Genomic DNA, 54,759 nt, shown 5'->3' with positions numbered 1-54,759 from the left:
GTGGTGGGACAGGAACAGTGGGCTTTGGATGTATATTTGTTGCTGTAGTTATTCAGCTGTCTGAGCAGTGGTCTGTATTTGTTAAAAACAGCAACATGGTACTGTTCCCACCTCGCTCTGGATAGCCCTGGCTTCCTTTTGACTTATAGCCTTCCCCAGAAACCTGAACACCCAGTGTGACTCTTATGAGCCCTACTAAGTTCTACCATTGCATGCCCACTATGTCAGGGCTATCCAGGGCTTGTTGCCCACTATGTCAGGGCTATCCAGGGCTTGTTGCCCACTATGTCAGGGCTATGCAGGGCTTGTTGCCCACCATGTCAGGGCTATCCAGGGCTTGTTGCCCACTATGTCAGGGCTATCCAGGGCTTGTTGCCCACTATATCAGGGCTATCCAGGGCTTGTTGCCCACTATGTCAGGGCTATCCAGGGCTTGTTGCCCACTATGTCAGGGCTATCCAGGGCTTGTTGCCCACTATGTCAGGGCTATCCAGGGCTTGTTGCCCACTATGTCAGGGCTATCCAGGGCTTGTTGCCCACTATGTCAGGGCTATCCAGGGCTTGTTGCCCACTATGTCAGGGATATCCAGGGCTTGTTGCCCACTATGTCAGGGCTATCCAGGGCTTGTTGCCCACTATGTCAGGGCTATCCAGGGCTTGTTGCCCACTATGTCAGGGCTATCCAGGGCTTGTTGCCCACTATGTCAGGGCTATCCAGGGCTTGTTGCCAACCATGTCAGGGTTATCCAGGGCATGTTGCCCACCATGTCAGGGTTATCCAGGGCTTGTTGCCCACCATGTCAGGGCTATCCAGGGCTTGTTGCCCACCATGTCAGGGCTATCCAGGGCTTGTTGCCCACTATGTCAGGGCTATCCAGGACTTGTTGCCCACTATGTCAGGGCTATCCAGGGCTTGTTGCCCACTATGTCAGGGCTATCCAGGGCTTGTTGCCCACTATGTCAGGGCTATCCAGGGCTTGTTGCCCACTATGTCAGGGCTATCCAGGGCTTGTTGCCCACTATGTCAGGGCTATCCAGGGCTTGTTGCCCACTATGTCAGGGCTATCCAGGGCTTGTTGCCCACCATGTCAGGGTTATCCAGGGCATGTTGCCCACCATGTCAGGGTTATCCAGGGCTTGTTGCCCACCATGTCAGGGCTATCCAGGGCTTGTTGCCCACCATGTCAGGGCTATCCAGGGCTTGTTGCCCACCATGTCAGGGTTATCCAGGGCTTGTTGCCCACCATGTCAGGGTTATCCAGGGCTTGTTGCCCACCATGTCAGGGCTATCCAGGGCTTGTTTCCCACCATGTCAGGGTTATCCAGGGCTTGTTGCCCACTATGTCAGGGCTATCCGGGGCTTGTTGACCACCATGTCAGGGCTATCCAGGACTTGTTGCCCACCATGTCAGGGTTATCCTGGACATGTTGCTCACCATGTCAGGGTTATCCAGGACTTGTTACCCACCATGTCAGGGTTATCCAGGGCGTGTTGCCCACCATGTCAGGGTTATCCTGGACATGTTGCTCACCATGTCAGGGTTATCCAGGACTTGTTACCCACCATGTCAGGGTTATCCAGGACATGTTGCTCACCATGTCAGGGTTATCCTGGACATGTTGCTCACCATGTCAGGGTTATCCAGGACTTGTTACCCACCATGTCAGGGTTATCCAGGGCGTGTTGCCCACCATGTCAGGGTTATCCAGGACATGTTGCCCACCATGTCAGGGTTATCCAGGACATGTTGCTCACCATGTCAGGGTTATCCTGGACATGTTGCTCACCATGTCAGGGTTATCCAGGACTTGTTACCCACCATGTCAGGGTTATCCAGGGCGTGTTGCCCACCATGTCAGGGTTATCCAGGACATGTTGCTCACCATGTCAGGGTTATCCTGGACATGTTGCTCACCATGTCAGGGTTATCCAGGACATGTTGCCCACCATGTCAGGGTTATCCTGGACATGTTGCTCACCATGTCAGGGTTATCCTGGACTTGTTACCCACCATGTCAGGGTTATCCAGGGCGTGTTGCCCACCATGTCAGGGTTATCCTGGACATGTTACTCACCATGTCAGGGTTATCCAGGACATGTTGCCCACCATGTCAGGGTTATCCAGGACATGTTGCTCACCATGTCAGGGTTATCCAGGACGTGTTACCCATCATGTCAGGGTTATCCAGGGCGTGTTGCCCACCATGTCAGGGTTATCCAGGACATGTTGCTCACCATGTCAGGGTTATCCTGGACTTGTTACCCACCATGTCAGGGTTATCCTGGACTTGTTGCCCATCATGTCAGGGTTATCCTGGACATGTTGCTCACCATGTCAGGGTTATCCTGGACATGTTGCTCACCATGTCAGGGTTATCCAGGGCGTGTTACTCACCATGTCAGGGTTATCCTGGACATGTTGCTCACCATGTCAGGGTTATCCTGGACATGTTGCTCACCATGTCAGGGTTATCCTGGACATGTTGCTCACCATGTCAGGGTTATCCTGGACATGTTGCTCACCATGTCAGGGTTATCCAGGACATGTTGCTCACCATGTCAGGGTTATCCAGGACATGTTGCTCACCATGTCAGGGTTATCCTGGACATGTTGCTCACCATGTCAGGGTTATCCTGGACATGTTGCTCACCATGTCAGGGTTATCCTGGACATGTTGCTCACCATGTCAGGGTTATCCAGGACATGTTGCTCACCATGTCAGGGTTATCCTGGACATGTTGCTCACCATGTCAGGGTTATCCTGGACATGTTGCTCACCATGTCAGGGTTATCCTGGACATGTTGCTCACCATGTCAGGGTTATCCTGGACATGTTGCTCACCATGTCAGGGTTATCCTGGACATGTTGCTCACCATGTCAGGGTTATCCGGACATGTTGCTCACCATGTCATGGTTATCCAGGTCTTGTTACCCACCATGTCAGGGTTATCCTGGACTTGTTACCCATCATGTCAGGGTTATCCAGGACATGTTACTCACCATGTCAGGGTTATTATCCAGGACATGTTGCTCACCATGTCAGGGTTATCCTGGACTTGTTGCCCATCATGTCAGGGTTATCCTGGACATGTTGCTCACCATGTCAGGGTTATCCAGGACATGTTGCCCATCATGTCAGGGTTATCCTGGACTTGTTGCCCATCATGTCAGGGTTATCCTGGACATGTTGCTCACCATGTCAGGGTTATCCAGGACATGTTGCTCACCATGTCAGGGTTATCCAGGACATGTTGCCCATCATGTCAGGGTTATCCAGGACTAACTTCCCCTTCGTCACGTGTCTCTGTTAAACAGAAGTTGTTCGTACGCTAGATGCTGTGATAAATTCCTGTTTGTAGCAACGTTCATTATTTTTCCGTTAATAACTGTCGGTGGATCCTTCCCCTCCGCGGTTTAACGACTTGCTCTTTAAAGGAGACAGAGTGCTAGGTTCATGAAGAGGGGGAAACGAGTCTCCTACAAAGCTTCCCATGATTCATATCAAACGGCGTTAAGTGGCACGCGGTGAATTAGTGGCCGTGTGTTAGCAGGAATAATAGCTTACTCGGTGGTGCGTAACGACTCTCTCTCTCTCTCTCTCACACACACACACACACACACACACACACACACACACACACACACACACACACACACACACACACACACACACACACACACACACACACACACACACACACACACACACACACACACACACACACACACACACACACACACTGAGAGAGAAACCTAGAAATACAGTCTTAGTTGCTGCGTGACTGGAATGGAGTGACTGCACCCTTTCCTGTCCCTCCATCTCTTTCTCGTCCTTCTCTTTCATTAATCAGTGGGTTTTGATAAACCTAAAATGGAGAGCCTAGTGAGAGCCTGATGAGAGAGCCTGATGAGAGCCTGGTGATAGCCTGATGAGAGCATGATGAAAGCCTGATGAGAGCATGATGAGAGCCTGATGAGAGCATGATGAGAGCCTGGTGAGAGCCTGGTGAGAGCCTGATGAGAGCCTGGTGAGAGCCTGGTGAGAGCATGATGAGAGCCTGGTGAGAGCCTGGTGAGAGCCTGATGAGAGCCTGATGAGAGCCTGTTGGAGAGCCTGATGAGAGCCTGGTGAGAGCATGATGAGAGCCTGGTGAGAGCATGATGAGAGCCTGGTGAGAGCCTGGTGAGAGCCTGAAGAGAGCCTGTTGGAGAGCCTGATGAGAGCCTGTTGGAGAGCCTGATGAGAGCCTGGTGAGAGCATGATGAGAGCATGATGAGAGCCTGGTGAGAGCCTGATGAGAGCCTGATGAGAGCCTGATGAGAGCATGATGAGAGCCTGATGAGAGCACGATGAGAGCACGATGAGACCCTGGTGAGAGCCTGTTGAAGAGCCTGATGGAGGTCCTAATTAGAGCATGAAGGAGAGCGTGATGAGAGCCTGTTGGAGAGCCTGATGAGAGCATGATGAGAGCATGATGAGAGCCTGATGAGAGCCTGGTGAGAGCCTGGTGAGAGCCTGTTGGAGAGCCTGATGAGAGCCTGTTGGAGAGCCTGATGAGAGCCTGTTGGAGGTCCTAATCAGAGCATGAAGGAGAGCGTGAAGGAGAGCATGATGGCAGGTAAAACAAAGGACAATGGACACTTGTCTAGCACAAGTACAGATGCAGGATCTTAATTTGAGCCAGTTTGCTATAAAAAGTAATCCTGCAGCAACAGGAAATGTAATTATTATGTGGATTGTAATTGATGGACATTTTTTGTAGGTGTTTATTCACTTTTGTTAGGGAAAATCATGTCTGACATTTTAAAGTGTAAAATACAAACTTTAGAGGCCTTTTTAAACCTTGAATACACTACAAGTTTGCCTTTCCTGCTATGCAGGAAAATTCTCAGAAACAAAAGTGATCAAATTAAGATCCTACATCTGTACATGAACACACCACAAATTCACCCTTTATTTAAACCTACACTAACAGTACACATGTACAGCCAAGTGTAACAAATCATACCTACTACTTTGCATACAGGCCACAATAACATATAGCGTAGTACTTCCACACCGTTTTGTTCAGTCATGAAGAGCACTTCACCACTGACAAGAAGCACACAACACAGCCTAATTACACTCCTATACAATCATCATTAGGATATTTATGAGGATGAACTGAACAGTTATGATGCATCGACCCCGCTGGTGGGTTATGAGGTCACTACTCAACCACATGAGTACATTACAGTGGGGTGGGTGGGGGGTTTGTATGTACCTGTCCCCTCTCATTATGCATTGTGGTACTCTCTTTTTCTCTCTCTCCCTCGCCCTCTATTTCGCTCTCACTCTTTCGTTCTCTCTGTTAGACTCTCATTCATCTCTCTCCCTGATGTGGATCTCTTTCCTCTTTCCCCTTTGTGTGTAGTTACTCTCTCGTTCTCCCTCACTCTCTCTCCCTATCTCTCTTTCTCCCTATCTCTCTTTCTCCCTCTCCCTATCTCTCGTTATCCATCTCCCTATCTCTCCATCTCCCTATCTCTCGTTATCCATCTCCCTATCTCTCTCTCGATCTCCCTATCTCTCTTTCTGCATCTCCCTATCTCTCGTTCTCCATCTCCCTATCTCTCGTTCTCCATCGCCCTATCTTTCATCTCCCTATCTCTCGTTATCCATCTCCTCATCTCTCCATCTCCCTATCTCTCGTTATCCATCTCCATATCTCTCCATCTCCCTATCTCTCCATCTCCCTATCTCTCGTTATCCATCTCCCTATCTCTCCATCTCCCTATCTCTCGTTATCCATCTCCCTATCTCTCCATCTCCCTATCTCTCGTTATCCATCTCCCTATCTCTCCATCTCCCTATCTCCCGTTATCCATCTCCATATCTCTCCATCTCCATATCTCTCCATCTCCCTATCTCTCGTTATCCATCTCCCTATCTCTCCATCTCCCTATCTCTCGTTATCCATCTCCATATCTCTCCATCTCCCTATCTCTCGTTATCCATCTCCCTCTCTCTCCATCTCCCTATCTCTCGTTATCCATCGCCCTATCTCTCCCTCTCCCTAATTCTCATTATCCATCTCCCTATCTCTCTTTCTCCATCTCCCTATCTCTCATCTCCCTATCTCTCGTTATCCATCTCCCTCTCTCCATCTCCCTATCTCTCGTTATCCATCTCCCTATCTCTCTTTCTCCATCTACCTATCTCTTTCTCCATCTCCCTATCTCTCGTTATCCATATCGCTATCTCTCTTTCTCCCTCCACCTCTCCCTCTCTCTCTTTCTCCCTCCACCTCTCCCTCTCTGTCTCATTTTGCATGTTGTTATTGTACAGTCTTTCTCTTTCCCCTATCTACCGCTCTCTCCTTCTCTCCCTCCCTCTCCCTCTCTGTCACCTGTGAGTAACGATGGGCCGTGAACTCTATTCATCACCCTCTCCTGCACATGCTCAGTAGCTCTTCATTATATTAATTACTCTCAGTGATGATCATCAGTCCTGTCAGAATCCATCACACCCCGGTTCCCACGACGACGAGTAGCCGGCTGTGGTCCGCATTGTAAATAATCACCGGTGGGTGCCTGACGGTAACGGGTAACAGGGCTGACGCCTGGCGGTTCCACCGGACCCCGCAGGTTGGGCTCTAAATACCCAGGAGGCATCACTCCCGCAGAGGCCCATCTGTCTCTGCCACAGCCACACGGTCCTAAGCACTGATACAGGATCAGATTTTTGCAAATACGTTTTCCTTTGTATATTTCTGTCTTTTGTGGAATGTATGTGTAGGAATACTCTTTTTTGAATAAATGTATTTATTTACAAAGCCCTTCTTACATCAACTAATGTCACAAAGTGCTTTACAGAAACCCAGCCTAAAAACCCCAAACAGCAAGCAATGCAGATGTAGAAGCAAGAATAACCAGTGTAGTTGCTACTACTACTGACAGTATTGATGCTATTGACATCTATGCTTGACATGAGTGAGACACTCCCCTGCAAGGGTATATAGATGCCTCCCACAGTTTTCTTACTCAAGGCTCTTAAGAAGGCGATTCATGCCAAAACGTAAGCCTATTGTTTGTTTGTCCCGTCAATAAATCTATCAGATTTACGCAGCAACACAGTTCTCCTATTTCTTTATTCTCCCGGATAGTCACTCGTTGAAGTATCCTGGGATAAGGAATGTTTACAGGATCAGATATGTTTCTCCCCCTCATGGATGAGGGGGAGGATTGGCAGTAGGGTAAACTGATTCTGGATCTGTGATTAGTGGCGACGAAGAACACCCTTCCTTTTTCTTGTGCTTTAAAACTTGTGAGGATGGTGGTTCCTGCTTTGTGTCAAAAAGCCTGGGAGAAGTAGACTCGCATCATGAGTAACTTTGCTTGAGACCCGAAGACTTGTGTTCGCTAGCAGCTTAATGCCTAGGCTTCAGCTCAGTGGGCCAATCCGATCTTGAGGGTTCTAGATTTCTACAACCCCACTCTGCTAATATAGAACCGATCCAGCTACATCAAACTACAGCTAGTAAGAGCCAATCAAGGCCAGTAATATAATAATGATCCATTATCTAAGTCCCTGTTTAAGGCTTTTTTCATGGTCAATTGACATAATGACTCATCCCTATCTATGTTAATGGAACAGTTAGAAAGTGTGTGGAGATGGGAGGGAGGGTAGGAAAAAGAGAAACTACGGGAGAGAGAGATAGAAAGAGAGAGAGCGAGCGATCATTTAGCATGCAAGGGCTCACTGATTAGGTGGTGAGTGGTGCAATGTTTCTCTCCTGAAGCTCAGACACATTCCAGCTACATAATCACCCATAATTAGTTAGTTTAGAGATGAGAGGAGTAGAGCCCAGGCCCGGCAATGTGTGTTGTGTGTGTGTATGAGGGAGTTTAAGAGAGGGAGTGTTGGTGAGAGAGGGAGTGTTGGTGAGAGAGGGAGTGTTGGTGAGAGAGGGAGTGTTGGTGAGAGGGGGAGTGTTGGTGAGAGAGAGTGTTGGTGAGAGAGCGAGTGTTGGTGAGAGAGGGAGTGTTGGTGAGAGAGGGAGTGGGAGTGTTGGTGAGAGAGGGAGTGTTGGTGAGAGAGGGAGTGTTGGTGAGAGGGGGAGTGTTGGTGAGAGAGGGTGTGTTGGTGAGAAAGGGAGTGTTGGTGAAAGAGAGTGTTGGTGAGAGAGGGAGTGTTGGTGAGAGAGGGAGTGTTGGTGAGAGAGGGAGTGTTGGTGAGAGAGCGAGTGTTGGTGAGAGAGGGAGTGGGAGTGTTGGTGAGAGAGGGAGTGTTGGTGAGAGAGGGAGTGTTGGTGAGAGAGGGTGTGTTGGTGAGAGAGCGAGTGTTGGTGAGAGAGGGAGTGGGAGTGTTGGTGAGAAAGGGAGTGTTGGTGAAAGAGAGTGTTGGTGAGAGAGGGAGTGTTGGTGAGAGAGGGAGTGTTGGTGAGAGAGGGAGTGTTGGTGAGAGAGCGAGTGTTGGTGAGAGAGGGCGTGTTGGTGAGAGAGGGAGTGTTGGTGAGAGAGAGTGTTGGTGAGAGAGCGAGTGTTGGTGAGAGAGGGAGTGTTGGTGAGAGAGGGAGTGTTGGTGAGAGAGGGTGTGTTGGTGAGAAAGGGAGTGTTGGTGAGAGAGCGAGTGTTGGTGAGAGAGGGAGTGTTGGTGAGAGAGGGGGTGTTGGTGAGAGAGGGTGTGTTGGTGAGAAAGGGAGTGTTGGTGAGAGAGCGAGTGTTGGTGAGAGAGGGTGTGTTGGTGAGAGAGGGTGTGTTGGTGAGAAAGGGAGTGTTGGTGAGAAAGGGTGTGTTGGTGAGAGAGGGTGTGTTGGTGAGAAAGGGTGTGTTGGTGAGAGAGGGTGTGTTGGTGAGAAAGGGAGTGTTGGTGAGAGAGGGTGTGTTGGTGAGAAAGGGTGTGTTGGTGAGAGAGGGTGTATTGGTGAGAGAGGGTGTGTTGGTGAGAGAGGGGGTGTTGGTGAGAAAGGGTGTGTTGGTGAGAGAGGGTGTGTTGGTGAGAGAGGGTGTGTTGGTGAGAGAGGGGGTGTTGGTGAGAGAGGGTGTGTTGGTGAGAGAGGGTGTGTTGGTGAGAGAGGGGGTGTTGGTGAGAGAGGGGGTGTTGGTGAGAGAGGGTGTGTTGGTGAGAGAGGGTGTGTTGGTGAGAAAGGGAGTGTTGGTGAGAGAGGGAGTGTTGGTGAGAGAGGGGGTGTTGGTGAGAGAGGGAGTGTTGGTGAGAGAGGGCTATTTTCTGGTGTAACTCCAGTAGAACACTGCTAGGAATCAGCCACGTCAGGAACAGGACGTCTCCATGGTGTAGAATATACAAAGCAGAGGGGAGAGAACAATAGGAGCTAATGGTATATTTAAGCAATGAGGCACCTCAGGGGTTTGTGGTAAATGGCCAATATACCACACGGCTAATGGCTGTTCTTTGGTTACAGCCCTTAGCCGTGGTATATTGGCCGTTTACCACAAACCCCCGAGGTGCCTCATTGCTATTATAAACTGGTTACCAACGTAATTAGAACAGTGAAAATACATGTTTTGTCATACCCATGGTATACAGTCATATTTTATTTTATTTAACCTTTATTTAACTAGGCAAGTCAGTTAAGAACTAATTCTTGTTAACAATGACGGCCTACACCGGCCAAACCCAGACGACGCTGGGCCACAGCTTTCAACCAATCAGCATTTAGGGCTCGAACCGCTCAGTTTATAATGTGATATTTTTGATGTGTGTCTGTTTCAATCTGAGGCAATGGAGAAGACCAAGAACTACACACAGGCCAGAGAGAGAGGGGAGAGAGAGAGAAAGAGAGAGAGAGAGAGAGAGAGAGAGAGAGGAGAGAGAGAGGGAGAGAGAGAGGGGTGGGAGAGAGAGAGGGGAGGGAGAGAGAGAGGGGTGGGGGAGAGAGAGGGGAGGGGGAGAGAGCGAGAGGGATGGATAGGGGGGTTTGAAGGGGATAGAGAGAGAGCTAGAGAAAGAGAGAGAGAGATAGGGATAGATAGATAGATAGATAGATAGATAGATAGATAGATAGATAGAGATACCATTAAGGGTGTTCCCTCTGTGCCACATCCATCTTCCCATAATGCTCCCTGACGGGGCAGAACTGGCCTTCCCTCAGGGTACCATGTCACCGGCGGAACGGCCGCTCGCTGGACATGGAATGATGGGATACTGCGTTCTCTGCTGTCATCACTAATCCTGCGCTCTCATCCACACAGCTGAATCTTCATCTCATCCTAAAATGGACACACACACACTGCACAAGGATACACACACAGACAGATATACACAGACGGATAAGCACACACACACAGATACGCATACTGCTCACTGACACATAGTGGTCTCTATCAGACAAGTATATATTCCAATATGGCCAGGACACACACACACACACACACACACACACACGATCCATTTGGTCACGCTGTACATCTACAATGCTGAACACACACACTGATGATGGAGCTGAAGCTACATCTCTCTACATAGCTAGCTCCTTTAGTCCCCATTATTGTCTCTCTCTGTCACACACACGCACACACACACACATCCAGAAGGTCGCAGTGGCCCAGGGGCGCTGGGCTGTGGTAAGCAGGTAAATATAGAGAGGCCCGTCTTTATTAAAATAGGAAAGACTGGTGCGGTCTGTCAGAGGTAAACATGAGGGATTGTAGCTGTTCTGCCTCTCCCAAAGCTCTTGGCTATTCCCAACAGCCCCCTGCACGGGGCCATGGAATTCCGAAGGACCGGACCACCGACAATGGCTTCTCCCAAGGGTTTGCAGGATGAGATTATGGAATAGTTTTGTACTAATACCCTGAGGTACACCTGTTATGGGCCACTTGATTTTCAAGAGGCAAGGCTATTACTATGATTATTGAGTTGGTCCACATAATAATTTATTTGTAATGTAATTTCGCTGCTGACGGTGTCTGTAATGTGTGTGTGTGTGTGTGTGTGTGTGTGTGTGTGTGTGTGTGTGTGTGTGTGTCTCTAGTTTCCCTTAACTGCCTTGTAAAGAGGCAATAAGGTGTTTATATGTCATGTTCTCCTAATGTAACTGCCCTGTAGATGACCGCATATTGCCTTCAGATCAATACTCTGGAGTGTGTGAAAAATGAGACCAATGTTTCGTGTACAGTCACCTAAGCACACACCTTATATATACACACACAGGCAGGCACACACACACACACATTACACACAATAATCATATGGAGAGAGAGACAGGAGAGAGGGAGACAGAGACAGACAGAGCGAGAGAGAGACGGATGGAAGGAAAGAGAGAGGAGAGGAGAGAGACAGAGAGAGAGACGGACAGAGAGAGAGAGAGAGGAGAGAGAGAGAGAGAGAGAGAGAGAGTGAGGGGGAGAGGAGAGAGAGACAGAGACAGACAGAGCGAGAGAGAGAGAGAGAGAGAGAGAGAGAGAGAGAGAGAGAGAGAGAGACGGACAGAGAGAGAGAGAGAGAGACGGACAGAGAGAGAGAAGGAGAGAGATGGAAGTGTGTGGGCCATGACCGTGTAGCTCCTGAGGTGTAATCTCTTTAGCAGTGTCACCGACCAGGAAGAAGTCAGAGGTTCCATCCATCCTCAATCCACTAAAGCTCATTGATTGTGTCAGAAAGTAAGGGCCGGTCACTCACTCCCTCGCACCTTCTCGCTGGATCAATATTGATTATTATCTTTATACTGCCTGTCTTTGGAGTGCCTGTGAGTGGGTCTTGCCTATAGGAGGGGAGGAGAGAAGGAAGGATGGGAAGAGAGGAAGGAGGCTGTGCCTGGATGGGGAGAGAGGAAGGAGGCTGTGCCTGGGTGGAGAGAGAGGAAGGAGGCTGTTCCTGGATGGAGAGAGAGGAAGGAGGCTGTGCCTGGATGGAGAGAGAGGAAGGAGGCTGTGCCTGCATGGAGAGAGAGGAAGGAGGCTGTGCCTGGATGGAGAGAGAGGAAGGAGGCTGTTCCTGGGTGGAGAGAGAGGAAGGAGGCTGTGCCTGCATGGGGAGAGAGGAAGGAGGCTGTGCCTGGATGGAGAGAGAGGAAGGAGGCTGTGCCTGCATGGGGAGAGAGGAAGGAGGCTGTGCCTGGATGGAGAGAGAGGAAGGAGGCTGTGCCTGCATGGGGAGAGAGGAAGGAGGCTGTGCCTGGATGGAGAGAGAGGAAGGAGGCTGTGCCTGCATGGGGAGAGAGGAAGGAGGCTGTGCCTGGATGGAGAGAGAGGAAGGAGGCTGTGCCTGCATGGGGAGAGAGGAAGGAGGCTGTGCCTGGATGGAGAGAGAGGAAGGAGGCTGTTCCTGGGTGGAGAGAGAGGAAGGAGGCTGTGCCTGCATGGGGAGAGAGGAAGGAGGCTGTGCCTGGATGGAGAGAGAGGAAGGAGGCTGTGCCTGCATGGGGAGAGAGGAAGGAGGCTGTGCCTGGATGGAGAGAGAGGAAGGAGGCTGTGCCTGCATGGGGAGAGAGGAAGGAGGCTGTGCCTGGATGGAGAGAGAGGAAGGAGGCTGTGCCTGCATGGGGAGAGAGGAAGGAGGCTGTGCCTGGATGGAGAGAGAGGAAGGAGGCTGTGCCTGCATGGAGAGAGAGGAAGGAGGCTGTGCCTGGATGGAGAGAGAGGAAGGAGGCTGTTCCTGGGTGGAGAGAGAGGAAGGAGGCTGTGCCTGCATGGAGAGAGAGGAAGGAGGCTGTGCCTGGATGGAGAGAGGAAGGAGGCTGTGCCTGGATGGAGAGAGAGGAAGGAGGCTGTGCCTGCATGGAGAGAGAGGAAGGAGGCTGTGCCTGGATGGAGAGAGGAAGGAGGCTGTGCCTGGATGGAGAGAGAGGAAGGAGGCTGTGCCTGCATGGAGAGAGAGGAAGGAGGCTGTGCCTGCATGGAAAGAGAGGAAGGAGGCTGTTCCTGGATGGAGAGAGAGGAAGGAGGCTGTGCCTGGATGGAGAGAGAGGAAGGAGGCTGTGCCTGCATGGAGAGAGAGGAAGGAGGCTGTGCCTGGATGGAGAGAGGAAGGAGGCTGTGCCTGGATGGAGAGAGAGGAAGGAGGCTGTGCCTGGATGGAGAGAGAGGAAGGAGGCTGTGCCTGGATGGAAAGAGAGGAAGGAGGCTGTGCCTGGATGGAGAGAGGAAGGAGGCTGTGCCTGGATGGAGAGAGAGGAAGGAGGCTGTGCCTGCATGGAGAGAGAGGAAGGAGGCTGTGCCTGGATGGAGAGAGGAAGGAGGCTGTGCCTGGATGGAGAGAGAGGAAGGAGGCTGTGCCTGCATGGAAAGAGAGGAAGGAGGCTGTGCCTGGATGGAGAGAGAGGAAGGAGGCTGTGCCTGCATGGAAAGAGAGGAAGGAGGCTGTTCCTGGATGGAGAGAGAGGAAGGAGGCTGTGCCTGGATGGAGAGAGAGGAAGGAGGCTGTGCCTGGATGGAGAGAGAGGAAGGAGGCTGTTCCTGGATGGAGAGAGAGGAAGGAGGCTGTTCCTGGATGGAGAGAGAGGAAGGAGGCTGTTCCTGGATGGAGAGAGAGGAAGGAGGCTGTTCCTGGATGGAGAGAGAGGAAGGAGGCTGTTCCTGGATGGATAGAGAGGAAGGAGGCTGTGCCTGGGTGGAGAGAGAGGAAGGAGGCTGTTCCTGGATGGAGAGAGAGGAAGGAGGCTGTTCCTGGGTGGAGAGAGAGGAAGGAGGCTATTCCTGGATGGAGAGAGAGGAAGGAGGCTGTGCCTGCATGGAGAGAGAGGAAGGAGGCTGTGCCTGGGTGGAGAGAGAGGAAGGAGGCTGTGCCTGGATGGAGAGAGAGGAAGGAGGCTGTTCCTGGATGGAGAGAGAGGAAGGAGGCTGTGCCTGGATGGAGAGAGAGGAAGGAGGCTGTGCCTGGATGGAGAGAGAGGAAGGAGGCTGTGCCTGGATGGAGAGAGAGGAAGGAGGCTGTGCCTGGATGGAGAGAGAGGAAGGAGGCTGTGCCTGGATGGAGAGAGAGGAAGGAGGCTGTGCCTGGATGGAGAGAGAGGAAGGAGGCTGTTCCTGGATGGAGAGAGAGGAAGGAGGCTGTGCCTGGATGGAGAGAGAGGAAGGAGGCTGTGCCTGGATGGAGAGAGAGGAAGGAGGCTGTGCCTGGATGGAGAGAGAGGAAGGAGGCTGTGCCTGGATGGAGAGAGAGGAAGGAGGCTGTGCCTGGATGGAGAGAGAGGAAGGAGGCTGTGCCTGGATGGAGAGAGAGGAAGGAGGCTGTTCCTGGATGGAGAGAGAGGAAGGAGGCTGTGCCTGGATGGAGAGAGAGGAAGGAGGCTGTGCCTGGATGGAGAGAGAGGAAGGAGGCTGTGCCTGGATGGAGAGAGAGGAAGGAGGCTGTGCCTGGATGGAGAGAGAGGAAGGAGGCTGTGCCTGGATGGAGAGAGAGGAAGGAGGCTGTGCCTGGATGGGGAGAGAGGAAGGAGGCTGTGCCTGGATGGAGAGAGAGGAAGGAGGCTGTGCCTGGATGGAGAGAGAGGAAGGAGGCTGTGCCTGGATGGAGAGAGAGGAAGGAGGCTGTGCCTGGATGGGGAGAGAGGAAGGAGGAGGAAGAAACAGAATATTGGATTGAAGAATAGGAGGAATACGAGGACGTAGAGATAGAGAATGAAAAAGAGAGGGACGTGTAAACCGCTGATGGTTTTTAGGAAGTGTGTGTGTGTGTGTGTGTGTGTGTGTGTGTGTGTGTGTGTGTGTGTGTGTGTGTGTGTGTGTGTGCGTGCGTGCGTGCGTGCGTGCGTGCGTGCGTGCGTGCGTGCGTGCGTGCGTGCGTGTGTGTGTGTGTGTGTGTATTCATATTCATCTACCTCACAGTGGGACTTCTTCAGTCCTAAAAGTCATGGCATTCATTATCAGCACATTTGAACTGAAGTGATCCCAAATCTGTCAAGCAATCAGCTTTCCACTTTAACTTAGAAATAACCAGCTTTCCAACTAGCTTTCAACTCTTACTTATGGTTGCTTTGCAATGGTCTGGTGATCTTGTGGTCACTGCTACATGAAAATCCCTATCATCTTGGTTGTAGCGGTCAACTGTAGGTCGCCTTGTGGTCATAGGAGATGTGTATTTATCTCCCTCCTTCCCTCTCACACTCTCCTCCTTCAATCATTTTCTCTTCCCCGGCTTATGATCGTCATTGACACTCAAATGATAGAAGTGAATAAAACTCATTATGGACAGTCAGTGTGAGTCATGTAGGAACATTAAAAGTTGCGTCTCGTACCTTCCTGGTTCTCATCCCTCAGCCTGTTTTATGCCCCTGTCCAGTCCCGGACCAGCTTACCCAAGCCAATGTCCATCTATCCACACCTAGAGTACGCCCCCATTATCAGCACCTCCCCCTCCCTCTCCCCCCTCTCCAGCTAAGCCTCATCCTCTGGCTGAAGAACATGGACAGAGGAGGAATGAGGGAGCTGAGGTGGAGGACGGGAGAGATGTACAGGAGGGAGGAGAGGAGAGGGGAGGAGTGAGGGAGCTGGGGTGGAGGACAGGTGGGATGGACAGGAGGGAGGAGAGGAGAGGGGAGGAGTGCGGGAGCTGGGGTGGAGGACAGGTGGGATGGACAGGTGGGATGAGAGGAGAGAGGAGGAATGAGGGAGCTGGGGTGGAGGACAGGTGGGATGGACAGGAGGGAGGAGAGGAGAGGGGAGGAGTGAGGGAGATGGGGTGGAGGACAGGTGGGATGGACAGGTGGGAGGAGAGGAGAGGGGAGGAGTGAGGGAGATGGGGTGGAGGACAGGTGGGATGGACAGGAGGGAGGAGAGGAGAGGGGAGGAGTGAGGGAAGGAGCTGGGGTGGAGGACAGGTGGGATGGACAGGAGGGATGAGAGGAGAGGGGAGGAGTGAGGGAGATGGGGTGGAGGACAGGTGGGATGGACAGGAGGGAGGAGAGGAGAGGGGAGGAGTGAGGGAGGGAGCTGGGGTGGAGGACAGGTGGGATGGACAGGAGGGAGGAGAGGAGAGGGGAGGAGTGAGGGAGGGAGCTGGGGTGGAGGACAGGTGGGATGGACAGGAGGGATGAGAGGAGAGGGGAGGAGTGAGGGAGATGGGGTGGAGGACAGGTGGGATGGACAGGAGGGAGGAGAGGAGAGGGGAGGAGTGAGGGAGGGAGCTGGGGTGGAGGACAGGTGGGATGGACAGGAGGGAGGAGAGGAGAGGGGAGAAGTGAGGGAGCTGGGGTGGAGGACAGGTGGGATGGACAGGAGGGAGGAGAGGAGAGGGGAGGAGTGAGGGAGCTGGGGTGGAGGACAGGTGGGATGGACAGGAGGGAGGAGAGGAGAGGGGAGGAGTGAGGGAGGGAGCTGGGGTGGAGGACAGGTGGGATGGACAGGAGGGAGGAGAGGAGAGGGGAGGAGTGAGGGAGCTGGGGTGGAGGACAGGTGGGATGGACAGGTGGGATGGACAGGTAGGATGAGAGGAGAGGGGAGGAGTGAGGGAGCTGGGGTGGAGGACAGGTGGGATGGACAGGAGGGAGGAGAGGAGAGGGGAGGAGTGAGGGAGATGGGGTGGAGGACAGGAGGGAGGAGAGGAGTGAGGGAGCTGGGGTGGAGGACAGGTGGGATGAGAGGAGAGGGGAGGAGTGAGGGAGCTGGGGTGGAGGACAGGAGGGAGGAGAGGAGAGGGGAGGAGTGAGGGAGCTAGGGTGGAGGACAGGTGGGATGGACAGGAGGGAGGAGAGGAGAAGGGAGGAGTGAGGGAGCTGGGTGGAGGATAGGTGGGATGGACAGGAGGGAGGAGAGGAGAGGGGAGGAGTGAGGGAGCTGGGTGGAGGATAGGAGAGATGGACAGGAGGGAGGGGAGATGATGGTAAATTCTCTGGCTGCTCTTCTGCAGCAGGTCATAGCATTGCTAGCAGACCAACCCTGTCTCTAACCCCACTCGTACTGCAGCCCTAAGATCACACACTCTCTAACTACTCCCCCAAACCTTCTCTAAACTTACCCTTTAACCTAAACATAAACTAACATAAACTGAGCCTCAACCAGTAACTGAAGCCTTGCCTCTCTCCCTGACCCGCTGATAGTCATGTCATAAACCCTGATCACAGAGACTTTAGAGTAGTCGAGAGAGAGAGAGAGAGAGAGAGAGAGAGAGAGAGAGAGAGAGAGAGAGAGAGAGAGAGAGAGAGAGAGAGAGAGAGAGAGAGAGAGAGAGAGAGAGAGAGAGAGAGAGAGAGAGAGAGAGAGAGAGAGAGAGAGAGAGAGAGAGAGAGAGAGAGAGGAAAGATACCAGGTGTCACATGATTGCAGAACATAAAAGTTCCATTAACCTGTGAGGAACTGAAGGGGCCATGTTTTCATCTCACAGACAGGAATTGCAAACAACATAACCATAAACCAGTCTTCTCTCCCCCCTCCTTCCCCCTCTCCCCCTACACTCTTCATCTTATCCCTCTCTCTCCCCTACTCTCCTCTCCTCATCCTCTCCCCCTGCACTAGGAATCACAAACAGAAACCTATCACAATAAACCTCACATCCCCACCCCTCCTATCCTTGTCTGACCCCCCCCCCCCCCCCTATTTGACCCCTCCCTTTGACCCCCCCCTCTTTGAACCCCCCTCCCTCTTTCATCCACCTCTTTATTCCCCTGTCTCCCTGGCTCTGAGTTCCCGGTCTGTGAGTCAGGTTCTGGAGACGCCACAGGTCTGTGTGTCTGCGTCACAATGTCTAGGCCTTGATTGCCTAGGTTGCATTCCAAATGGCACCCTATTCCCCATAGAGCTCTGGTCAAAAGTAGTGCACTATGTAGGAAATAGGGGGCCATTTCTGTCATGGTCAACCCTCTTGTACAAACCTGCATATGTGCATACACTGTACACTTCCATACACACACTCGGATGTACATAAAGCTGAATACACACACTTACTCACTCCCAAAACCCACATAAACACAAACACACACACTCTCCAGAACAACTAACCTATCATCGTTACAAACATAAACACACACATTAGTACAGACCCCCTAGAGCGACTCACCAACCAACCAAAACACACACACACACACACACACACACACACACACACACACACACACCCCTCCCTTCTTCCTTCCCTCCCTCGCTCTATAAGTTTAAACGTTTGGGGAGGTCTGCTCAAAGACTAACAGTGTGAGTGGCCTTTTAAAGCGTCCATTAAAGACACTAAGCACAGGCTTTTAGCTGTTCACTGATGCCCTCACTATCTGGCACTACTATCTCCCCTAGTGTGCTTCCCACGGTTTAACCTTACCTCTCTCACTTAACCCACTGAACACACACGCATGCACCCACCAATCCATAGAAACACAGGCCAATGCACAAGGAAGCACACACACACACACTAGAATGCACAGCAAGCACACACACACACACACACACACTAGAATGCACAGCAAGCACACACACACACACGCACACTAGAATGCACAGCAAGCACACACACACACACACCAGAATGCACAGCAAGCACACACACACACTAGAATGCACAGCAAGCACACACACACACATACACACAGAATGCACAGCAAGCACACACACACACACACACACTAGATTGCACAGCAAGCACACACACACACACACACACACACACACACACACACACTAGAATGCACAGCAAGCACACACACACACACACACACACACACTAGAATGCACAGCAAGCACACAGACAGCAGTTACACACATCAGAGTGAAGATAAAACATCTGACCTTGTACTATTGGTGGTTAGGGTCAGGTCCATGTTGAAATGCTCTTACAGGATGGTCAATTAGGACCGTTGATGCCACAAAACTGTGCGCTCATTGGTTAGCAGTCAGAGCGACTCAGCAGATGGGCCGGACCGTGGGGCAAGGGTGGCGAGGGAGGCGAGGTAGGCGAGGGGCGAGATGGTAGAGGGGGAAGCCCGGACATCCCTGTCTCCCTGGAGAGGTGCAGCAGGCAGAGTGTGACGGTCACGGGACAGAAATAATGAGGATATATCACTACAGCACTGAGGTGCTCCATCACACACACACACACACACACACACACACACACACACACACACACACACACACACACACACACACACACACATATATACACACACAATATACACACACACCCACACATGCACACACACACATATATATACACACACACACACACATACACAGACACATACACATACACACAGACACACACACATACACACACAAACAGACATGTGTGCACACATGCGCACACACACACAGGTTGCAAAGGTTACCTATACCACCCGTCATAGCAGAGCACAGTGTCACTGTATTTTTCCATCCATACATAATATTGGCCAAATACCCACCAGACAATACCGATACTGATGATATGGAAACACATTCACTGTAAGCCCTCTCCAGTCAGAAACCACATGGCCCCGTAGCTTCCATAACAATTGATTGACAAATTTAATTATTGATATTTACAATCATAACACCATATGGCACATTCTCACTTAGAATATCAAAGTAACCCAAAGCTGTTGAGGCTTACAGAAACCAGTGTCAAAGACCTAGCACTCCTTCCAACATCTCTATTCTGCTGTGTGGCTTTGCACAACATGACTGTGGGAATATGACTATGTTCATGTTTTTCCTCTGTTCGTGTGTGTGCTTGTGCTTACGTTCTCTCTCCGTTATTGATTCTGTTTGATGATTCTCTGGGAAAGAGTGAGGAAAACTCTCTCTGTCGACATTGGCGAAGACATTGCCGAGAAGTAAAGCGGCCAACATGCCGTAAAATAAAATGAGGTGTGGAGAGAGCTGGAGCGATCTGCAAAGCCATTGGCTGCCCAGAGGGTCGTAAAAACAATAACACCCCACTATAAAACAAAGTGCTTATTCAATTATTTTAAAACAATATTGATCTGGGTGAGTTCCAAAAGCTGTGTTCCACAAACAGAAGATGTGATGGAGCAAGTTGTTCCAAAAGCTGTGTTCCACAAACAGAAGATGTGATGGAGCAAGTTGTTCCAAAATCTGTGTTCCACAAACAGAAGATGTGATGGAGCAAGTTGTTCCAAAATCTGTGTTCCACAAACAGAAGATGTGATGGAGAAAGTTGTTCCAAAAGCTGTGTTCCACAAGCAGAAGATGTAATGGAGCAAGTTGTTCCATAGGCTGTGTTCCACAAACAGAAGATGTGATGGAGAAAGTTGTTCCAAAAGCTGTGTTCCACAAACAGAAGATGTGATGGAGCAAGTTGTTCCAAAAGCTGTGTTCCACAAACAGAAGATGTGATGGAGAAAGTTGTTCCAAAAGCTGTGTTCCACAAGCAGAAGATCTGATGGAGCAAGTTGTTCCAAAAGCTGTGTTCCACGAACAGAAGATGTGATGGAGTAAGTTGTTCCATAGGCTGTGTTCCACAAACAGAAGATGTGATGGACAAGCTGGGGAGCAATGAGATAGTCATGGCTATAACAACTATCACATCAGTATCACATCAGCATGCTGACTAGGACAATTTCAGAGCCTGATGTAGCCAGTAAAACCTACCTTTACTCCACCTGGTTTGCCAAAGGTAGTCACATATGCAATGTTCCCTCTAAGCTGCCTCACAAAACAAATGCCAGAGGCACAAGAGGTTGAACTGAGTTCATCCCATTTTTTTAGTTTGTACTGTATATACTGAACAAAAAATATGAATGCAGCATGCAACAATGTTAAAGATTTTACTGAGTCGCAGTTCATAGAAGGAAATCAGTCAATTGAAATAAATTCATTGGGCCCTAATTTATGGATTTCACATGACTGGGCAATGGTGTAGCTATGGGTGGGCCAGGCCTCGCCAATCAGAATGGCTTTTACCCCAGAAAAGTGCTTTATTACAGACAGAAATACTCCGCAGAACCCCCCCCCCCCCCCCCCCCCCAGACGATCCCGCAGGTGAAGAAGCCAGATGTGGAGATCCTCGGCTGGCGTGGTTACACGTGGTCTGCGGTTGTGAGGCCTGTTGGACGTACTGCCAAATTCTCTAAAACGATGTTGGAGGTAGCTAATGGTAGAGAATGAATATTGAACATGCCAATTGCATGCTCCTTCAAAACTTGAGACATATGTGGCATTGTGTTGTGTGGCAAAACTGCACATTTTAAAGTGGCCTTTTATTCTCTCCAGCGCAAGGTGCACCTGTGTAATAATCATGCTGTTTAATCAGCTTCTTGATATGCCACGCCTGTCAGGTGAATGGATTATCTTGGAAAAGGAGAAAGGCTCACTAATAGGGATGTAAACAAATTTGTGCACAAAATTTGAGAGGAATATTTTTTCTGCATATGGAAAATTTCGGGGATTTTTCATTTCAGCTCATGAAACATGGGACCAATACTTCACATGTTGCATTTATATATTTTTCAGTGTAGATCAATGTTTTTTTTGTGATCAAATCAACATTATATCAGTCCCTTTTGAATGCAACAAACCAAAACAAATCTAACTTTGCAAGATTGAGTCTGTGATTTTGTTTAAGGCAGACCCAGAGCGCAATGGACTAAGAATTCGGGCTCGTATCCCTCTAGGGGTTTTTCAATCACCTGCGAGTGAATGAATGTGCTTTTCCGATCAATCATATAGGTGGTGGTCGTTTTGCTATCTCAGGTACAAGAGATTGCAGTGGTGTGCCGTGGGCCTGGGGCCTGGGCCTTCAGTGAGGTACTACACAGTCCCACCCGAATTAATCCACCTCATTATGATGCCATGGCTCTAGAAACTATACATTTAGACAGAAACGCAGTATAACCAGGCGTTGCGTCACCTTGAAATTGACAAATTGACATTTTTGGGTAAACAGTGTTTACCCAAAAACATGACACAATCAATGAGTCTTTTCAATATTTTTCTTCACCTTTTCATTGTGCAGCTCCGTTGCCCTGCGCTTTTGTTCTTTGAGCTGTAGATCCACTCCGGTGTCCCCAAAAGTTTTCAAAAGCACCATTGCTTGTTCGTGCCCAGCCGTACTTTGGTGTCTCGTTGCTGCCTTGGTTAGACAACTCAAGTTTGCAAAGCCAGTGTGGCTCCAAACACCAAATCGATCACTTGCAAATAATAGGCATTCCCAGCAGTACAGTTTGCAGTGCTTCTCGGAGCCAAGGAGCCTGTGAGCCATTGACAGCGCTCATAGTTGAAACTTTGAAAGTGGCGAGCGAACGAAGCACTTTCCCGCCTGTGACAGGCTTTGTGGCGTCGGGCGACCTCTCCTTACAATGTCTAACTTTTCTTGAAAAGTTCGTCTTGAGAATGGCGTTATAATTATATCCTCGACCAAATCGATATCTTCTCCTCCTTCCGCCATTGTGGGTTGAAAAAACAGCTTAGTAGTACGCAAATTAATTCGTTTATCAAATTCAGTTTCCTAGATCTCCATAGGACCTGCCTCTCAATATTGGTAATCCAATCAAAAGACGTGCACGCACTACGCCTGCTAGCTGGCTCCTGTGTAACACTGGAGCCAGCCAGAAGGCGTACAATAGCCAACTCTAAAGCTGATTGGTTGACACTAAATTTTCATTTCCATTCACTATAAGCTACAAGCGCCCGCACTGTTGATTCTGAAGGCCTGAGGGCAGATCATGGCAACACATGATGGCTGAATATGATTGGATAAAAGATCTAACATAAAGACCAGCCCTCAAAATCTCAACCTGGGGCTGGAAGCAGTGCAACCAAGAGGAAAGCTATGAAATGAAGAGTATAACTCTTACTCTGGGGAATAATTTAATACATATTTGTGGGAAAATATATTTTAAAAAAAATTCTATTCTGATGATGTTTAGGCCAGCAGAGAAGGCCTTGCAGGCCCTGACGGCCCACCACTGAGAGATTGGATGATGAGGGCCAGAGACAGAGAAACCTATGGTTTATTAGTAACTTTGAGAAGAAGAGATAGATACAGTGCCTTCAGAAACTATTCACATCCCTTGACTTTTTCCACATTTTGTTGCGTTACAGACGGAATTTCAAATTGATTATATTGAGATTTTGTGTCACACAATAACCCATAATGTCAAAGTGGAATTATGTTTTTAGACATTACAAATGTACTAAAAATGAAAAAATGAAATGTCTTTAGGCAATAAGTATTCAACCCCTTTGCCTAAATAAGTTCAGGAGTAAAAATGTTCTTAACAAGTCACATAAGTTGTATGGCCTTCATCTCAGTTCCACTTCCTTTCACCATGAATAGGTGTATTGTCTTTTTAAAGAGCATTTTGGTCTTGGACCTGAACTGGAAGTGTGCTGTTTTGAGGTTTCTTTTGCATTGGGTTTGGAGAGTATTAAGGCCTACAGTATATGGGAATAAGGAGACAGGAAGAGACCGTTGAGTGAGTGTGTATGTAACAGTATAACTTTAAACCGTCCCCTCGCCCCGACACGGGCGTGAACCAGGGACCCTCTGCACACATCAACGACGGTGGCCCACGAAGCATCGTTACCCATCGCTCCACAAAGGCCACGGCTCTTGCAGAGCAAGGGGCAACACTACTTAAGTCTCAGAGCAAGTGACGTAATTGATTGAAATGCTACTAGCGCGTACCCGCTAACTAGCTAGCCATTTCACATCCGTTACATGTAGACTGTGGTGCTGGTGGGTGTGGGTGAGGGGGTCAGCCTACCCCTCTGTCAGAGCTGTCAGGGGTAGAGGGAGACTGATGAAGAGACTCTTTTACATTGACTGGTTGAGCTCTCAGTAAAGCCAACTCACAACCAACCAACCCTGCTGCTTACAAACTATACTCCCGTATTTGGACAGTGAAGCTAAAATTTATACTTTGGCTCTATACTCCAGCATTACCTTTCTCACTCATCATTATTCACGATTCATGCATGGTTATCCGTAATCATAGAAGCATCCACATTAATGTAAAAGTGTTCAGAAATATACAGTGCCTTCAGAAAGTATTCACACCCTGTGACTTTTTCCACATTTTGTTGTGCCTGAATATAACATTTATTAAATATAGATTTTTTTGGTCACTGGCCTACACACAATACCCCATAATGTCGAAGTGGAATTATGTTTTTAGACATTTTTACAAATCAGTTAAACATTTTTAAGCTTAAATGTTTTGATTCAATTAGTATTCAACCCCTTTGTTATGGCATGCCTAAATAAGTGCTGGAGGAAAAATGTGCTTAACCAGTATTATAGTAAGTTGCATCAACTCACTCTGTGTGCAATAATAGTGTTTAACATGACTTTTGAATGACTACCTCATCTCTTTACCCCACACATACAATTATCCGTCAGTCGAAGAGTGAATTTCAAAAACAGATTCAACCACAAAGACCAGGGAGGTTTTCCAATGCCAAGCAAATAAGGGAGCCTACTGATAGATGTTTCTTTTTTAAACAGACATTGAATATTCCTTTGAGCATGGTGAAGTTATTAATTACACTTTGGATATTGTATCAATACACGCAGTCACTACAAAGATACAGGCGTCCTTCCTAACTCAGTTGCTGGAGAGGAAGGAAACTGCTCAGGGATTTCACAATAAGGTGACTTTAAAACAGTTACAGAGTTTATTGGCTGTGATAGGATAAACTGAGGATGGATCAACAACATTGTACTTACTCCATAATACCAACCTAAATAACATAGTGAAAAGAAGGAAGCATGTACAGAATAAGAAATATTCCAAAACATGCACAATGTTTGTAATAAGGCACTAAAGTAAAACTGCAACCAATGTGCCAAAGAAATTAAGTGAATGTCCTCAATACAAAGCGTTATGTTTGGGACAAATCCAACACAACATATAACTGAGTACCACTCTTCATATTTTCAAGCATGGTGGTGGCTGCATCCTGTTGTGGGTATGCTTGTCATCGGCAAGGACTATGACGTTTTTTAGGATAAAAAGAAACGGACTAGGCCTCTCGAGTAGCGCAGTGTTGCGGCGTCAGTAAAGCCTGGGGTTTGATCCCGTGACCGAGGGTCCCATAGGGCGGCGCACAATTGGCCCAGTGTTGTCCGGGTTAGGGGAGGGTTTGGCCGGAGGGACTTTACTTTGCTCATCCTGCATTTGCGACTCCTTGTGGTGGGCCAGGCGCCTGCAGGCTGACTCCAGTCGTCAGTTGAACAGTGTTTCCTCCAACACATTGGTGCAGCTGGCTGCCGGGTTAAGCGAGCGGGTGTTAAGAAGAGCGGTTTGGCGGGTTATGTTTAGGAGGATAAATGATTTAACCATCGCCTCTCCCGAGCCCATTTGGGGAGTTGCAGTGATGAGACAAGATCGTAATAAAGAAATTGGGGAGAAAAATGGAACAAAAAATGCCAAAATTAGAAACGGAATAGAGCTAAGCACAGGCTAAATCTTAGAAGAAATCCTGGTTCAGTCTGCTTTCTAACAGACACTGGGAGGAAAATCAATGTGCAAATATTGTACAATCCAGGTGTGCAAAGCTCTTAGAGACCTACTCAGAAAGACTCACAGCTGTAATCCCTGCCAAGTGTGATTTTAATGCCTATTGACTCAGGGTTCTGAATACTTATGTAAGTGAGTTATTTCTGTATTTCATTTTCAATTAATTTGCAAAAAATTCAAAAAATATCTGATCACTTTGTCATTATGGGGTATTTTGTGTAGATGGGTGAAGAAAAAACACCTTTTTAATCAATTGGTAATTCAGGCTGTAACAACAAAACTTGAAATAAGTCGAGGGGTGTGAATAGTTTCTGAGGGACTGTATATGGAGTACATATTGTAGCAAATTCAAAGAGTAGCCAGCCCTGACTGGGACTTGAACCCAGGTCCAGTGCCGGTCAAGCCAACACCTTAACCATTATGCCAAGAAGTCTGAAGCTCTTGATAACATCTCTAGTTGTTCAGTTAAAGTAACAACAGAATGGTGTGGGCATATACTGGGCGTTCAAAAAATATTAACGCCAATATATCACTGATTGGTCAGCTCGTTCTCCTAAGGATGACATCATCCTCTGTGAGGAAATAGCAAGCATTTTGAAATGGCCTGTTTGAGATACAAGTTTGAGGTGGTGTTTTTTAAGTGTTTTTTTGTTGTTGTCAATTTACGCTTTGACTACGAATACGAGTATAGGATGAGTCAACAACGTTACTAGGGTAAGAGATAACAGAATAGGCTATTCACTTTTAAAAGTGAGATTTTCACTGGGAAGGGGAAGGCCGACTTGGAATTTCCGAGTTGGATGACCGTTGAATTTTTGTTGTTGACTATTTGTTTTATTAATCACAGAAGTAGACGGCCCTATAGGCTCCTAATGCCGCGTTCATGTCAACGATTTGGAGCTTTCAGGTGCTCGGAAGGGACGCAAGAACCATTCTCACCATTGACAGCTGAACTCACGGCCATTTTGTTTACATTTTCAGTGGTCCGTGATACGAGTTGAAGGGGCGTTCAGGTGCATTTTTCCCAGTACGAAGGTCGTATTTTAGATTTCCCGCCATCACTTGAACGCAGCATAATCTACGCAAAGTTCGTTGTGTTTCCATCTAGCCCATTTATAGACAGGTAATGTAAAACATATACCTTCTTATCATGAACCTGTCTGCCGCCTGAAGCAAATGCACCGACGCTCCAACGCTGTCCCGAATCTATGTCTAAACGTCAATACGCCTCGCTTACAATATGGTTTTAGAAACATTTTGGAACTTTCTCAACGGCAAGAATTAAAACAAAATAAAATGTTAATTAGGTTACTACGCACCTTTATAGGGTTATGGTTCCCACAAGGCCATGTTATAGCTTTTTGTTTACAGAACACAGAGGCGACCAACTGCTCGAAGTATCTCTTGAAGCATATCCTAACACCTGTGCGTAACGGGAGGACACCAGAATAGTGTTGGAACCGAAAAATACTGTCGGCTACAAATGTGTTAAAACCGGTTAAAACAGTGTACAGTAGGCGGCCCAAGTGTATATTTTCTAGTTGTGAAATTATTTTGATGTGGTGTGAAAGTAGAGGGCTTTATGTTTCCAAAACCATATCGCAAGGGAGGATTATTAAGGGTTCTAAACGTTAAAACAGAGCGTCGGTATAGTAGTTCACAACCGGCCATACCTTCAGCTGAGAATCCAAGAGGGGAAAACTGTAAGCCCCCTTGAGCCCCTTGGGTTCTTGAGAGCTATAGTGTTTCCCAGAAGTGTTAGTGGAGAACCGTTTGGGTGAGTATATTTGATAAAGAATCATGTGAAATAAACAGGGAATTGTGTAATCATATTGACTTAAAAGACAACGATGGCGTTGCAAAAAGAGGCAGTTTGAAAGCATCCCCCTATCTTGCCAGCCATTGCTTTATTCTTGTCTCTGGGGCTATATTGTGTGTAAACATATGGTGTAAACATGCATACATAAGATATTGGGCCATTAAACTCTGGCTTTATATCCATACAGCTCTGTTAGGTGAGGGAAATTGTTATGGGCCAGTCTGAATTGACTCGCATAAACAAACGCTATAGCTACAACATATTTAGTTCCACCTGAATAAAATAACCGGTGACAATTGAAGAGACACCCCAACTCTCTCATGTCACCAGCTCTGAGCAGCGGGACCCTTCTACCTCATCCCCCCTCCCGAGCCCGGCCCGGCAGTAAAGCCCTCTCCCGTGCGCCGTAAATAATGTTGATAAAGACGCCACCGAAAACGACTTTCACGCGTCGCCCGATTGATTTAACGTGACCTCCGTTTCCAAATGATATTGGAAGTCTATTTAAACAGATGAAGGCTTAAATTGTCTCGCTTGTGTGTGCATTAATTCCCCATTCATCATCATTACTCTGTGATTGGTCCATCCACGCCTCCTCGCCAGCCCTGCGCGCTACGACAAGGGCCTGTAAATTAGAATGTAGTACAATTTAAACAGCAGCAGCAGCCTCGGATAGGATGGCTGTGTTTTTTTCTCTATTCAGTGGACAGCTGCTCCGCACCTCCCCTATCAAAACGCTTTGTGCTAGTCAGGGATCCGACGAGCCCTGCGCCAATTCTCACTAATAACATCTTCTAAGGCCGAGGTAATTGCTGTTACGTGTGCAATAGAGAAGTCTATCATATCTTGTTGCTCGGTCGTATACTGTCTTCCAGCGATTAAATTGAGTGTTAATGGTGGATTAGGCCATTGTGGATTCAACTTAGTAAGGGATAGCTGGGGATCCATATGTGTTGTTGGGTAAATGTGGTTGTAATTTGTATCACTTATGTGTCATTCTGGCACTGTGATGCGCGTTTGAAAAGAGGATCATATGGTGGTGGTGGGGGCTGCTACTGTATGGGTTCATCCAAATCAGCCCCAACCAGTCCTGGCCACTAACCATAACCCACACTGCCACTGTCCAATGGGAAACAATTGTGAAATGGCCAATGCATTTGAATATCTATTTCGTACATTTTTTATTTTTTTGCTGTTATTTTATCATGCACAAGCCAAAACATTTTTCAAACATATTTTCGTCCTGCAATCTCCGTATAAGGCAGAAATATGGCGTGATGGCTTACATAAATCTGCCTTGTGGCTTCTGCCGGGCGGCTTAAACGGTGTATTATTCCAAACATATGCATTTTAATCAGCTCGGTCACACTTACAAGAACTCCAGTTAATAAGGCGATCAATCAGACGGGCGCGGGTAGGGTGGAGGGTATTTCAGAGGGGGCTCGCGGGGGCTGACTGATTAGGGCGAACCTTTTACCTCGTGACACACCGGAATGCACGCCGGATGGGAGCATGATTTAACGAATAATTAGCCAACACATTATTTTCTCTTCAGATAGAAAAATTGATATAGGCTAATATATTTTAGAAACGTGTGTTTATAGGAAAGGGAAAGGTATCACGATAATAACTCCGTATTGTTTTCTAAAATGGTAGGCTAAGTTAAAACAACAGTAAGCTAATGCTGTCTCGTTTATTCGTTAGATAACGATTGAAAATGTGTTAACTAGAGCACGACCATGACTTAGTTTATCTAATTTTACCCTCAATACATAATTAGGCTTATATAGATCATTTGTTACTGCGTTTTACAAGACCATTGAATATTGGAATTTCACATTTCATGTTGGAATGCTTTTATCCACCCTCGACTTAAATGTCACACATTTGCACTACTCATTTGCTGAAATAACTTCTAATATACCCTCTCGACGATTTAAACACATATTAAAAGCCCCTGAGCTCGTGGTGCTACAGGCTCTTTCTAGTGTTCCATTATATACAGAAATATCTCGTTTACGGAGAGCCTGCGACTCAATTACGCGTCAAACGCAACAAATTAAGCTCACGCTGATTGGTGGGGCCAGTTAGATCATCGATCTTTTACCATTCCAATATCTTCTCGAGACAACAAATTCTGCCGTTGTCTATTAACCGATGGATGGAATAGAAAATAATGACTGGCATTAACGGATCCCGGGGACCGCTTAGCTGTCATATCCTCTCGCGCGTCCATCACAAGACGACGCCCAGCAATTCTGTGTTTTGACACCGAACACTTCAGTCAAATTACTGCTCTCGTTAGGAGCAATATGCAATGACAATGCCCTGTACCTTAGGTCTATTTTATATTATATTTTTCTAGGGCATTTGTCTATAATAGTCCTACAAGTAAATGCATTGCTAGGAAGTTACGTAGGCCTACTTATATTATTTTAGGCCTAACAATGTGCAATTAATTGGTTTTATATCAATAGAATATGAATAACCTTTTGGAATATACTTGTTTTGATTTGATTTAGATTACGATTCTACATGAAGGCCTTTCCTTGATGCCCAGGCTGCAATGAAAACTTAGTATGCCTATTCCGTGAGCTGTAGAATAAAACATTCGATTGATTTTGTTGTTTGAAATGCTGTTTATTGCAAATTTGAAGTCCAGAACAATCCAACAATATATTCAGCAAAAATGACCAGAGAGTGAATTCGCTCTCTTGAGCCTTTTTGCAGAAATGTCCCTAAAACATGACAGGGTTATTTCGATGAAATACTATGCCAGTAACAGTGCAAAGCGATACATGGAAACAAAGAAATAATAGCAATTTCCTCAAACTATTTTAGAATGAGTATAATAAATATAAGGCTTATAGTATCAGAATCAGTCGTTATAAATGCATTTATCCAAGCATTCGGTCTTATGAACATTGGCTAAGGGTAAAATAGAATGGGGTAGAATTGGGGGTGGGCAGGGGGAAAGAGGTGGTGGCTAGTGTTCAGTCGAGGGTATATGGGTGAGATGGGCAGCTCGAACGAACTCGGCCTAATTTGCCTGGTGTGATTGTCCAGTGGCTTGTCTTTCTCTCTTCCCCCGTCAAGCCAAAGCGAGCTAATCCGTTCCCCTGGCGCCTTGTTACGGCTTGGCAGAAACGATCCCTCCCGGTCTCCGCGCGCGGCCGGTATTATCATTAATTCAACACTCAAAATTCATCTGCCACGTACATATACATCACTTACTAATTTTACCAGCATCTGCACATTTCCGCCCCAGACCTTCAAAAAAGGGACACTCGGGCAGGGAGAGGGAGCAATAATGAGACGGTGCAGTCTGTTAACAAATTCCCTTGTTAAAAAAAGAAGATGGAAAACATCATTCTAGTGTAACTAGCCTACCCATATATGTAGGTCAATTTGGACATGTGAAGAGACTACAAATAATGATAAACCGTTAACACCATCCATCACGGAGTTAAACGTTTGTCTGTAATTCCCAGTCCACCCGCGCGATCTCTTTCTTCACACCAAATTAATCTTAGATAAATCAAATGTGTTTTTTGTCCAATCTCGGAATATTTCATGGTCTGCATGGGGTTTTGTAACTGAGATGTCTTTTTTCAGTGGATAGCGTGATGTGTGAGATCATCGTGTTGGTGCTTGAAAACATGTAGCTTAAAAACTGGGTAGGCTATTTTTTGCACTCCGAGCTCGCTCACCTCTCCTTTTTGTTATGTAGCAGGTGTATGTAACAGCACACGCTGCAGTACCTGTCGTTTATGCTGCTGCGGATATGGAGTCTGCTCCACACGAGCGTTCTATTCATGCTGTTTGAGTCTTGTTCATGTGTTTTCTTTAAGATTGATAAAAGCTCATCATGGTAAAAGCGTATGGCCCTCTTCTGCGCTTCATTGACTCAGTCCAATGAACACATGAAGATGTGCTCTCTTCGTTTTATCTGGTCAATGGCACCTCCTCTCTCTGGTCCAAAGTCACCGGCGAGGACTTGCTCAGCACCGACGGTGTAAACGTCAGAAACGCGTCAGTCCTGGTCGTTGGGGAGCACGGGAAGTCTGACCCGGTGGGCCTCTGTGGAAAGCCGTTTGTTTGAGCGGAGTGACAGGCGAGGCAGGAACAGGGACTCCCCCCGGGACCGAGGCTGTGGGCCGGGCTGGGGTACAGGGATGGGTGCCTGAACGCACACAGCAGCTCCGGCCTCTGGTAGGGATGAGACAACATCCGGAAACTGTCGAGGGACCTGAGTGGGTTGGAGAATGGGGTGGCGGAGGAGGCCGAGCCGGCTCCGACCCCAAGGTGGGAGTAATACGGTAATGGCAGGTGGGACGGGAAGGAGTAACCGAGATTCCCAGTGGCGGCCGCGTGGTTCATCATGTAGGTGTAGAAGGCGGGGTCGGCAGGGTGAGGCCACGTCATGGCCAGACGCTGCCGCTTGTCCTTCATTCGGCGGTTCTGGAACCACACCTATAGAACACAAACACACAGACAGGCGAGGTAAAATATGAACCTTCATACGTATGTGATGAGACAGATAACAGATTTACAGCTGTTTTTGTACGTTTACCCACGGTTCCAAATGGCCTTACAGTTAGAGAGCAGTGGGCAGACCTACACGGAGTGTACAAAACATTAGGAACACCTGCTCTTTCCATGACATCGACTGACCAGGTGAATCCAGGTGAAAAATCCGCTTCAGTCAGTGTAGATGAAGGGGAGGAGACATGATAAAGAAGGATTTTTAAGCCTTTAGACAATTGAGCCATGGATTGTGTATGTGTGACATTGAGGGCGAATGGGCAAGACAAAATATTTAAGTGCCTTTGAACGGGGTATGGTAGTAGGTGGCAGGCAGGTGCACGGGTTTGAGTGTGTCAAGAACTGCAACGCTGCAGGGTTTTTCACTCTCAACAGTTTCCTGTGTGTATCAAGAATGGCCGACCACCCAAAGGACATCCAGCCATCTTGAAACAACTGTGGGAAGCATTGGAGTCAACATAGGACAGCATTCCTGTGGAATGCTTTCCACGCCTTGTAGAGTCCATGCCCCGATGAATTGAGGCTGTTCTGAATGCAAAAGGGGGTGCAACTCAATATTAGAAAGGTGTTCCTAATGTTTTGTAAGCTCAGTGTATATATCCGCTTCATATATATATATACTATAGGCCTATGCAAATTCCACCTCATTAATGGATACATAAGCTTGCCCCTTAAATGTTTTCTGTTTAATCATTAACACAATGAATTAACGTTTAATTTAGGTAAATATTGCCCGTGAAATTGCATTTACTGTATTGTTTTGAGAACCCACATAAATATAGGCTGAGTAGCCTAGGCCTCGATTTGTCTGACATGATTTCAAGTGAACTCATATTTTCTTTTTAGATTTGCAACTAAGATATCTCCTTTCTATGCCAAATATGTTATATTGGCAATAGACTCATATGTTGTAGAGAAACGTTATGATGTTGAAATAGGCTTCTGTTAAAGCCGAAGAGCCTTATCTTACCTTGATTGTGGTCTCTGGTAAATTTAGTGAAGCCGCCAGTTCACATCTCCTCGGCCTGGACACGTAATTCTCCCGGTAGAATTCCTTCTCCAACCGGCCGATTTGCTCCCGAGTGAATGCTGTCCGGTACCGTCGCATCGCGTCGGCCCCGTAGGACAGCGAGCCCTGTCCCGAACCCATCTTACCAAGATCCATGCCGCTGTCAACCGGGTGGCAGGGGGAATCACCGTTTCGACCTGGAATGGGTTTAAAACATTAATCAGATTATTAGTTATAGAATAGCCTAAAGGTACATTTGATGACAATAGTATCCTACAATTAAGTGTTGTACAGGTTTTCTTTTGTTATTTTTGTTTTTGTATAATTGTCACTGCAGCTTTTATTTTTCGTTTGACTGAGGTTGACAAAAATCGAAAGCAGAGCACCACAACTAGCTAAAATGCATCTCATCATAAATTAAGCCTATGTAGGCCTAGAGTAAACTAAATCATCCAGATAAATGAATACCATAGCTAACTGCAGAAGGGATAATTATATGAATCCATCATTGTGATAGTTATATTTTATGCAGAACCCGATTTAATGTGAAGATAATAGCATATATAATCATTCGTTCAACATGTAGGATACTGTTTCCCATTCATTTGAAAGCAGGACCTCAAAATACATATGGTAAGCATTAGACAACTCATTTGGAGCCTATTTTTCATAAAGACATGACCAGTTTGATGTCAGTTCTCCTGGGGTATGGTCCCTAGATAATTCCAATCAGTCTACCAACGAATTAATAAGGTATTTTAGTGTTTTGGGGTCTGCCATTTTTATTTGTGGTTTGTTTACTTAAAATCTCTACTAGCAGCATGCGTGGAGATTGGTTAATTTGCTACAGGGTGTCTGGCCCCGGGGTAACTCGTTTTAAAAGTGTCACTGTGGTTAAAACCCTAGCTAAGGGGGTGTAACCCAATAACAAACCGAGATCTCTCATGAGTGTGGATGTAACAATCTATAGAGAAATTAATTCATTCCAAATGAACGTTGTTATAAAAACAATAACAATTATGTTCAGTAAATTGTCACTCCCTATCCATAATTCAATCGTACGGAATATCTTGCATATGTTACGCCATAATTTACTTTTTTTCATTCTGGACTGCATGCACAGAAATAGGCTGCTAGCAATCGATTGTAGACCATGTTTACACCGTCACATCGATTGCATTCATTAATTTACATTTTCCCACATTCAAAATCACATCCGTGCAATGTGTTGAGAAAACGAAATGAATACTGTCATGCCGTTTTTTTCATTACCTTTCCCATTGGGGTAGTCCATGCTTTCTGGCGTGCAGCTCACATCAATTTCCTCATAGAAGTCTGACTCAGTGTCCGAGCTGCTGGTTTCTTTGTTGGTGCGATCTATCCGGTGTCTCTCGGTAGAAGAAGACATGCCAACCGGCCTTACATCAGCGCACACGCGTCCCTGTGCGCCCTCCACCTCCTCGTCCGCTCTGTCTCGCGAGTAGGATGAAGAACCCGGGCTCAGGCAGTTCCTGTGGACCGTCTTTCCTTGCGGTTCTTGTGCGGGTCTTCCAACTGCTTCCGAGAAATTAGAGCCCGTCTTGCCAACCACGGTGCCAAGTTGACCTCCCTCCGCGAGCATCACCATCTCCTTTCTGTTTTCCATTACCGACGAACGAACGAACGCGCGTGGAATGAACGGGCGCCAAATCACTATGGAGAGAGCCAAGCTGTCTGTGACACTGCAGGCTACGGGTGGCGAGGGGATTCAGTCGTGAGAGTGGAGAAAAAAGAGTAGAGGAATTGATTGAAATGAGAGGAGAGAAGAGAGGGGGATGTACGTTCTGATCCTGCGAGGCGAGCGCTTCAGAGTGCGGCACAAGCCCTGGGAGGGATCACCATTGCATTCTCTTTCTCTCGAGCTGTCATTCTTAATAGGGCAGTCGTCATAATGGCACCCCTGATGACGCCACGCATCGATTGGATGTGGATAAACAGAGAACGAGCAATCACAACCGCGGGATGAGAGAAAATAGGGAAGACAAACAGCTTTGGACAGGAGTGTTGGCTACAAGCACATTATCACCGCATGAGCTAACGAGCAAATGATTTTGTGCAGGTATACAGAGTATATATAGTCCACTGAACATCAATGTACTCCAATCCTCAATTTCCACAAGGAAACAAAACCGTTCGAAACGATGAATTCTGAAAAATTTCAAGATTTCAATTATATATCTTTTTAAAACGTTCTAAAGGTCCTTCTTAGGAGGTACTCAGTTATTAAAATGATGAACAATATTGATATGTAAATTATAATGATAAATAATTGTTAACGAATTTATAGGACACCAGGTTATGTGTAATGTGATGCCATGAAATAATCCATATTATTAACCCACTATTTACATGACAAGGGGCAAATTATTTGCGTTGTTTGTTGTGACGTGGTCATTAAAATAGGCAACACAATTTTTTTTTTGGGGGGGGGGGAATATTAGGGTGTTTTTGAAGCTAAATGGTAAAGCTAATTGGTTTAGCATTGTGATATTTGTAATCCACAACAGGAGCACAATATAACAGTATGGTGAGGTTTGTTGCAACGTGCAAAGGCTCCCCTTAATTTGGTCATGTAGTACTTATGTGTGAGTGAATCTGAAGTTGTCAGCTTTCAAAACGTATGACTTGTTTAAAACAAAACCCTGTGCTTTTCAAACGTCTAATGTGAAGAACAATGCATGACAATATAAGGCCTGTTATTCAATTGATTGCAGTAAGCTGCACTGGACAGAATGAAGACCATAGTATTGTATTTGCCAAGTTATTCAGCTTAAAGGAAAGCGTTGCAAGCATTACAATCAAAACCGTCGTAGCCACCAATGCATAGGACCATCTTATAACAAAATGATCACGTTGATATAATACATTGTCGCTGAGACTTCAATTCCAAAGGGAAGTTAAATCAGATCTATTCTCAGTGGTGCTAAATAGAGACGTCTCAATGCCCCGTCCTACCCCTCTCCACCCCCCCTCCTTCTCTCACCCCCTCCTCTAAAGTGGTGTCAAGTAAAGTGCTCAGAGGTCAAGTCCTGGTGGTCAGAGTTAAGATTACCTACCATTTGACATATTAGTCTGAACAACCAACAACATGGGGCTACACAGCCTGGTCTCATAGACTAGACTAACATAGAAATGTAAATCCGGGCCACTAAAATTAGTATATGTTACTTGGTATAGTTACCTAGATGGTTGCTTAAGGCGAAAACGAAAGTAGGGTGGTTTGCCGGGGTGGATGGGTAGGCGTATAATGCAAATGTCTAGCAACCTAAAGGCTGTGGGTTTGAATGTTGTCATGGACAACTTTCACATTTTTGCTAATAAGCAACTTGTATACTACTTACTACTTTTAGCTACTTTGCAACTACTTAGCATGTTAGCCAATTCTTCCCCTAACACTAACCTTAACCATTTGAGCTAACCCTTCCCCTAACCTTAACCCCTAACCCTAAACCCTAGTCTAGATAACTTTAGCCAGCTAGCTAACGTTAGCCGCATAGCCACCTAGCTAGAAGATATTATACACATTCGTAACATATAGTACTTTTTGCAAATTCGTAACATATTGTACGTTTTTCTAATTCTTAACTTATAATACGAATTGTAATTCATAACATATCATACGAAATGGGTGATGGACATCCACAAATGAACACATACCATATGAAACTTAATATATCATACTAGATGGTGTCTCTCGGATTTAAGTACAGAATAATACGAAATACTGTGAGACCAGGTTGGGCCACAGGAACATTTTTGATTACAACCCAAGACCTATAATTTAGGAAGCATTGTTTTACTGTAATTGCATAGTTTTACCAGGTATACTATAGCCTTCATTTTGGCTAGAAAAATATTTGAACATAGAGGGTGAAACTTTATAAAATACAAAATAAGCATGTCAGAAACGTCTGTAACTTCAGAAATATTAGAGGGCTACATATTTCTGGACTAGTCAACCATTTGATTATTGTGAATTATTATATATTTTTTGTCCAGCCATGTCTCCCGAGTAAAACAAAAAAATACTATTTCTGACATTCTACACGCCTGTGTTCTATTGGAGATTGCGCACGCGCAGATAAAGGCGACGCCGTGCATGTTTTCTGGATGCGGGACGTCACCCAACCTCTCTTTGATCTATGTACTCTAGCGCAGTAAAAAGTCACTAAACACAGTGATAAAGGACAAGGCTTTTATTAAGGCTATGGCCTTTGGGGGAGGTTGAACTTGATATTACCACTTTAAAGATTTCACGGTGTTTTAAGTTGAACCCTGGAATCGTAATGGGGCCCATTACAACTCTCTGGCTGTTTGTTTTCTGCTTATGCGTCACACATTACACATTACACATAGCATCCTCAGTATTCTTTCTCATTACTATTGAAGGATGGGCTCATATAATTAGGGATTAGGATACCTAATATTAATTTAATAGGATTTATATGAATAGGCTATAAATATTTAAATGTAAATATAAGCATCCAGATCAAGCTGTTATTACCTCATTGACGGAGATGAAGTATGGAAAGCTGGGTCCCGATTCTCCAAAATTCTACCAAAGTGCACTTGCACAACAATAACCATCATGGATAAAACATGGTGCTTATACCAATGCAATGCTTTTAAATTCATGATGAGGAGTGTACAAGTGCACACTTTGGGAGAAGTGTGGAGAATCGGGATGCTAGTGCTAATCATTCTTTCTCCACTCCTTATTGGACTATCCAGTTCTTGTGTCCTCTGATTCCGCTGTTAGATTGAGCAGGTTAGGGATGGGGCAGGGAACATGTCTGTAGAATAGGTGCATTGACTCATAGTACATGTCCTACAGTTCATACACAGTATCAGTGTACTGGGGACTAGGATGACGTCAGGGGTCGTCGTGACAAGGGATGCCACCAAGCAGTCTCGCGCAGCCATTGCTGTCCTCGTGCGCCCTCGCCTGTTGAAAAATAGGAAGGCACACGAGCCCTCACGGATTCTTAGGGGGGCGACTGACGGAGTGAAATTCCTCTCACAGTGCACACAGGCCCATCTCCCCCTCCCCCCTCTGCCTTCCTTTTCTTCTCTAGCTCTCACTCCCTCTACTCTCCGCTTACAATGACAGTTCACAGTAAAGGTGTTTGAGCCGGTTCTGTAAGGATATTAGATGCCGTTTTTAAGGTCTGCATATTTTATCTCGCGATTCTCTGTATCCCTCTGAAACACAGTACATTATAATGTTAAAACTATAAACGTTTCAGATTGGATTATACTATCATTCCTTTGTCTAATCATAGGCTACTCTCTTCCCCATAGGTCAATTTAGAGTTGCATAGGAATTGTTGTATTCTTTATCTCCCATCTGATGATGCTCTGTCTGGCAAAAGCAGTAACTTGTTGCACAACAATTTTGAATCTTCTGTACTAAAAAGCAATTCTGCAAACAGGGAATTCTATCTTTTAGATTTCTATTTCTGTCTGTCTTTTAATTGTGTAAGAAATGAAGGCTATGCCACTTCAATCATTTGAAGCCCTAGTAGGCTACCATACAATTATTCCACCTGTGTGATAAAATGGAAGTTCTTGAAATTAAAATGAGAAAGTGGAGAAAATAATGTTATGTTATTGCCCCTCCATGAGAAGTTATCATTGAGGACGTTATCAATGCTAGGTAGATAGATATATAGATCCATCGATCGATAGATAGACAGGTAGGAAGTGTCCGATCCACCGAGTCACAATCTTCCGATTCTCTTCCATGGTAATAAAATGTATCATTAGAACCTAACTAATATTTCGCTTTTTACTTCAGCAGATACAATTCCACGGTTGGGAGAGACAACGAGAGGGAAATGATTTGGGTGAGTCATGACTGTTTCCTTAAGCCTATGTCCAGAGATAGGGACCTGGCCACCTGGATCAACCAACACAACTGAAAGTGTATAAGTTCCTCGATGTTTTGAAGTTTGAGTTATCAACAAGACATAGCCTACTATGTTTTAAACTATTGTGGGTGGTTTGAGAAACTTTGCGTTATTGGCTATACCCTATATATACTGTATATACATAATATATAGCCTATATTCCATTGAGCGTTGTTGTATTCATAATATTGCATTGATTGATACCAAAATGGCTTATTTCTTCAAACTATCTTGCTTGGATTTTGTTAACAGTTAAGAATACTGCCGTTAGTCCTACTGTGTAAATAATAATAATTATTACTTGTTCAGTTTAAGAATGACTTCCACACCATGATGCATGTTGGGGTGAAGTTTAAGTACAATACAGTGTAATAAGTACAGTGTAATAATGAGTAACTAACTACAATACTAATTAATGCTGACCACTGTACCACGGGGGTCTAGGCCTGCTTATAATGCCCCCCTTGTATTCATAATATTGGATGCATTGAGCATTTAAAACGAATTGCATTTAATACTGTGTAAACCCGAAAATCCCAACGTTTCCATTCCAAAAACATCTGTTGGTTAGGCCATTATGCGACGTTCCACTCTCATTCAACTGTTTTCCCTCCATTCATCTGGGTTCAGGGAAATATACCGACATGTCTGAGAACACTGAACGTTATTTTATAGCCCAAGGCTAAATATTTGTAGTAGACATACCCACAATCACAGTCAAATGTAAACCCTCTGTGTATTTTGGCAGTAAAGCATACTAGGCTACTCCATAGGCCTAGCTACATAGTTGGTTATCAATTGTTTTATTCTGAATCTCTGATCTGATGATACCCTCTGTAGCATAATCAGTAAGTATCTTTTAGGTTTCTATTTCTGCCTGTCTTCGAGTTTTGCAAGATAATTTTGAGTGTTTAAAACCATATAAACTTGTTATACATTAAATATGTATTAGCATAATCCTTTGTGTGGGTGAAATATAAATGCAATTGTTTGTACTGTGACGCCTATTTAAAAGGCAATTCCATTGGTCTGTATTTGTTTCTATATACCAAGTAGACGGACATTTCGTGAAATATTATTTTGCAATATTTCGTGTAGGCCTACATCACACGTTTCCATTTCTTGTGTATTAGTAAGGCTGCTACACGTTTTGCAATTCATTTTCTTCAGGTTGCATCGGGTATCTTAAACATCTAATATAGAGAATCCTTGCAAATATAAATATTTAAATTGATAGTCGTGTTTTATTTTCAATGAATCCCTAGGGTGAATTCGGTATAAGTGGGACCCAATTTGCATTTCAGTCTTCTGTAACCTCTTTTGACATCTATCCAACACATTAGCCCAACACATGATACATCTCTGAAATCCTCAAGATGTCTCCTAATCACACTCACACACAAAAAATGATACGTTATTCACAGGAGGCATGACACACCCATTTGTGCTTTTGGGAAACAATGCACTAGTACTCTAGTGGCCGCTCTAACAATGAAAATAAATGTCTTAAAAAATGGAACGCAGTCGGGAGGAGGCAAGATCAGGTGGGACCATTCTAGCCAATGAGAAGACAGATACTCGTGTGACCAACGGTCTCCACTAGTTACCACAGCCACAAAGTCAGAATTGGGTACATCATAAAAATGTATGAATACAATCATTAGATTTTTTGTTTTAATTTAAGGTTAGGGTTAGGCATAATATTAAAAGTGTGGTTAAGGTTAGGGTTAGCTTTAAAAACACATTTCAAGAAGCGACATTTTAGAAAGGCGGGATTTACGACTTTGTGGCTGTGGTAACTAATGAGAACTAGCCACAACTCCGATATAAAGTGTTTTTTCTAAAAGTTGCCGGGATCTTAGGTGTCTTACTTATATCAGTGCACTTCTAACAACCTAATGATTACGAATCTTCTATTCAATCAAATAAGCAACACATAGCAAATAAGCCATTCAATGTATTGTTATCCAAATTCGACACTCTCTCATTGACCTCCATACAAAAACTCTGCGCTTGGTGAGCGAAAAAAACGAAAAAACGCCACTAACTGTAGAAGACAGATTGTACCTCTCGCTTCGCCTCTTCCTCTCTGGTTAGATAAATGTGACACTATTATTATAGTCCTAATTATACCCCAATGGGTTTCAGAAATGTATCATGTGTTGGGCTATTATGTTGGATAGATGTCTGAAGAGGTTACAGAAGACGGAAATGCAAAAAGTGTCCCACTTTTTCTAAATTCAGTCATATAACAGTACAAATAACAGTACTACAATAAACAAAATTAACAGGATATAGCACTGCAAGAACCAGAGCCTTGCCTAACCTAAGTACAGGGGGTCCCTAATGTAAACTGGATATCTTTCCTCCATTGGAAAAGCCTATAAGACTGTCCCACTTTAGCTATTCCATGCTGTCCTACTTTAGCTATGGTTGGTAAAGCGGGACAACAACAAAAATACTGATTTATAAAATTGATACATAATATTGGCAACTTTTTAATGCATTTTGATGCACCAGTACATAGTATGCACATTTACATCACAATTTGGCACTGTGCATCATTTATGACAGTTTTATAACCTTAACATAAAAACAGAATAAAAGCTATGTCACTGATCATGCCATGTGCTTCTTGTGGTGAGCTTCCTGTTTGAAGCTTGCTCTGCCCACCTCTATGATGTCACACCAACTAAGTCATGTGATATTGGTCATGTGGTTTCTCTGCAAGGGCTTTAATAATAACTTTAATTTTCTCTAGCCAGACCAAGAAATAAACACATCAGGAGTAAACTGTTATGATTCCCCAATCTTTCTGAATTCACCCTACCTCCTCTTTTTCACATAGGCATATCTCATGCCCTCTTGGGGTACCCTTGTTTGCCACTCTTTGTGCTATAGGATACAAGATGGCCCCTGTGTTACCTGTGAGTTATGCAACTTTGCAGTCAAGACAGATACTATCTTGTGATCTGTCAGCAGATAGGCTGACACTTACAATGCTCTTTTGCGCAATTCAAAGATGACCTTGTTCGTTTACAGTAGTGGCACTTTATTGTGTGTGTTTTAGATAATGGGACTGGGAGGACAACGGATGGGACAACGGACTCGTTCATTGTTGGATGTATCCAAGTGCATGTCTGTTCTCCATATAGGTGGGCAACATAAGTGCAAGAAAGGAAAACGGGACACAGTGTGTTGTGGTTTTGCTCTAGTCTTTGCTATAGTGTCTTATACACCGCGATTTAAAAGGGAAGCGCCCCCCTCAGCGACATTGCAGATTGCGCCCCTCTCGGTTTTACAAGCGGGCCTAAGGTGAACTTGACCATGGAGTCTGCGCAGTGCGCGATGCAACCCTGTGAAACCCTGCAACCCTACTGTCTCAGTATTTCCGTTTTGAACGAGAGTGAGCTATTCCATCAATACCCACCAGGGCAAAACAAATCAAACACGTTCAATTTCAATGGATTTGGTTAGGATTGTTAGTAAAGAGGATATGCCAATGGAAGAATACGTGTTCTGCTATCCTAGCACCTCCACCACCCCGGCTTCAACTTGGCCTTGAAACTGGATGACGTAGCCACCAGAGCTTTAAATGCTTTGACCTTGAAACGCGCCCGGAAATATGTCTAGAGAGTGCAAGGTGGCTCGAGCTGGAGATCTCTTCCCTTGTAATTTTAAGCCCCCCTTTATAGCTCATCGCGCCTCTATTTGTTACCGCTAACTGGTCTTCTCACACGCACTGCATTTCCGTATAACGAAGAGATTAACGAGCCACTGAAACCTACATCCCCCCATTAAAACGAAAACACAATTCAGTAGCCGACGGTATGGTTTACCACAATGTCATCGGTAGCCTGGAAAACCGTGACGCTCAAAACTCACTTGGCGCGAACCTGAAACGCTCCATAGGCCTACCTGTTTTCATCTTTATAACTATAACTCGGCTGACCTTGTATTTCCATATATGGGGCTTGAAAGAGACTCGTAATAATATATAGGCTAGTATATCTTTCACGTTCATTCTACCGCTATTCCAGTGTATGGAATCAATGTAGAATCCTTATCGATCCGAGTTATCCTTTTGAGTTGGTAAAGCCTATGGAATACACAAAGCTCTTTACCTTTCCAGGATATGAAGCCATTGAAATTATAGAATTTTAGAAATATGGCCTTCAACGAATGTCCTGACTTTATGTAGCCTATTGCATCATGGTCACGCGTTTATTTGTGTTTATCCTTTACAAGTTTGACCAGGTTCACCGAAGCCTAGTTTCACTGAAGACCAAATGTTGACCACATCATTTGTAGCCTATGTGCAAATGTTATATTGATAAAGAAGGTGAGACGAGGTGGGTTTGTGCGTTGGTTATATAACAATGCAATTGGAATGTAGCCTAATTTGATATTAATTGTATTGTGTCCAATACGATTTTCATGTTGTTATCGGTGTGTTATTGTGTCTACCTGTGATGTATTGGGAGTTCTGTTGTGTCGACGACCCATTGTAACTTATTGACGTGATGAAATGTCTATCGAACTTTTTGAATGACCAACTGAATGTGAGATTGTGTTTGTGTTTCTTTAATAATGTATATTTGGTTTATGTGAAATCGAAGCTCGTTGTAATGTGACTAACATGGCATGTCTTTGAATAGATTCTATTTGGCATATTTCAGAAAGTGAAATGAAGGTTCTATTTTATTCGATCTATTCATGATCATTCCCTTACAAAATCGTGTATAGCAGATAACCATTGCACCATTGATTGTTTGTTTTACTATTGCAAAACATGTAGGAATTTCCTTTACAAAAATGAATTTTCCTTTGGAATGATGAGACATGCGACTAAATCACCACAGATTAGAGGTATTTCTTAACCGAGGACAAAGTAAAACATAAAATACAATTTCGTTCACTGGAATCTGTCTGTGAAGTTTGCACATTTTAAATCAAAACCAACGGATGTCAATAAAGATGTATTTAAAGTTTGCCTTTTGCACAAATTATGTTTTTTTTTCTTGAGAAATAGGAACGGTAAAGCCCATGTAGGCTAGCCTATATATTTAGGCGAATGGGCATTATTGTTGAACACTTGCAGGCTATAGGTTATAGGTTTTTTGGTGTAATTTGTTAACACTTTTTTGATGTTCGTTTCCGTAAACTATTGTGTAATATAGCCTGCTGCTTTTTAATAACTTCATTTTATGTTAAAGCTAGTGGGAAATTCCGCTTTTGCTGTTTATTGTTAATGACGAATCGTTTGGCCATACAAAAACGCAAATGGTTATATAGTGAAGCGTTTGTGCCAAAGTAATAACGTCATCAGGAAAGAAATTGGTAAACGAAAATGTGAGCCTAATTCCATGGTGACTCGAGCTGAGTGAACTTGTTGATAGGTAGTGAGTGAGTGACTGGATGTTCTGCAGCATATATACAGACGTCTTGATTAGAATTTGCGTTAAACATAATGCATTTCCCTTTGTATGTTAACTGGAAAGAGTTCCACGGCCTCGTCCCTGGGACAATAATATGTAGGAAGGGCTCATGTCATCAGAAAGAGCTACAGTATCTTACAGGGGCTGGTGTAAATTAGCCTAATCCGTCCACTGATGGGGGACTGTTAGCGTTCGAAAATACAACAGATGTGCAACTGGCTAGCGGCTGAAGTTTCATTGAAATGAACTGTAGGCCTATATATTTACTGCGATTCCATTGTGCCAATAAATGTAACATGTAGCTTACAGTTTTAGCAGCCCGTTAACAAAATGTTTAAGACTTCTACTTTGTGACACTTTGAGTCAGAGCGAATGTATAACGGATCTGTCAGTCAAAGGCGCGATTCAAGAGCCACCCTGTTGACTCTTATTTGCCAATTTCCTTTTTATTTGATCCTTTAGTGCCACATCACGTTAAGGTCCGGAGAACATAGAAGAGTTACCAGGCCGCCCTGTGGTTCACTGGCTCTACCGCTGAAACATATTTATATTTATTTGGCTTTACTTTCTATACCACAATTTAGTTTCACGTCACACCACAACAACTGGATAAGGCGCATTTTTCTCACTTTATGGATTGGAAAGAATAGACGGGTTGGGAATAGGCCCGCATCTTTGCAACGTATTCTGCATTTCACTAATTGTTATTAGAAAACGGTAATATGATGATAACGTTAATTCATAGCTTTCCAAATGGTTTAGATTTTCCTTTAATGGTTTTACAATTATTTTGTAGTCCTATTGTTTACGTCACATAGGATGAAAACATTGTTATTTGCTGCGAAATGACAATGCCAGGCGAAACTAAGAATGTCTATGCTCTTGGTAATGACTTTACAGACGGGTCTCCCTAGCCAGTAGAATGTCTGGGCATTGTTGTGGCGCATGGCGGTGGTCTGTTCCTCGATAGGGATGTCTGTTCTGGTCAGACCACCAAAACAGACTGCATCTGCGCGCGCCATGGTCTCCGTGACAGCTCCCTATTTTTTGATTGCAGGCCCCGCGCCAGAAAACCTGGGTTTAAGACAGAACCTTGCTTACATTGCCATTTATTTTTTTTAAGATCATGTAAATATTTAATGTAATGTATTACCATTTCAAACGTTTGATTTTGGAACATCTTTGTTGGTTCAACCCATGTTAATGTGAGCAAAAAGAGAAAGTCCAGATGTAGCCTGATGATTTAAACGTGATTCACAAAGCCGTTCTACTTCATTGTTATAGGTTAGTTAGGCCTTTACACATCATGGTTAGCTACATAAGAAAATCAAAATAAAATAGCTAGATATTTGATAACGCTAAATCGTGTCATTTCGCGATATATATTGAGTAGCTTTCTCAAATGTGTTAATGACTAATTAGGCTATAAAGATAAAGATAAGCACTGGATGTGGATTATGTCTAATTGGCCTATCTGAAAAGCTGACGTATTCATTTATGGATCACAGATTCTCCTTCCCGGAACATGAAATTGATTAAACATAGGCTATAGATTGGACATATAAGCCACATATAAACCACATATATAATTGTTGGTTAAAAAACACACACTTATTTCAATATTGCAAGAATAGATTGACCGTTCACAAAAAAAGAGGTACAACGTCAACAATCTATGGCCGAAGAATTAGGACTGGGTTAGTTCAATCAAGTTTATCTAGGAAGATACCAGTCGTCTACTTCTTTAGGATATACATAATGTAGAATCTAGGCTATCCTAACAGCCTAACATATGTATTGATGTGTTTTAATGACATGTATTTTGAGTCCCGTTACGTCGTGTTAACATCTGAGTGCATGCGCAATGTCTGTCATAATATTATATATTTTTAAATGTAACTAGGCAAGTCAGTTAAGAACAAATTATTATTTACACCAAAGGCCTGCGAACAGTGGGTTAACTGCCTTGTTTAGGGGCAGAACGACAGATTACTACCTTGTCGGCTCGGGGACTCGATCCAGCAACCTTTCGGTTACTGGCCCAACGCTCTAACCACTTGGCTACCTGCCACCGGTGACCGCGATAGTTTATTAAATCCCTCATCCATCCAGAATATATACAAATAACTACAAAAAAATAACTGGTTTGGACCCTGCACGCGACCTTCCCTAAATAGCCGACAGGTTAAACAAAATTGAGTACATTTGTATTGGAAATCATGTAGAATACTAATGTTAATCAATAAGGTTATGTTTTTCAACGTTTTTCGGCTTCAGATAGACATTGTTTGAGGCTTTATGTTCTGTCTCATATCTGACGTCTGATACATTGTATGTATTAGGATCCCCAATTAGGGGATCTACTCTTCCTGCGGTCCAAGATGACTAGGACAGTTTATTAAGTCCCTCACCCATCAAGAATATTCAAATAATAGGCCTACAAAGAAATAACTGGTTTGACGTGCTAATAATGCCTACGTTTGTTATTACTGTGTAATGGATCATTTGGACCCTGTACGCGATCTGGCTTTAATATCGAATTCGTAATGGTAGTATTTATACTGTGGCTGAGGCACAGTGCTTTTGACGTTTTTATTAACATTATTACGACGTAATAATAGGTGAGAATACCTATGGAAAAATGCTTCCTGAATTATGTGATCGCATCACAATAATAGTATTATGGCGCGAAAATAGGCAAGAATGCCGATGAAAAATGCTTGAATTCTATATGAATGAATCTTTGAGCACTTTCGTTGGGTTTCATTTATAGCCTGAAACAAACTTTGCCAGTTGATGGCTTGCATTATTTCATTTAGGCCTATTTTTGTTTTTACAGCGCTGAAGTTCACTAACTACAACCAAATGATCATATTTTTCATGTCATTATACTGTACCCGAGAAAATAGGCTATAGGTAAGTCTTGGCTGGTTTTGTCTATAATATTCTTGCTTTTTTCTCCTGAAACAATATATTTGGAAGGAGAGCCCTAAGGAGAGCCGTAAACAGGACAAAGCAGACAAAACACAACGACATGCCTGTACTACTTCACATCATTTCACCCGTCTTCTCCAAAAGTAAACAGGACAAAGCAGACAAAACACAACGACATGCCTATACTACTTCATATCATTTTCACCCGTCTTCACCAAAAGTCTCCAAAACACGAGACTAGTTTGCAAATGCAACTTTCCGATTAGCCTACTTTTCCAATGTGAGAGACAGAAGTGTGCAAAACACATGATGCATAAAATGTTTCCTTAGACACAACGAGAATAAAACGTTCGAGAAAACAAAATGATAGTAAAAGTTAATGCCCTCCAAAGCTTTCATTAGGCCAGGAATTCTCACCCCTCTTCCGCCCTTTTCAAGAACTCAGACGGGTCCTTCAAAGACTGAATAACCCAACAGACTCGTCGGCTAGACAGCAACTTTCAACTTGACCTTGGCCTCTAACCGCGTCTACCCCGTAGGCTATGTAAAAAACAACCGAGTTGCCAACCTTGATAACTCTTTTCTGTCTTTGCATATTGTAAACATGTCGGAAGCGAGGGGATCTGGTATTTGTTGGGCACACTGTCTATCCGAATTCTCACGCATTTCTTGAATGCTCGAACCTGTCGCTCTAATTTGAGTGATATGAAAACGGGGCATTTTGATTGAGAGAATCGCCCATGGATTTGAGCTTAAATATCTTTAGTTGAAAAATGAGATGGACGTATTCCAAGTCTGTATATGTTTTTTTTTGTTCTAAAGCCTTGTTTATTTTCCTTCTTTATTTCACTCCCTATCCGATACGTGTCTATTGGATGAGTCATCCGTGTTCCCCACAGTGGTTCGGTCTGTTCAAACACTGTTAACATTAGCTAGTAGCCCATCTCTATCTTCGTTTATGGGATATTGGGAAGCGTGTCCTTGGTGACCAGTCCTTACACTATGTACTAATTATGTGAGCTGTATTGGGGTGTGTGGCTTTGAATGGATTATACTTTGTGGAATTAATATAGGCCCACCATGTACAAAATAATCAGCAATGACATTGTGTCATAGACATGTTTACACGGACTGCCTTTATGTAAGTAAAAGCAACGTGTATGGATGTATTTAAGTTGGTCAGTCACCGCAGTCTTTTGAAACCGTCTCGAACTACTAGGTCCTTTTTATTTTGCTTTCCAATTATAAAATAAAAATCATTTTCAAACCAATTTAGGTTTGAAGTGTAACCGTATATAGGAGTGATATATATATATATATAAATAAGTATAGATATATAAATATATATTTTTTTATTTTTTTATTATTTACTCACGAAACCCTCTCGTTTTGAGCGGCAAAAAGACAAGCCAAATCCTTGATAGGTACGGTCATCTTACAAAGCCGCATTTTTTCTACATTTAATTATCTGCACTGGGAGATATTTATCGTCCTCTTTGCATAGCCTATCACGTGGCCCCTTCTTAGCCAATAGAAGCGCGACCTTGGTGCACCCGGGCGCGTCAGAGTCGCTTCGCCTCTCGGAATCAGTATCCCCTTTTTTCAGCCTCTATGCTTTTTTAAAAAAGAGCCAGAAGCCTCAATGCTGGATGTCGTGCTATGACAACGTCACTGCTCTTCCGTCCTCGCTGGGTCGACCCGTCGGTGATGTTCCTCTACGACAACGGCGGCGGTTCCGATGAAGTGAGCAAGAACATGGACGCTGGCGGTGGTGGTTTTGCGGGAGGCAACTTTGCGGCGAACCAGTGCAGGAACCTGATGGCGCACCCTGCGTCCCTCGCTCCGAGCACGGCATACTCGTCAAGCGACGTCCCAACCTCGGGAATGGGCGAGCCATCCAAGCAGTGCAGCCCTTGCTCGGCTGTGCAAAGCTCATCCAGCGCGTCCCTGCCCTATGGATACTTCGGTAGCGGCTACTATCCGTGCAGAATGTCGCACCACAGTAGCATAAAGTCGTGCGGCACGCAGCCCCCCTCTGCGTACGGGGAGAAGTACATGGACACATCCGCTTCAGGCGATGACTTCACCTCGCGGGCCAAGGAGTTCGCCTTCTATCCGAGCTATGCGTCGGTCCCATACCAGCCCGTACCCAGTTACCTGGACGTGCCAGTTGTACCAACTATGAGCGGGCCAGCAGAACACAGGCACGAGCCCCTGCTGCCCATGGAGAGCTACCAGCAGTGGGCTCTAACTAACGGCTGGAACGGGCAGGTCTACTGCACCAAGGAGCAGCCTCAGCTCGGACACATGTGGAAATCCTCCATACCAGGTACAACATAGGTAGAGAGCCCTCTGGTTTTACGCAATAAACCAGAACGACTTTTCATTGTGTTTGTTTTTGCTTAATCCACAACAAAATGTTAGAAACAATGCCTTTTCTGTAAAAAAAAGTATAACGGGTGTTTGTTTGTAAATTCGTTTATGAGAATACAGTTTTAGAAAAAAGGGTTCAAAAAGGGTCATTCGGCTGTCCCCATAGGAGAACCCTTTTTGGTTCCTGGTAGAACCCCTTTGGGTTCCATGTATAACCTTCTGTGGAAAGGGTTCTACATGGAACCAGAAAGCGGTTTTATCTGGAACCAAAAACGGTTCTTCGAAGGCTTCTCCTATAGGGACAGCGACAGTTTTAGATGTAACCTTTTTGTGTATGGCTTGTGAACGGCTTACTATATCCATTTCGCTTTCCGTTTTGCTCCACCAGACGCGGTGTCTCCTGTAGGAGGGGACCTGGGCTCCTTCCGACGTGGAAGAAAGAAGCGCGTGCCATACACCAAGGTGCAACTGAAGGAACTTGAGCGCGAGTACGCGGCCAATAAATTCATAACAAAGGACAAACGAAGGAGGATATCGGCCCAGACGAACCTGTCGGAGCGACAGGTCACTATCTGGTTTCAGAACAGACGCGTAAAGGAGAAGAAGGTGGTCGTCAAAGTGAAGAGCATCAGCTAGTTCTGACTGACATACAACAATGGGATGGGAATTGAACACACACACACACACACAATATGCTATTCACGCTTTTTGATTGGAACAATTTAATCGTTATTTCCCACCGAACATGGTTCACAAATGTACTCTGCCAAATGCGTGCCGGGACCTTTATGGAAGGAAAATGTATAAAAACTCTGGACCTTCCATTTTCCTCCATGGTGTATTGTTCTCGGTGAATGGAGCCCAAAGCAAGGAGAAAGTTGGGTGCGAATTTTTTCAACTGGCATGCAGTAACCTCAGGACAACAGACACTCTAACTTCACCGTGTGCAGAAAAAAACCCATTTGGAAATCCCCAGGAAGTGACGGCATTTAGGATTATAGCTTCCAAGGTTAAATATTAATCCGTTCCATTTCCCCTTCAACACTCCACTAAACACGTGCATCTTAATTTAAAGTTTAGCTTCTTCAAACGGTTCTCCTGCTCTCACTCATAACGAATCCAAGGTGCAATCCCGCTTGTAATGCATACATAATTGTCTGGGAAATGTGTGCCCATGTGAACCATATGTCTTTTATATTGTGTGTGTATTCATGTGGTTGTATATAAAGGTAAACTATACAGACAAAACTATAATATGTCAAGGCTATCTGTGTCTGTTAAATATGTCGGTGTAAAACTATTGACACAAAAATCTGTCCCAATAAAATCCGGACATTGTTGAATCATATCCACGACCTCTGATTTGAACATCTGCCCAGTATATTACAGAGATGGTTGCGTTTTTGGTGTGACGTTTTGAATGTCAATTGTGATATTTTGTCATAGCTATTCAAATGTGAAAGAATTTGTCATGAATTGGTTGAAGATATTCTTAGATTCAGAAGCAGTGTGAGAGGCTCAATTATCAGTGTGTTGGCCTGTTTACAGTGTATGAGGAACATGTCTGACCAGCGTATGATTTCATGCTTGAATGTGGAAGATTCGTGTTTGGCCAGACTGTGTAGAACTACTCTGGGCTCTATCCATTTCGATGTTAATTCCAGGTGTCGCCTGGGTGCGATGGTATTACGAAGTGTCTGAATCTACCTGTTGAGTGCATCGAAAATGTCTCACTCAAGCAAATAATGGAAGTGTTGTTGTGTGTATGTGGATTATTATAAGGCCTATACCGCCATCTAGTGATGAGATTGTCTCAAGCACTACAGGTGACTGTTAGTGGAGACACATTTGCATCTGAATAGGCCTAGTCTACTACGCTACTTCAAGTAGGCTTACTACCACAATCTGATAATAATAATAACAACAATAATAATATTCCTATAGGCTACATTTACATGATAACATTGTGGAAATATTTAGGAACAATATTTACACAAACATTAGCCTATTTGAAACGATACGCCTACTTGCTCCAACAACTCTTTGTTTGGCCTATAGTGTTTCCTGTAGACATCAGTTGTGTGTACGTTCAGTTATTTTCGCTTATTTATATTCACTTACATGGTCTTATTATTTAAAACACTTCCATAAACATTCTTACTTATCATCACGTCATAATAAGATGAAAATAATCTTCAGTCGGATGCACGTTGCCTCAGCCACAGCTAAAATACCACCACTGAGTAGGTCACAGATTTCAACAATTTAAAAATTGCTTCAATATAAACGCTTCAGCGTCACAGAGGTATCAAATTTGTGTTTTTGAAAATGAGTAGGCCAATGTGCTGCAGATAATACCCATGCGGCGTTTATTGTTGTTTTCGATTTCCTTGAGGTCTTGCAATTAGCTTTGGTTTTGAAATGTATTTTCAATCATTTCTTCAATCATTTCGTCATCCCAAGGACAAAGCATGTATGAACATGTTTACTATTTTGGCATTTCTTTATCCCCAATTATATGACTGATCGTATTTTGTTATAACTGGTGACCGTCTCGCTATCATGTCTGCTGATAATAACAGGACTACAGTATCAGTGAGGTAAGTTGATGCACAAGGCCATGAATGCAATACCATTTTAGCTCTCACTTTTACATTTTCATGGAAAACAAACTAACATATAGATTTTGGTTCTTAATTAAGCTAACTGTTACAGTGTAGGCTGATTACATGCACATCTGTAGTATGTCATGTAGGCCTATAGCCCTTGAATGTGACATCCAGAGAAAGAAATGGGCCTCAGCATTTTGATTCGCTGATGCTGCAGTATTCCACCCCACCAGCCGTAGCAGTACAACTATTAGCCTATACGATTGTGACTAATAAGGGGTTTAAATGGATAATTTCTAAAATATCAATTTCTTAAATACTATTTTGACTTGCACCATGCTCTGGTGACTGATGAAGATCATCATTTCTAGCGTGTTGCCTACCACTTATGGTTTTGATACTGTATTAGTGACATCATATCCGTTTAGTCTCTGTGCACTAGGTTTAGGCCTGTATCATAAATATATACTATTGCACAGCTCACTGGGCAAAAACTGGTTAGATCAACGTTGTTTCCACGTCATTTCAACAAAAAAAATAGATGTGATGATGTTGAATCAACATGGAAAAATCATAGAATTTGAAAAAAGTAATCAACATAAGGGAATTTCGTATTTTTGTCACCCGACTTTTAACCTGAATCCAATAACATCGTGAAATGTTTTGGTGATTTCACGTTGAATTCACGTTAGTTGATAACTTATTCCAAATGTAAATCATAACTAGACGTCGAAATGACGTCTGTGCCCAGTGGGAGACCATTCTGCAAATATAAAAAAACAACGTAAGAACAGGAAACTTGCAAAGCAAACAAACACATGGGGATTATAGAAGGGAAGGGGGTTGCACTCACAGATGCCAATAGCTCCTTGTTGTTATCGTCGTGAATGCAGGCTATGCACATTTACTACAAGCATTTCATGATCAAATAGAAAAAAATGAATCCTGCGGTCACTGAATTTCACCAAAAAATATAAACACCTAGAAAAAAAGTGAATGAAAAATGTTTTTACAAGCTGTACTAAAATTTCTCCCACGATTCACACTGTAGGCCTTCGCCAAGTGTGGCAACATATTTCAATTTCATTGAGGTAAGTTTTGTTTGTTTTATGAATAAATATGCTGAGTGTAGGCTATGTCGCATTGCACATACAATGCGTTTAACTCATGAACCAGCAAAGTAAACCACGAAGTCTATACAGGGAAACATACCAACATATTCGATATTTTCGCCCTGTAAGAGTTTGTACTATCCATATTTTGTAAAGATATTGATTCCGTTGCTGCGGGAGAGTAGGCTTTAACAGAAAATGTATATGCTTAAAGAAAATTTAAGAATTTAAGAAAAGCCTTCGTGTCATAGGGCGTAGTAGGGTATAGTGCATAGGGAAATAAAGACAGCGTAACCTACTCTACACCTTATTCTTGTAAGCTACCTGTAGCCTTGTCTTTTGCTGTTCTGAACCAGTGGACTCACACTTGTGGTGCATGGTATTTGCCTAGCCACCTCTCATTCGGAATCACACATACATTTGGATTAGAACCGTCTCGTCCTTATATTTTTGCTGGTTCGAAAAGTTGTTTCTATGATGACAACGATTAAACATCGTTGTAAATGTTATTTTCATAGTCTATAGGCCTAGTCAAGGCAATATTAATGGATTATCACATCAAAATGGTATAACTTGTGAACATATCTAACCCAAATGAGGCTATAAGCTTAAGGCCGCAAGTGCTCGAAATAAATAGTTTATACTTGTATTTAATTGTGTATTGGGCTAAAAGTAATACATTAATAAAATGTGGTTTATGGTTGATAATAAATTTGGATTTTTAGTTTATTAAAACATTTTTTAAATTGGTAACAAGCTATGTAATAATAACTGTTTAAACAATGATGAGCAAAACTCCAAAATTCATAAAGAAGTATAATGTAAAAATATGCTAAATATATAAAGACATTTAACGTCTTAGTTTGTCAATTATTATTTATTAGACATTACACTATTCCTCTTTCTGACAAATTGAAGTCAGGATTAAGAATGCCTCAGCTGAGAGCACAGTCTGCGTGCGCTTTACACGGTTCAGACGCAAACACACGTGAACGTGCACACAACCCAGGGAGAGAAATATTCAAACTGTGGCAAGCGGACAGTGCAGAGCAGAGTTGGACTGGATTCCATATTTGACACACTCCCAGTGCTCACTGCATTGTTGGAGTTTTGCTGCCACCCAAAGGCAAATCCAGGAATGACAGCTTCTGCAAATAATCCACGGAGCAATTCAATTTGGCATTCCCTGTTGCGTAAAATGAATTAAATAGGTTGAGAGAGCTTCACATTACTCACTGTCTTGCTTGATTCACGCTTAGCGGCAAATGGGCAACGTGAAGTAAGAAGTACATGGTCGTCTGTAAATCTTTTTTGCTGCGTTATCAAATCAACCTGACGTGTTTAAAGGCTATGTCATTTCCCTATACATTTTCCATTTCATATCTGCACTAAAAGTTGTTGCCTTCTTCCATGGAGTACGACTTTATAAAATCCGTTTTAACAGCTGTTGGTGTCGATTCACACAAAACAAAAACACAAACATACATTTTTGTAAGCTTTCAAACATGAATAATGAAGTAGAAATCCACATGAATAGCCTATATGTAGGCCTATTGTACTAACCGAAAAGTTGTCTGGTGGAGGAGCAGCCTATACTCTCACACTGAGCCTCGCTCTCCCCAGTTTGTCAGGCGGGAGATGAGT

The 54,759-nt window shown here is 44.7% G+C and overlaps 2 protein-coding genes across 2 annotated transcripts; one reads left to right on the top strand and one right to left on the bottom strand.

Annotated features, from left to right (window-relative positions):
* Positions 1–29,772: 29,772 nt before the first annotated feature.
* LOC129820393 (homeobox protein XHOX-3-like) lies at positions 29,773–34,768 on the bottom strand. Its single transcript, XM_055877464.1, has 3 exons — positions 33,974–34,768; positions 32,663–32,898; positions 29,773–31,620 (listed from the first exon to the last, which is right to left on the bottom strand). Exons 1-3 carry the CDS (start codon positions 34,344–34,346, stop codon positions 31,093–31,095), a joined length of 1,137 nt encoding a protein of 378 aa, XP_055733439.1. The 5' UTR covers positions 34,347–34,768; the 3' UTR covers positions 29,773–31,092.
* A 13,856-nt stretch (positions 34,769–48,624) lies between these two features.
* LOC129820392 (homeobox protein Hox-A13a) lies at positions 48,625–50,737 on the top strand. The gene is made up of 2 exons (XM_055877463.1): positions 48,625–49,350; positions 49,783–50,737. The coding sequence occupies exons 1-2, from the start codon at positions 48,681–48,683 to the stop codon at positions 50,028–50,030; spliced, it is 918 nt and encodes a 305-aa protein (XP_055733438.1). The 5' UTR covers positions 48,625–48,680; the 3' UTR covers positions 50,031–50,737.
* Positions 50,738–54,759: the final 4,022 nt, after the last annotated feature.

Source organism: Salvelinus fontinalis, chromosome 22 (genome assembly GCF_029448725.1).
Source record: "Salvelinus fontinalis isolate EN_2023a chromosome 22, ASM2944872v1, whole genome shotgun sequence".
Taxonomy (NCBI): Eukaryota; Metazoa; Chordata; class Actinopteri; order Salmoniformes; family Salmonidae; genus Salvelinus; species Salvelinus fontinalis.
This window is presented reverse-complemented; position numbering and strand designations above follow the sequence as displayed.

Bases quoted from the DNA above. Each gene is read 5' to 3' on its own strand.
- LOC129820393 (XM_055877464.1), bottom strand. From the start codon at position 34,346: ATGGAAAACAGAAAGGAGATGGTGATGCTCGCGGAGGGAGGTCAACTT. The intron at 32,899-33,973 runs GTAATGAAAAAA...AACCCATTCCAG, and splicing joins GGACTACCCCAATGGGAAAG to GTCGAAACGGTGATTCCCCC. The intron at 31,621-32,662 runs GTAAGATAAGGC...TGTGTTCTATAG, and splicing joins TACCAGAGACCACAATCAAG to GTGTGGTTCCAGAACCGCCG.
- LOC129820392 (XM_055877463.1), top strand. From the start codon at position 48,681: ATGACAACGTCACTGCTCTTCCGTCCTCGCTGGGTCGACCCGTCGGTG. The intron at 49,351-49,782 runs GTACAACATAGG...TTGCTCCACCAG, and splicing joins GTGGAAATCCTCCATACCAG to ACGCGGTGTCTCCTGTAGGA.